The sequence below is a fragment of the Homarus americanus genome, unplaced genomic scaffold (genome assembly GCF_018991925.1).
Source record: "Homarus americanus isolate GMGI-L3 unplaced genomic scaffold, GMGI_Hamer_2.0 scaffold39155, whole genome shotgun sequence".
NCBI classification, from domain to species: Eukaryota; Metazoa; Arthropoda; class Malacostraca; order Decapoda; family Nephropidae; genus Homarus; species Homarus americanus.
The window spans coordinates 9,004,687-9,076,775 of NW_024737042.1; the positions used below are offsets into that span (position 1 = coordinate 9,004,687).

Consider the following 72,089-nt stretch of genomic DNA (forward strand, 5'->3'; position numbering starts at 1 on the left):
AATCAACACTGACACCTTGTTCCACAGAATGTTTCTTATAAGTCAACTGTGATGAATCGGATGAAGCTTCAGTCACAGGTGGTACTTCCATTGCTGTAGGTGCTGATTTACTTAATCTCTGTGACTGTGACTCGGCTGACCTCGCTTCGTCATCTGAATCATGAAAGTGAACATCTACTGTGTCATCCCCTGGAGTTTACTGTCACTGGTACTTGGATCTGAATCTCCTTTTGGTTTAAAAAAATTTTGTCAGCTTTGGAACTGATTGTGGTTGTGCAGCTTTGGCTGCTTCTAACTTTCTCTTTTGTGAGCCACTCAGATATTTTTTCAGGGACGACATATTTATCTCATGAGAATCCCCAAGAATAATCAGTAAGCAAAAAATTAGTGTAAGTCTATAAGAGATACCAATATCACAAAAAATAGACACAAAAACACACGTAATATAACACTGAAGTCCATTTAATGCAACATGTAAAATATCATTAGTAAATAATGAGTGCCGCGTACACAATACAAAATATCACTGAGCTGAGGCTGAGAAGATACTGACTGGCTGAGCGAGCTGTCAGCAAATCAACGGTAACCCTGACACGTACTGAACGTGAAACGATCCTGTCCTTCACACGTCAAGGCGCTGAAGGTTTCTTGAACTTTATTCTCTCTCTCCAGTATATATGTATGTATAGATAGATAGATAAATAGATAGATAGCTAGATCGATGGTGGGGCACAGACATTTAAAAATTGTATACAGTCAACCCTCACATTACGCGGTTAATGTAACCCGGAGGGTACCGCGGAAAGTGAGGAACGAGTAAAGTGAACAACATAACATATGGGATTAATTGAAATGGAGTCCAGGCCGATCCCCAAACTCCACTTTTTGACGACACATAACTATGTTGCAGTAAAAATTTTATCTTAACTTTATGATGGTATGAAAAAACAAGTAATATAGAAGAGGTTAGGTTAGGAAAGATAAAGGTTAACATAGGAAAAATAAAGGTAAGGTTAGAAAACTAAAAATTATGTGGAACACTTACGGTAGTAGAAGAGATGGGTCGGCATACGGGGATGGAGGCTGGTTCCGAGGCAGAGGGCAGATTACTGGCCCTCAGGTGAATCACCATTACTAAGGTGAATCATCATCACTGTCACTTACAGTTGTCAGGGCTTCCCTGACAAATCCCTCAAAGTCAACTTCACTGTCACTATCACTGGCTTGGGCTGGCTGTGGTGGGTTGCGGGTGAAGAAATCTGTTATGCTTTGCTGACGGCTGGCGTTGATGTTGTCGTGATACACCTTGATGTACGGCTCCATAGCCTGCACCAGCCGGTTATGGAAGACTTCATAGCGGTCATCGTCATTGTCGCGGGAAAGGAAGGACTTCATCTTCTCTGCACACTCCATGGCACCCTTAATATCACTATGACTTAAATTGTGTTCTTCGGAGACTGCCGCACCTTCTTCCTCCTCTTCACTGACGTGTTCTTCTTCCAACATCTCGTCGGCAGTCACTTCAGGATTTCTGATCACCTCCAGGATGTCGTCGTTGGTGGTCTCGGAGAAGCCTGGAACTGTAACAGTCTGCGCAGCTTCTCTGGCAAGGTCCACTGCTACTGCAACATTCTGAACCTCACCAGTCACAGATTGACTCCTCCTCTCACCTGGTATTCCATGCAACACATGTCTCCATGCGTGACGAATTGTAGCAATAGACAGCTGATCCCATGACTCCACCAAGATGTCCACAGCTTTCTTGATGTTAAATACTCTCCAGAATTGTTTGAAGAGTATTTTTTGCTGTTCTAACTGTTGTTCCTCATCTTCGTCGCTCTTGCTATCGGTGGTGGTGTCACTCAGGTTACGCAACTCTTCCCTGGTGTTGGTGTAGTCGTTCAGGAGCTGGAATTTTTTTGTTGAGAATGCAGCTTTCACATTGCAAATCAACTCCTGGTCCATGGGCTGTAATATAGACGTAGTGTTGGGAGGAAGGAAGACCACTTTTACGTTGGGGTGACGATCTAACAGTAGGGGCGAGTGTCCTGGTGCGTTGTCCAGCAGCAACAAAATATTAAATGGGACATTCTGTCGCTCACAGAATTTCTTTACATCGGGAACAAAACAGTCATCAAACCAGGAGAGGGACAGTGTAGAGAACATCCATGCCTTACGTGCTGTCAGCCAGTGGACATTTAGCTTGGTCATGTCCATGCTCTTGTAGGCGTGCGGCTTGCGGGCTGTGTGGATCACCGATAACTTGAGCTTACAGGTACCGGAGGCATTGGTGGTAAACAGGACGGTGATGCGTTCCTTCTGCATTTTCCGGCCCCGAATCCTGCTGGCATTCTTCACAACGAAGGACTTGGAAGGTAGTTTTTTCCAGAAAAGACCAGATTCGTCCATGTTAAACACCTGGTCGTCACTGTACTGTCCTTCCTCCATAATCTCACGTAAAAACGGAGGAAATTCCCGAGCCGCAGCACGATCAGCACTCGCTTCTTCACCACCAATGTTTATATTGGTGATCTTGTTCCGGATCTTAAACCTCTGTAACCACCCAGAGGAAGCATTAAAGGGTTTGGGCTCTGAAGTTCCCATCTTTCGTGCCACTGCCATGTACAGTTCACGTGCGTAGTCCTTCACAGAGCGCGTGTCGACCGCCATGTTCCGTCGCGCCTGACGCACCAAGTACCTCACAAGTAATTTTTCTGTCTTGAGAAGCACCTGGTTGTGAAAATACTTGATCATAGAAGCACCTGTAGACTTTGTGATCTTCATGTGCTCCTTTATCTTGGCTGAATCCTTCTTTATAGTCCGGATCGTAGATTCGTTCACGCCATGCTGGCGCGCCAAATCAACCTGCCTTGTTCCTTTCTCCAACTCTTGGATGATGCTATACTTCACCTCGTAGCTTAAGGAACGTCGTGTCTTCTTTGGTTTAGTGCCGCTGGGTCCAGGTAAGGAAAGGTTTCTCTCTGGGGGTGGTGGTCCGGCGGAAGCCATTTTACGGAACAATGGATGCGCGTTTACACGGAGTGGCCTGGAGGGATGAAACTGCCGCGGCTAGGTCAAGCGTCGTCTCTCCTCCCTCCCTCCCTCCCCCGGGTGGACACGTCATAATACTTTAAGCCAATTACAGCTAGCAGCAGAGGCGGGTAGGGATGCATGGCCAATCACAGGTCTGATACGTCATATGACGTCAGTGATAACGCAACAAAGACACACACTGCGCAACCTTACCGCGCCGCTTGCCCAAGCGGAGGGAGGGAGAGGCAGGCAGGCGGGCGGGTGGGTGGCGCATGGGGCAAATCTAAAAATAGCGTCGCGCCGGACACTCTCCGCGTAATGGCGTTCACGACCGCGTAATGTGAGCACGTGAGGTTCTGGCAAGGCACCGCGTTAACGGTGAACCGCGGAATGCGGGACCGCGTAATGTGAGGGTTGACTGTATATATTTATTTTTATTATCTTATTTTCTTCATTTTACTATAGGGCCTAGTCCGTGGCCCACCTGAGAACCACCCCATGGCCCACCAGTTGAAGACCACTGCAGCCCTATACTTATTGTACAGGGGCCCTTATGGTTGTGCATATATTATATAATGAAATACTCGGTGTACACTTGAAACAAGGTTATACGCTAGCATGCTGCGCGACAAATTAGTTTCAGTGGGCCCCCAGATACCGGTGGGCCCTAGGCCAATGGCCTACTTGGCCTATTGGTAAATCTGGCCTTGTTCCCAGTGCAAGCAAATGGCTCATGATTCACACATTTTAAATAACAAAGTAATACAGATTTCTTCTAAGAATTTTATGTTGCTTCTCAGTACAAACTAAGATTACATAGGGTAGTACTTGTACAGTAAAACCTTGATTTGTTTGAACTTAATAAATATAATTTCTCTTAATGCTTCACATAGTTCAAACCAAAACCAAGAAATACTACAGTTTAACAAGGAAAAACTCAGAATAAATGTGAAAGGAAAAACTCAGAATAAATGTGAAAGAAACAACTGGGTCTTAACCAATATGGGGTTAATGTCAAAAGTAATGCAGTAATGCTAGGGTATGTGGCAGAATGATACGTGTTGAGTTACGGTGACGGAGTGAGGCTAGCAGTAGCAGTTGTGGTGAAACGACACGCAAGTTGTACCTACTGTATAAACGCTGCCCAAAGCAGTTCGCATATCTGTACACTGTTTTCTTTAAATAAAATTATGTTACCTAACATGTTGACAAGGCTGTAGGAAATTATAATAAATAGAAGACTTACTGTATGATTGCTATTCATGGAATTGAGTTTAATATGTATGGTACAGTACAGTAATATGTGAAGTTCAATAATGCTCATCTACCAATTCAGTGTTTATTTTTTCATAAAGTTAAATTTTTGGGGGGAAAGTGATAAGTCTTGAAGGCCCAGGGACATTACTCCTTTTTCCTATAAGAAGTGAAATTTCATGTGCAGGAATTACAATTGAATGGAAGAAAAGTAAAATATCCTTATTATCTTTCATCAATGACACCTTAAACCTTTATCAGTTTATAAAAATGGGAAAAATATAAAATGGTTAAACAAAAACAAAAGAGTTGTGTTACACCCCCCTAGTGTTATGTTCCAAAACCCACAACAAAGAATTTGGGTAAAGTGACAGCAAAACTTCGAGGTTCAAGACTGATTGGGGAACCTTACCAAAATTCATCATCATGGGTTTCAGAACATGAGGCATGTTGAGTATAATGCAACTTTTTTCTTTGACTGTACCCGTTGAAAAATACTGTAAATTGAAAATCTTATAAGCAACATACATAGTTGGAAATTACAAAAAGGAGCAAATAAACTCCAGTATACAGCTCAGGTGTCATCTCCTTAGTCTCTTCCTTTTCTTCTTAGAGATTTGAGGAAATATTTCATCATCGCTGCTACTTAAATAACATATATCCCTCTTTCTGAAAAATCTGAGAACTTTTTCATGGGAGCAAATTCTGTCTGGATTACTATTGTCACAATGGCACTTGCGATTTCTAGTAACACGTCTGGGAGATACCACTAACTTTGATTTTTCAAAAGGGTTTGCAAGTCGAATAACTTTTGGCACTTGGAATTTATTTCTATGTTGTCTCTGCTGTGATTGAATGCGAGTATAAGGTGTTTTCCTGTGATCTTCAGAAAACCAAGGGTAGCGCAATGTACAGTCTTTCATTAGTCCAGGTGGAAGCTGTGACCTGGATGAGATACAGGAATTTACATTTATAGCATACATGAAAATCAGTGTTATGCTCTTGTTCCCTATTCACACAACAATAATATATTTCATGGTTGGTTATAATCAGAAGCAATATTTATATCTAATATTCCTGTAGGGTAGACTCTTGATTTGATACACAAGAAAAGACCCTGTGAAATGAGATTTGATTACAAATCTAAATTTTCTTCTCCAGATGAGTGCACAGAACAAATAAATATTGACACTGAGTCCTTTTTATAGCACCTTTGATTGACACCATTTGTTTTTATGTAGCTAATGCTTAAAAAGTTATTTACATAATACTTACAAATCCATAGGCACCATGCCACACCACTGTAAAGAAGAATCCTTAGGTTTTTTGGCCATAGTTCTTCCTGAGTGGACAGATCGAACTTTGCAACGACCAATGATATAGGACACAAGAGATAGTAACTGAAGTGAAGGCTCAGATACATGCGCAGATACAAGCCTCAGTGCACACTGTCGAGCCACACCCACCACAGGATAAAAACTGGTATCACGTGATAGATTTGTATACTGAAATCCTGGAATATAAAATAAAATTCCATAGTACAGTATCTATAAAAAAAAAAAAAAAGTTAATTTTATCATCTAAATACCATTGACAATTTTCAATAAATATGCAGGAGAATGATGACATTTCAAAGTGCACATATCTATGCATATACGGGTACTGCTTTCCATAAAAAAATCCAGGAGTTTGAAAATTCAAAACTGCTACATTGTCTAACACTAAACCGAATACAGTACATACCAATGATTTTGTTGTTGAGAGCAAACATAAGTGTTCCCTGGATGAGATCAAGGTGGACTGTCACAAAGTTTTTTGGAAAGAGGCGATAATCTTCATGGACAATGGCAACGTTATTGTGGCACAATGATCCTGAACAGAAAACAAAAACATGAATGCAAATGAAATCTGCTCCAGAACAAATAATCTGGTGTAAAGTACAACCAAACTTTAATGGATTTTTTTTTTAATTAAAATGGCAATATATATAGCCAGTGAGAAACTAGGAAGCCACAAGGAAATTTCCCAACAATGAAGGCAGTTCCTGGTAATGTAGGAATAAACATTCAAGTGATATGGACATGATATTTGAAAAATAAAACAGTAAATACAAGCATGGGAAGACACTAGTGAAGGAACAGTTGCAATAAGAACTAACAATCTACAATGATGGAGGGGCCATGTAACAAGTACATAACTGCAGTGATATTAGAAAGGTCCCACAGTTTCTCCATGGTAAGCATGGCACTCTGACAGTTTAACTCAGGATGTGTTCCATCGTTAACCTAGTCTGGCTTGCCATGGAATTCTTGGACTTTGTATGCCTGTGCAAACTTGCTGTATCCATGGAACTGCAATGGTTGAGCAACCTGGTGCAAGCCATGTGATGAGCAGTTCACATGGGCAGGCTGTCTTGAAAAGGCCTTGAATGAATACAGGATGATTTCTCTCTGCAGGAAGTGGTTGTACTCTTACACAAAAAGCACCTTCTCTCAATTTAAAGACTTGAAAAGAGGCCCCCTTAATTTCGTCCTTAATCCAAACAATCAATATGGCTTTCATCTTTTTCATTCTTGATCCTTCCTGAAAACTATTCTTCTTTGTACAGTACCATTAAGCAAGCTGGCTGCAACAAAAGCTCTAATTTTCTCCACTGATTCTTCATTCCCATATATACTTGTCTATAATTTTACCTCGTTTATAGGTCAACCCTGATTTTTTGACCAAGAAATCATTAATTTATGATATGCCTCGTTTATAGGTCAACCCAAGTTTTTGAGGGTAATGGAACAGCAAAACCTTCACTAATAACACTCTACGTCCTATAAACTGAGGCTCGCCGTGCCTGAAACACCGAGCGCCGAAGGCAAATTGTTTACCATTATTACGACACTTTACACTGAAACGCGGGTAGTTTCAGCAAAAATATTGTATATTTCCATTGAGGTATTTATTCAAGTCAATTAGGAGGAAATATTATTGTAATACAAAAGTTTTTTTTAACTGAAAACCATTCGAAAAACGATTACGGTAACATCTTTTGAATAACGAAAGAAAGCAAGTCGATTGTTTTCGTCATGGTTTTATCCCACTTTCCACTGTAATACATACGTCATTTCAGCAAAAATATTATATTTCCGTGAATGTATTATATCAAGCACAGTATGAATAGAATATCATTATAATATAACAGTACTTTAACCGAAAACTATTAAAAAAACGAGTAACATCTCTTGAACATCGGAAGGTTAGATAAAGTCTTTTGTTTTCGTCCTGTATTTTATCTTATTTTACATTGAAATACATCACGTTTCAGCAAAACTACTATTTATTTCTGAGAATATATTCATTCAGGCGCAGTTTAGGTAAAATATAATTGTGATGTAACAGTTTTTTAACAGAAAACGATTAGAAAAACACGTGTACCGTGATACTCAACAGCTGGTGGTGCGTCGTACCATAACACCAGAAGCAACTGGCCAGTGTCACAAGTATATACAGTACAGTCATCCCTTGGTAATCGCGCCTAATTGGGACCCCGCCGATAACGAAAGTACAGAATCTATGGGATTTATTCTAATTGGTTCAAGCACCCAAAACCCAACCCCAAGTTTCCCATTTTACGACCATTTAGACCCACTAAATACATATATAATGTTAAGGTAAATATCATAAACACACATAGGCATGGCTAGGTTTAGTACAAAGTGATGAAAAGGGTACGCTTAATACTGTAGTCCACAAAACATGTAGCTATGCTTTTTTAATTTGGTCACCCGTCATACGAGTCCGTTTTCTTTCACATCAGAACGCCTGAGTCCTCCGTTTTCTCTCTTAATCTTAGAGTGCACCAGAAACTTTACTATTTTTAGTTATGCCACAGAATTTGAAATTGCAACCCCAATTGCAACTGGGGTTGCAATTGTTGAGGCAACTAGATATGTCTGATTGCAGCAAATGTGTTATTGTCAATTTGTAGGTGAAAGATTTTATCTTCAATAGATGTAGGTTAACATTTCACCTGTAGGCAAATGCTTAAAAAAAAGCCTAAGTAAGGAAGCATATTCCTTTAACACATAATACCTGACCAGTATGGGGAGGATCATCGTGTCTCTGTCAGGGGGTTGTGGAGTGGTGGTCCAGCAGGCATCACGTTTTTTGGGGGGGAGGGGGGGGGGGAGCACGGACGTATATGCGATCGGACGTTAACCGGCGCATGACTGTATATTTTTTTATATTTAATATTGATTTTCTACAATTTTAAGACCTTTTCTTTTATTTAAGTACAGTACACTCGCCAACAAAAGTCCTGTCGCCTCACCTGCCTCTTAATGAGCCTAGAGATTCAGAGACTTCACAAGTCTCTCAATCTCTGGGTTCAGTAAGAGGTAGAAGCAACAAGACTTTTGTTGGCGAGTGTAATCGCTCATCGGAGCAATTGTGGTTCTGCTGGACAATAAGACCCTTGTTGTTGACGCGATGAGTATAATTCGGTCAAAACCTGTTGAATACATTTCACATATAACAACTGCTGATACATCAAGACACACAGTTTGAATAATATGATCAATATACAGTACATTAATACACTTATTAAAGTTATTTAGAGTTCTCAGAGGATTCATCAATTCACAATCACACTCACGTTTTCGGGTCTAGGGTTAGACCAACTAGAACAAATATAATGTCCTGCAGGAAGATGTTGCCTTTACAGTAGAAGGCGATAGTCTATCCCTCAGGTGGTCACACAGCTGCTACCAGCTCCGTCTTGCTTAGTAAGCTATTCTGAGTTGTAAACAGTCTCTTCACTTAACATGTGGCTGGCACGCACAGCTGTGCGGGGCGATAACACTCCCCCTGTTGGGCTTCGCTCAAAACCACAGCCTACCATTAGATTCACTCTCTTCAACAGGCAGAGTCTCGTCGCTGAGCATATTAACACTGAGTCCTTTGTCTTCACTTTAACACTTCGCACCAGGCCATCTTTGCTTGGTAGAGCCTCCAGTACTCTCCCTAGCATCCACTGACTCCTGGGGAGGGGTTGTCCAGAGATGATCACGATATCCCCAGTGTGGAGATTGCACCGAGTTTTGAAGAATTTTTGTCACCGATGTAGTGTTAGGAGATATTCCTTACCCACCTCTTCCAAAATTGGTCCGCGATGAATTGGGCACGCTTCTATCTTCGTCGGTAGGGGTTCATCCGTAGTATGTGAAGCAGCATTAGCGCTTCTAGATCCTTTGAATCGTCAGACACTGGGGTGATGGGCCTTCCATTGATGATCTCTTCTACGGCGCAGAACAAAGTGTTGAGTTGTTCATCGTCTAGTGTCTGGGTGCACACCATTCCCTGGAAGACCTTCCTTACATTGCAGACTTGTCGCTCCCACACCCTGCCCATATGAGAAGCTGTCAGGGATTGAACTGCCATTCTATCTGTTTCTGTAGGAGGGCATTCCTGACCTTGTCACTGTTGTTCCAGCTGCTCACCACCTCTCGTAGCTTTCGGCTAGCTCCAATCATGTTGGTTCCCCTGTCAGACCGAATACGCTTGGGAAGTCCCCTGCGGGAGGTAAATCTTGTCAGGGCGTTGACGAACGAGTCGGTGTCCAGTGAGGTGAGGACTTCTAGGTATATGGCTCTGGTGGTCAGACAGGTGAACAAGCATCCCCATCTCATCGCCCGGGCTCGGCCTTGTTTAACTACAAAAGGGCCGAAGCAATCAATTCCAGTGTAGGTGAACGGCCGACCTCCTGGGCGCACTCAATCTTCTGGCAGGTCGGCTTGGTGTTGATGGGTAGACCTCCAGTTGCTCCTCCGACAAGTCACACACGTCCGTATTGTGCGGTCGAGTAATTTGTGGCACTTAGGTATCCAGTACGTTTCACGTATTGCGGCAAGAGTGTGTTCTCATCTTGAGTGTCACACTAGCATGACCACATAATCAATGTAGGGACTCATTGCACAACTGATGTCACAAACACTACTGCGGCGCCCTTACTTACACACCGTTACTTAGCTGTCACAACTTTCTTTTCTGACACAGCTCCTCTTCCTACCGCTCCATACGATGACGTGATCCTCAGCAGCTCCCACGATGGTCCTATCCCACGCTTTGACTGTAATCGCTCATAGGAGCAATTGTGGTTGTGCAGGACAATGAGACCCTTGTCGTTGACGCGATGAGTATAATTCGGTCAAAACCTATTGAATACATTTCACATATAACAACTGCTGATACAACAAGACACACAGTTTGAATAATACAATCAATATACAGCATATAACCTGTGAAATATAACTCACATGTAACAACTGCTGATACATCAGGACACACAGATTGAATAATATGATCAATATAAAGTACATAAATACACTTATTAAAGTTATTTAGAGTTCTCAGAGGATTCAACAGTTCACAATCACACTCACGTTTTCGGGTCTAGGGTTAGACCAACTAGAACAAATAGAATGTCCTGCAGGAAGATGTTGACTGACGAGAATCAAGATGTTGCCTCTGCAGTAGAAGGTGATAGTCTACCCCTCAGGTGGTCACACAGCTGCTACCAGCCCCATCTTGCTTAGTAAGCTATTCTGAGTTGTAAACCGTCTCTTCACTTAACATGTGGCCAGCACACACAGTTGTGCGTGGTGATAACAGCGAGTGTACGTCTCCAGAGAAAATGTTGAATACCCATGTACTGTATTCCTACTATGTTACTTTTTTCCATAAATCACTTTACTTGCAGATTACTTTTATGTGACATGTTGCTTAAAAGGTGCAGGGAAAAGGAAAAGATATACCAGTTTGTTCTGAAGAGGAGAGAGTGGAAATTGAAGGAACAGAATGTAAGAGAAGCCTTTTATGCTGACTTTAGAAGAGTGGAATCAGCTAGTAACTGTGTGAGCGGTAGTGTAGTGAGATGCTGGGCCAAAATAAAGAATGTTCTGTTAAGGAAGGTCCCAGCCGGACTTGCAGTAACATGGTAGTGGAACAATGAAGTGGTCAGTGATACTGCAGAAAAGAAGACTGTATAAGGCTTGGGAATTAGGTCCTAACAACAAGGAGTATCTGATGGTCAACCACAGGGCCAGAAGAGGGATCTATAAGACAAAGAAGTGTGAACTGGATGCATTTGTGGCTATGGTGATCTTCGACTCATTTGGGAAAAATTCGGGATGAAAGTCGGAAAAACTGGGGATTCTGTATTTCAAGTGCGCTTCATTGCAATACTGTAATGTGGCCTAGAAATAAAGAAAATACCCTGCACTGTACAGTATTTTAGAGTAATAATAAAGTAAATAATACAGCAATAAATAAATGTAACATTTAAATTGTGAGATGAGCTGATAATACATATACAGCTCCTCCCAGACTTACGACCAACTCGACTTACGACCACCCGCACTTAAGACCCGCCTCAGTCGTACTAAAATTTTGTCAAATTACGTATTTTCGGGTCCCAACGTCAGTACACAGACAAAATTTTTGTTTGTAATTCACATTAAAATGGCTGGCAAGCTTAAAAATATGAGTTTTGTGGTGCTGAGAAGAAAAATAGACACCCATTTTAGATTTTCTATGTATTATTTAAGCATTTTCGACTTACGACCTGGATTTGGGTCCCTAACCCCGTCGTAAGTCGGGGAGGAACTGTATTCCAAAAGTGTAATGGTTACACTGGTAAATAAAGTAAAAACCCACATTAGAGAAACAAAAGACAAAATCTTGGAGCTGGTATACTTGGACCCTCTTCAGTCAACTAACAGAACAGAGCAAGAGAGAAAGACATAGAACAAAGGAATCAGGTCACATGACCTGTTTATCTCCTGAGTTGAGGTAGGATGGAGATTAGGGATAATCTTCTTGATGACAGTATTCAGAATCAGGTCCAGGGTCCACTGATATTATTTCTCGTTTTTTCCTAGTTTAGTGATAATTTCATTTAGCGATCAGTTTTTCAGGTACGCATCCCAATCACTAAATGAGGGATACTGTATCTGTATTTCCCTTACTATTATGTTTATTATTGGCTTATCACTGCATACTTAAAACATTGTTATTATAATTTTTTTTTTTAATTTTGTGGCATTTTAAGACATTCCAAAGATTTTGTATTTTTTTAAGAGGAACATATGTCAGCTTTGAGAATGGAAGTCTGAGGGAAAATTTGCTTAAATTTACAAACAAACTTACTTATAAGATGAATTGGTTAAAATATGTATCTACGATAATTAATTTAAAAATAAACTACCCTAAACATCCATACTCTACTTAAAAAATCAAGAGAACTTTTGCATAAGGAAATACAAACACAAAAACACTAAACTACATGGCACCTTCTTCCTGCTGAAGAAGGTGTACTATACTAATGAAGATGACAGAAGAATAGATGTTACAATGGGGCTTGAATAATGATCTTTCAAACAGTAACCACTAATTTAAGTTAGTTCCTAATACAATTTATGCTTAAAAACATACGGCTACCCCAACCTAAAATAAAGAATTCTTGTAGTAAGTAAGTACTGTATAGTATTCAGATGTTGGTTATTACAAGAAATGCTTCACCAAGATTCTACTCCCCACCATGTTCGAAGAAGGGTAAAAAAGTTAATAAATTATCAAGAACCCATATTTAGGGTGTTCTCACCTCCACAGGAAAGAGCCCAGGAGTTTTCATCTAAACCTATTCGGCATTTGGGATTCCAGCTTTCAGTAAAATCTGCAATTTCTGTTGCTACTCCCACCATCTGTGAATATACAGAGATAATGATTCAAGTACAGTACTGTGTGTTGGAAATGAATGATTTGCCAATTAAAGGTAAAACAAAATATATATATGCATAGACTGTTCAAATAAGCATTGTGATACACCAGAAAATACCTACAAATAATCTGTGAAATACTCTTATGGAAAAGATAATGATATAATAGATAGTACATTATCCAAGTGTCAAATAAATACAGAGTGTAGTTTATAGTTTTGTACAGTATAATGTATGCACCACATGTTGTTAAGGGAACAAACGATGAAAACAAAACTTGGCTGCATAAAGCATTATATACGACATCAACAGTAAAACTTCTGACCCCTAGACACGTTGAGTACAGTAATTCTCTACCCCAACTCCATCAGGCAATCATCACTGTCAAATGCACTGATCATGACTTCACTTCCATTTTTAATTTTTCTCTATCAGGTGATTCCAGTGATTTTTTTCATTCATTTTGCAGGGAAACCTCAATATTTGAGTATATGCTATACTTTTCTCTTTTTCTCACTTCATATGATTCTCTAATTTTGTCTAGTGCTCTTTTGATTTTTTCTTGAAGGTCGTCACTTTTGGAAATACAGTATGACTCTCCCCCCTCCCCATTTTTTCTGCTAAGAGATTTACAGAACTTAAGAGGGTCCCAAAATTGAGGCTTGAGCACACAGTATATCTGAAATGCACAATATACTGACATCCTGGTACAGTTCCTGGTGCACATGTCCTGGATGGATGGACATATGAACAAGGGTAAACTTTTACAGTATGTTCCTGCTTTGCAATGAGTAAATAATACTTTACATATGAGTGTGACTACAGTACTTGTATACTGTAAATCAGAAATGTCTGTGTACAAAACTGTGTGTAAAATTTGGTCTGATCTATTAATCAAAATACAGTACTATACTTTACATGCATTACAGGTAACTTACCACTTCAGCATTCCATATATGCTCTATGTAGATCGTCCAGCAGTGATACTTATTTTGCAGGAGAGGTTGATTACCCTTAACAACCACCATTGATTCCTGGTCAGTTCTGAAAATACATAATGATATTATATACTGTTTTACCAGTGGCGAATCCTCTGAGCATGCTAGGCATGCGGCTCATGCTCACTGCTCAGAGCTTTTTGTTTGTTTATTCATCTTAAATAATAAATTTACATTTATACTCTAAAATGCAGCCTAGCGCTTAGTAACAGCACTGTGTAAGGGAGAGAGGCCGGGGCTAGCTCCTCTCCCAAGCGCATTGGTAGGTGCTGTTTCACCTCGATGAAAGCCTGCGCGTGCAGCTCGCTGACGCCACAGTCATACCACGGTGAAAGGCAGATATGATGCGCCAGGCCGTGGAGCATCAGTGTTGCTCCATCCACGAGTCCGTGTGGGTCGTGCGTGTTGATTACATTCTTCAGCTCGTGTGTGTTGTGGTGCTTCTGCTACCCGAGTGTTATAGACTTATAGTGTTATAAATATTCTACTTGCGATGGAAACTGTGGTAGAAGAGGAAACTTGTTTAGTTAAGGAACTGCTGGAAAAGCCGTTTTCGAGAAGAAACATTTCAGAGAAAATTGAAATCGTAGGAAAACGTAGATCATGTCCACGAATTCCAGGACTTACCGGTACAAAGAAGCATACAGATAAAAACAAAGAATATGTTAGGCATTTTAATATCACGCAGTGCGAAAGCACGCATTGATTGACTGACTCAAATAAGTTAAACAAACTCTTCTGCTGGCCGTGTTTGCTCTTTTCAACTGATCACAGTGTACCTGTATGGTCAAAAACTGGTTTTGATAATTTGAATACTTTGTCATTGGCTATTTCTAGGCATGATAAATCTTTTAGTCACATAAACTGTTTTCTGCAACTTAATAGTTTCGGAAGAACGATAATTGATCATCAGCTTCATGAACAACAACGAGTCAGTGACCAAATGCACAATGAAAAAGTTAAGAAAAATCGGGAAATCCTGAAAAGACTGATTGATGCTGTATGCTTTCTAGCAAAGCAAAAACTTCCTCATCGAGGCCATAACGAATCAGATATGTCTATAAATAAATGGAATTACTTAGAGTTACTTGTACTGATTAGCCATTACGATCCGGTTAGAAATTCATTTGAAAGAATCAACTATTTTCCGAGGTACATCTTCCGCCATTCAAAATGATTTGATTGCTGCAATCAGCTACTTAATCATGAAGCAAATAAAAGAAGATATTGAGAAAACTGATTTTGTGTCACAGATTTTGGATGAGACGTGATATAATCAATAAGTCACAGCTCTTCTGTTTTTCGTTTTGTTGACCAAAACTGTCAAGTTCAAGAAAGATTTCTTCGTTTTACAGACGTGAGTGCTGATTGTTCGTCAGCAGGCTTACTGGAGCATGTTAAACATCTGCTGAGCGACTTTAACTGTGGGGGAAAACTTGTTGCTCAGACATACGACGGCGCTGCTGTTATGGCTGGTCAACAAAACGGTTTAATTAAGAAGGTACAGGAACTGCACCCATGTGCTATATTTGTGCACTGTTACAGCCATTTGCTAAATCTGACGCTTCAGCAATCAGCAAAAAAATCACAAAATGTAGAAATTTTTTCTGACACTTTCATGTCTAGCAGCATTTTTCTTAAAGTATTCAAAGAGAACATTTGCCCTTCAAGCTTTTTTTGAGAAACAACTACCCAGAGTAGTGCCTACAAGATGGAATTTTTCTTTTAGATTGGTCAACACTGTGAAAGAATATTATGACCAATTGACCTCATTTTTCCATCACATACTTGATCAATCTGCAGAGTGGAACGATCACTGTGTTTTAAAGGGCCAAGGATTTTTGTCTTTCCTCCAGAAATTCCAGACTGGCTTCCAGTTGAATGTTTTTTCCTCGGTGTTTTCTTTCACGGATGTTCTTTTTTACATTCTTCAAACAAAAGGAATGGACATTGCCTACTGCTTAAAAAAGGTTGAAGAGCTGATTGGAAAAATTTAAGAAAATTCGTGAAGACGACTTCGACAGGATTTTTCAGGAAAGTGTTCCAGGAAGAAATGATGAAAACCCAAATAAAAGACCCAGAAGAAGTGAGCAGTTAGAAGAAGCAGGCTGCAGAGGTCTGTTCAATGAAATCTTGTCTAACATTTTAGTTCAACTAAGAGATAGGTTTCAGACAGTAACACAGCTCGAATTCTTTTCTTTGCTGAACAGCAACTTTTTTTAAAAACATTGTAAAGCAGTTTCCTGACAGTGCAGGGAAAAGTTTGGAGAAGCAGTATGGATCTTTCTTTGATATTGAAAGGCTGAAAAATGAGTTAAGTGTTCTTTACGTTTCCCCAGAGTTCAAAGGTAAGCCTGTTTTCGATTTGATGAAAATCATGCATGAAACTAAACTCTATCTGGGAATGCCTGAAGTGTATAAACTTGCGAAGTTCATTGTCACTATACCTGCTACAAGTGCAACTGCAGAAAGGACATTTTCTGCTTTAAAAAAGATCAAGACCTATTGCAGAAGCACACAAGGGCAGGAAAGACTGTCATCCTTAGCGTTGATGTCAACTGAAAAAACTGCTTGGGCACTTGAAAATGAAGCATACATTTTATGATGAAGTGACTGAAAAATCTATTGAAAAAAATAGGAGGATGGAGTTCGTTTATAAGTGAAAACCTGAAAGGGAAAGAAAAGGGGAGAAGAAACCAAGGAGAAGGAGAAAGCTAAGACTTTTGTACACTTTTATATACTGTACTAAAATACAATTAAATTGTTTTTTAATTTATTTCACTTTTTCAAGCAATTTTCCTTTGCCTTTTTTGGCTATTTTAAATTTAAATGAGAGAATAGGTAGCAGGCTAAGTTAATAATACATGGCATGCACAGGCCTACTTGAAAGCTTTTATTGTCATAGTATCTCAAAATAGTATTTAACGTTAAACCACCTAGGTACAGCAGCCCCCTCCCCCTCCCCGCTCTAAAAAATAGAGAGCATGCTCAAGATCTTAGGTCAGGATTCGCCACTGGTATATACTCCTTATATGAATTTCAGATTTCCTTTGTGCTATGTGAGCTCTCAAATATCAAGTCAAAACCTTCAGGTCCTAAAAACTTCTGTTAGTTAACACATCTCCTGGGCATTTAAAGGACAGTATATAAGGTACAGGTGTATTTAAATAAATAATATGCAGTATACAGAAGAAGAGTGTAAGACTCCTGGTGGGACTGGGAGCAAATGTATACTATAAACCCAATGGAAGTGCTTTCAGCAAAATTTCTCCATTAATGAATTTTGACCAGCTCAGGTACAGTACAGCTGTTACATTGTATAACATAGAGTATTTAGTTTCATGATTGGGCTTTTTATACTCACTTTTTATATTATCTGGAAGGGTAATGAGAAATAAGTGGACCAAAATGGGATATACAGCTCTTCCCTGACTTACGACCTTGCCTCAGTCGTACCAAAATTTGGTCAAATTATGTATTTTCGAGTCCCAAAGTCAGTACACAGACAAAATTTTCATTTGTAATTCACTTTAAAATGGCTGGCAAGCTTAAAAGTGAGTGTTTTGTGGTGCTGAGAAGAAAAAGAGACACCCATTTTAGATTTTCTATGTATTACTGTATTTAAGCATTTCCGACTTACGACCTGGATGTCGGTCCCTAACCCCATCGTAAGTCAGGGAGGAGCTGTAGTATATCCATCCTAGATCTGTTTGTATTGAGGGTAGACTCACCACAAACTGAGAAATGATGAGACAGATAGCAAAGTCTGGAAATTTTTTATTTTATTTTTTTTTGAACGGGTAATAGCCCATACGGGCACAGGTCACCGACCCAAATCGGGGCCTGGGAGGCGAAAATGTAATATGTAGTAATAATAGTAGTAATAATAATAATTATTCATAGTAAATAAAATTTATAATAAAAATTATAAAATTAAAAATATAATAATAAAATACTACTATTATTAATAATAATAATAACAATAATAATAATAATAATAACAATAATAATAATAATAATAATAATAATAATAAAGAAATACAAAAATGAAAAAAAAATCAAAAGTGAAAAACAATATATTTATGTATGTTGTGTTGTCAATAGTAAGAGAAACAATTGAGACCCTGCAATTGCGTGTAAATGAGGCAGAAAGTCAGATCAGCAACCTGGGACTTGGTCACAATTTTCGTGATGCCATATGGCAGCAGGGTCTACCATTACACATCACATTAAGTTTCCAATATCTTCCCAGGTGGTAGTACCTCCCTGATTGGGAGCTGCCTGCTGCCTAATACAGTACAGTATACTGACCAAAAAGAGAAGAATGGGATATGGAGAAAACAAGTAGACTAGAACTCAATAGGTGGGTACATCTGTGATCAATATTATAAATTTACATAACAGGAAGAACTACACATCTACAAGGAAAGCTGGAAAGAGTATACCTTGTGTTTTGCTGTACATTATTTTGGCATAATCTGAACATAAAATACATGTACAGTATCTGATAAATTATGTGTCAGGATAGGTTCGATGACTTCCGAAATGCTACATGCAACTCGTGATGTCCTGGGAGGGTTGGTATGCATGTGTCTATGGCATAATAATCCTTCTACATTTGGTAACAGAACATCATATTAATTATGCCGAAATAAGCACACATTACATTACAGTGAGTTCTGCTATAACGCATGTTTTGACAACATGAATTGGCTCGAACGCAATTTATGAATAGAGGAACGATATTTGTATAACGCGAACGCTTGTTTGCTGTAACGCGATTTTTGCTTACTATTTCTCCAATTTTGTGGTATTAACTGTGAATACGGTAAAGAAGAATATCTCCAAGAAGCATTCTGGTGATCGCATTCCCGGTGATGATCGTAAAAGAAAGGCTATAACCCTTGAAGAGAAGCTCGATGTTATTAACCTCAAAATCACCCTTCTCCCCCATCAAGTTATATTCATATTTTTTCAAGGTAAAGTGTTACATTTACTGTATGATTTCATTATTAGATATGAATGTAACATTTATTTAAACTGCTACCCTTTGTGTTAGGCTAACTACTAATTTTTTTCGATTTCGATTAGTAATCTGCACCTAATCCTATTTTCTCCATAAGCCCTGTTATTTCTATTACGCGAATTTCTATAACACGATGTTTTACAAGAACACAACTATCGTGTTATAGCAGAACTAACTGTACTTACCTTATGTTAAATTATGCACAGGTAAGAAAGTATATGCATGCTCCAATAAATATCATCTGTGGTCTCCTAATATTTCACATAGTGTGGACAGATACTTTTCTGAGATACAGTAATGTACAATACATGTATTCTAAGTACAGTACAGTACTACTGTATTTTTAACTTACCACACTAGCTATTAAAAACACTAAACTATCAATAGAAAAGAACTTGTATAATCATATAAGTTGAATTTATGAACTGAGAATTCTTTTTCAAATACTTTATGAAATAAATAAGGTCCCAGGCATGTTTTGTGTATAGTTTACCTTCCACCAAATGCTAATATTTCCTGGAAACTGTCCATATGAATAAAGTTGAGGTAGTCATATGCAGGCGATGGGTCCCATTTCCATGCCAGCTTCTCCACCTCATACATTTTGTACTGTCTGGAAAGTTGGAAATTTTGCAAAATTATATTCCGAAAAACTGAAGGTAGGTTTTCTACTTTTGAATCGTATAACAACACATGTTAAAAAAATAATGTACAGGGAAGCCTCCGTTAACGATGGTTCTACTAATGATGATTCATATTTAAGACCCTAGTTAATTTAGGACCCAATTCAATTTACACCGTTATTTTCTTCGCATTTACGACAAAAATATAATAAAAATAAAATAAATTACATGTTCACATAAATAATAACCAAATCCCGATATGTATTACATAAAAAAATTAAAATAAAATAAAAAACACGCCTTGCGCATGGAGGCTGCCGGGCTTGTGAATGGTAACGCCAGCATCACTAGTATAAACAGTCACAGTTTGGCAGCCCCTTTGTTTTCATGCATCTGAACAGGAAAAGGAGAAAAACTTTCTCAGGTTTCTCACGGCTTTTTTGCGTCCCTATTCAACATGAACAAGAGAGCAAGTGATGGTAGTGTTGGTTCAAAAGCTAAAAGAAAGTGTATCAGCTTAGCTGAGAAACTAGATGCGTTAAACAATATGAAAAAGGTGAGAGGTCTGTGGATATTATATGGAGCACGCAATAAACATATTTTCTAAGGGGATCCATTAACAGAACAAAGCCTTAAAATTAACAGGGACGTGAAAAACTCACATGAACTCCACATAAAGATGTATAATGAGAAAAGAAAGCAGCTGTGCAAGGTTCTTTAGACAGCTTTATTGGAAGGCCTAAACCATCAACTTCAGCTACACCATCAAATTCAGCCTCATAAGCAGCTTCAGCAACAACTTCAGGTTCAATAACAGTTTCAGCAACAGCTATGACATCTTTATGAAAAGCTACAGCTTCAGCCAGAGTTGAACCTGATGACTTTGTCATCTGAGTAAAAACTCGCACAATATTCATTGGCTGTCCTTATATTTTAGACTTTACCCCCATTGGCGAGTAGAATTTTTGTTTTACATTAGTAAGTCTTATTTAAAACATACATGAACGGTAATAAGTGGTGCTTTCATTTTCTTATGGAGAAAAATGACGATGTTTTAACATATACACACTTACACATGTTGGCGCTCCCAATCCATTTCGTTTTTTCTTTACCATTCTTTTTTTTTTAATGGGGATTAGCCCACCCGGACACAAGTCACTGACCCACATCGGGGCCTGGGGGGCGAAAATGTAATAATAATAATAATAATAATAATAATAATAATAATAATAATAATAATAATAATATTAATAATAATAATAATAATAATAATAATAATAATAACAATAACAATAATAATAATAATAATAACAATAATAATAATAATAATAATAATAATAATAATAATAATAATAATAAAAATAAATAATAGTCATAATAATTCATAATAAATAAAATTTATGATAAAACAAACAAAAATTAAATAATAAAATAATGATGATAATAATACAGTAACTGTAGTAATAATAATAATAATAATAATAAAGAATTATAAATACAAAAATGAAAAAAAAGATCAAAAGTGAGAAACGATATATGTATGTTGTGTTGTCAATGGTAAGAGAAACAATTGAGACCCTGCAATTGCGTGTAAATGAAGCAGAAAGTCAGATCAGCAACCTGGGACTTGGTCACAATTATCGTGATGCCATATGGCAGCAGGGTCTACCATTAGACAACACATTATGCTTCCAATATCTTCCCAGGCAGTAGTACCTCCCTGTTTGGTAGCTGCCGTCTAGCTACGTCTATTGTTCCATTTATTAACATTAAATAACATTTCTTAAAACATACATATTCATTTTTTTTACATAAATTTTACTACAGCTACAACCAGGGTCTTATTTTCTTCAGTTTCATATGTAGAACTATCATCACTGATGTATACACAACGAAAACAATGCCGTCTCGTCTTTTCTTGTGTGTTTTAATATTCTACGTATTATTAATGAATTGTATTGCTCATTTTCCATATACGTATAAACATTAATTCAATCAAATAGATATTAAGTACTGTAAAAAACAATATGCACCTTTTGTACATAAAGTATTCTTAATAAGATAAATGATGCGGTTTCCTTGAGAGTGGACGTATACATAGGCATTCCGCTATCACTCTTTTTTTTCTTTAACATCAGTGGTTACTTTTTCTGTACATTAAATGACATTAATTAAAACATACATATGTATTTTTTTTACAATAATTTTACTACAGCAACAACTGGGGTCTTATTTTCTTGTTTCAGATGGATAACCGACATTATGGGTGTAAACACCGCCAACAACAATGGCGTCCCATCTCCTCTTGTGTGACCATATTATTACTGATTTATATTGTGTACTGTTCATTCATAAACAGTATTTAAAGAATAAAGTTTGCATTTTTAAATAATTTTATTGTTTAGGAGGAAAAGAGGGTAAAGAGCCACACAAAAGCAACGAAAAGGTCACACTAGGGAACGCATCTCATTATTATTGCTTTATTTTAATGGTAATTAATGATTCACGTTACAATGATTCACCTTACACTGCAATCTTAGAGGACACATTACCATCGTTAGTCGAGGCTTTACTGTACTGTACTCAACCCTGGTTCCAGACGAGGTCAACCCTTGGATTTTTATAAAATGAGTCGCTATTTTCCATGGAATTAAAATCTTTCAAAACAAAGAGTTCAATACTGTACCATATTCCAATAGAACAGAAGGAGCACAACATTATTTCTATAATGTAAGACGATACAGTTGTTTTTGAAGATACAGCAGCCTCAGTTATTTTCATGAAATAGGTATCGAGAACATTCACAAAATAAAATATCAATATAAAAATACAGTACAGGTTGGACCTCGCTAATCCAGGAAGCTTGGGACCAGAACGGTTCCGGATTAGCGAAAATTCCAAACCATCGAAGCAGAGGTTAAAAAAGGCAAAATAATGCAGAAAATGTACTCTTACTGTCTAATTTCTTCAGTATAGACATCTTTTCTAAAATAGTTAATGTTACTTGCTTATGTTTTGCTGCATTACAACCAATTCCACTGTTTGCTAGTCTCTTAGGAGGCACAATTAGGGGCAAATTATAAGTATTTAAAGGTAAAATAGTGGCAACAGCCACTAGAAGTGAACTATGACACTTTCCCGAACCATCAGGTCCCAGATTAGCAGGGTCCAACCTGTACTGCACATGCATTTCAATACAAAATACTGAACTGTATTGGATTAGGGACCGGAGGCCCCCCCAAATTCACCAAAGCTTAAAAGGATTATTTACTTACTAATGACAACCAAGAAATGCATACTGTACAGTATAGTGTTCTGGTACACCATGGAAAAATAAAGAGAACCGTATAGCACCTGTACTGTGTATATACTGTATATCTGAAGGTTAAGCACATTAACCAGTAACTTGAGTTAATTTCTCTTGGTACATTTTGAGGAGCCAAAGGTACAGTTCCCCAGAAATGTATCATTAGATTTTCTGTCGCTACAATTTGAAACGCTAGATGAAATGCTTTGATATGATCCCCAGTGCAACATCTTAAGTTGGTACGCCTGCACATCATATCAGCAACAGCTAGAGATGGAGGTAGGATTGGGGGTGGGAGTCATCCATGTATGGCATACAGTACAAGTTACTTCAATATAACAAGAAATTCATTAAACTATACAGTATTAATGTTTGTATTATGCTGGGTAGAAGCAAGGCATTTGTAAACAAGCCACTGAATGATAATTACAATAACACTGAAATATAGATTGAATGGAAGTGTTTCAGAACATCGTAACTGAGACAGACCTCAAACCGGACATTTCACCATTAGTACGTCATTGTACTAACGGAGTTTTAATCAAACTGATTTTAACAATATGCCAACTCATGTTGTTCACGATATGTCTGACTTATGAAGAGTGACTAAGCAAATAGCACTTGATATTAGAGTGAACAGCTACAGCAATACCAGTATGCAATATATCAATCTACACAGGATGTGCCATGTTAGTGATATGTAAATTGCATAGGTTTAATTAACACCGAAATAAGGTTTCAAATTAAGGGACTTGCAAGCAACAGAACCCCCACCACCTATAGTAAGACATTTGTGGTTGTAAGTTTTAGTATGGCACCAGTTGTTTCATGGCGCCTAACCCATTGTGATACTGTGGGTTCGCTCACCCAGTTCACCCTACTGTCTCAGCGTTACACATACCTTCGTTGTGAAGGCCAATAATAGCACCTCTCACATCTTGCAATGTCTCCCTGAAAATTCCTCGCTCCAATCGATGTAAGATCCCACTGATGACTGGCATGGCATTGGTATCAATTTATGACATCCACTCTGAGTCATGTAATATATGATCTGAAGCCTCAGAGGATTCACGTCAATCGAAAACACATACATATACTGTACGTACAGGCATACCCATTCATGCTCAAAGGTCGCAGATGTAGAACCACCAACCATTCAGAAACAGGTTGTGTAACGTTGCTCGGAAAACCTCGAATCATAAACTAAGCATACACACCGAAAAGCATACACCCGAAGCATTCATTCAAGTACAGGTAGTCTAATAATGTAGCAAAAAAGTCAATGATTGAATTTCAAGCTGGTAAAAATCATCACACACAACAGATACAGCACTAGGATATGCTTCTTCATGTATGTGAAGAAAATAATGAACTAAATACATCTACTAAAGCTGTGGAAAAATTGGTTAATATATAGGACCAACCCGCCAGGGCTGCATAGCGCCGATGGGGCCGTATCATCTCTCGTCCAGAAAATACCTCAAATTTCAGGTTAGGGTCATCTCGTACCCAAGAAAACTTGTACCCAACTCACGAGATAAGTCGTACCCAAGATTACTTACACCCAATTTAAGAGATAATCCATACCTATTAGTATATATACCATGCATTTTAGCTTTATCTATGATTACAAAAGATTATGCAAATCTTGTTGGAAAGTGAAGTGAAATAGGGAAATGTAATGCAGGCTTTAAATGGTTGCAACTCATTACGTACGGGTAAGTACATGTACTGTATGTTAGTATTCTGTCACACAAACCTTGCACTACAAGTACATATACACACTAAGTGGTTTATAATAACTTCCTTGCAATATACAGATTTCAGGCTTATAGATTTGGCAGTTTCAATTTATAAACTGGGCAATGTAAACATTTAAAATGGTCCTAAGTCAACGAAATATAAACATGCATAAAAACAGATTGATTTTCCAGCTCCAGCTTTTTGTAAACAAATCAGTTAGTATACAGTATATAATTCAGGGCTCCTCTCTGATAATTCTTCTGGTATAACGAACTTGTTCAACCGAGTGGGTGACATCGTCAGGAATTTCTTCTGACATGTCAACGTCAAGAATGAAATACAGTAGTAATAAGGGTATAAAAGAACGAAGAGTGAGAATATTGGCCAAAACATATACAATTACAGTGGAGTATGCTATAACGAATGTAATTGGTTCTAGAACCTTGTTCGTTATAGCATTCGTTCATTATAGGATTAATCCGTTCCAGGCCCCCAAATACAACCACTTAACACTGAAAAATATAATATAAAATTGTAAAAATTGTAAAAAAGTGCATAAATATGCATCTAAACCCCTGAAACAAAGAATATCATTAATACTTGTAATAAAAAAAAATAAATTAGAAAAAAAAAAATTAAATAATGTTCGTTGTAGGAGTTTCGTTCGTTATAGCATTCTCAATTTTATAGGTAAAACCGTTCGTTATAGGAATATTCGTAGTAGGATCCGTTCGTTACAGCATACCCCACTGTAGTTATGTTATTGTATATTAATGATACTCGGGATAAATTTGTTTAAAATGTCACGACCACGGAAACAAGACCAGTATGAGTAACATAACTTCATTATGTGTCACCCAATATTCGGGCTAGTCATATATTAAAATCGGTAAAGGTGTAGATAACGGGTCCGACTAATTACCCAAATGTAGCCGCAATGAAGTCAAATAATGGTCCTACCTGAATAAATCAGACTGCCAATCACTTCTCGACTAGTATTTGGTGTCACGAAGTCACAAAAAATTGGTAAACTTAATTTAATCTGAGTTAATAGATCGAGTGCATGTACCTAACCTAACACAACTCAGATTAAATTAAGTTTACCAATTTTTTGTGACATTATAACACCAAATAATAATCGAGAAGTGATTCACAGCCCGATTTACACTTGTAAGACCATCATTTGACTTCATTGTGACTACATTTGGGTAATTACTCGCTCCCTCGGTACAAGCACGCGATCTATTAACTCGGTTTAAATTAAGTTTACCAATTTTTTGTGACTTTGTGACACCAAATACTAGTCGAGAAGTGATTGGCAGTCTGATTTATTCATGTAGGACCATTATTTGACTTCATTGCGACTAAATTTGGGTAATTAGTCGGACCGGTAGATAACGGCTACCACCAGAAGGAATTGTCTGAATTGGTAGAAAAATTTTCTACACACTAATATCATGATATTAAACACAAAAATGAAAACGACAATGCATAGAACCTGACCTAACATATCTATAGGTTGGTTATGTTAGGTCAGGTTCTATTAGGTTCTATGAATTATCGTGTTAATTTATGTGTTAAACAACTTACCTTAATATTGAGGTTGATATACATCAACAAAGGCAAGGATGAATTCGTGGAAGAGTTCACCATCACTTATAGGAAACGACTCTTGAAGAGGGATTCAGTGAGGTAAACAACAAAAATGGCGCCGGGAGGAGAATTGTGAAGCGGGATAGAGTTCAGTAAATAAACAAATAAAAAATACTAAACATCATAATATAAAGTTGTCGTTTCTTTTAATATACTTAAAATCACCAACACAATAAGTACGGCAAAAATAAAGAATATCAACAAATAACTTGTGGTTGTAGCCGTTATCTGTACCTTTACATTAAAATCAACCTTGTCCACGTTTTCATTGTGGAACTATATACATATAATATATATACTGTATATCTGTATATATGTGTGAATATATATTGGTACAAACTCTCGTAATTGGGTACGAGTTGACATGTTCTGATGGGTACGAGTTGCTTGGGTATGAGTTGTCCAGCATCCCCCAAATTTCACCTTTATCATAAGTAAGTTCTTTCTGTTTAATATCCCGAGAAGTTAGGTAAGGTTAGGTTAGGTTAGGTAAGGTTAGGTAGGTTTGTTTGGTTTGGTTGGTTAGGTCTGTTCTTCATACCCACAAATGTTAAGCATCGTTTATTTTCTAAAATGTAAATTTCTAACATAATTCCACAAACTACAACAGTGTCCACTATAATAAAACCATGAAAATCCGGCGTTTTAATAATTGTTTTCAATGAATTTCGCTCTTGTATTAGTGCTATATAACCATCAAAAGTTCAGTTACTAACCTTTAACATAAACAAATCAATAAATACTTTAAGTTAAGCACCAACAATAAAGGTATATACAGGTCCAGCTGCCTCACCACTCACGGCCACTTGTTAACTAAAGCAAAACTAAATTTACTGAATAATAAACTAAAAAGGAAAGCTCCTTTTATTCATAATATCCATTTGTCAAATACACTTTTCTTAGTAATATGAGCAAATGATAAATTAAATAAAAGTTGCATTTAATTTTTTTATTAATTTATTGCGGATTTAAGGAAATTTGAAAAAATAAACAAATACCTGTATTGAGTATTAGACCGTTAACTAGACCTAATTATCTAATGATCATTGTCTTTTAAATACCAGGCTATAATATATATATTTATATATATATATATATATATATATATATATATATATATATATATATATATATATATATATATATATGTATATTTATTTATTTATTTATTTATTTATGGTTTAGGTGTGTAGTGTAGTGAGTGTGTTTACAAAATATTGTATTGCAATATTACAAGAGGTCGAACACTTGAACTCTGGAGAGGAAGGAATAAAGGATACAAGCAAAGGAGTAAGTAAAATTTTAGTTATGCACATCCCCGTATTTATATATCCACAATATGTGGTTTCCGACATATGAAGGTCCAACTCCTTCAAAACACTTAAAAACCCATCGGAAAAAACATAGTTTGGATATCTTGAGGGTTTTAGTGATGTCTCGCACTCAGGATGGGATGGAGAAGGAAAACTCTTTATGGCGGTTTTCTTATAAATATATATATATATATATATATATATATATATATATATATATATATATATATATATATATATATATATATATATATATATATATATATATATATATATATATATATATATTTTTTTTTTTTTTTGTAAGCACAGTGCAGTGCTAGGGAGTTGCTGTGTGGTGAGGAGCTTACTGAGAGGAGGTGTTGTATGTTGCTGGGCTCTAGGTTGAAGGGCTTTAACGGCAAGGCTGGGAGCTTTATATAGGAGGTCCGCTGGAAGTAAACGTCGCTGATAGCTGGGCCCACTCTGTCAGACCACGAGGCTTTGGCTGGGAGACTCGAAAAGTGATCGGCTGGTCAGCGATAAATGGCAGTGGCAGTTGTAGGGGAGAGTATCCACTACAATCTAACCTAATTCCTAAGATTCCCCGGATGACCGAAACTAAAATTGTAAAATTTTAAATAAATAGATTAAAAAAAAGAAGTTAGTATATAGGACTAACCCTCCGGGCTGCATAGCGCCTATGTGGCCGTATAACCTCGCGTCTAGAAATGCCTCAAATTTCACCATATCATAGTAAGTTCTTTCTGTTTAATATACCGGGGAAGTTGGGTAAGGTTAGGTAGGTAGGTTAGTTTGGTTTGGTTGGTTAGGTCTGTTCTTCATACCCACAAATGCTAAGTAACATTTATTTTTAAAATATCCGTTTTTTAACATATTTCCACAAACTGCAACAGTGTCCACTATAATATAAAAATGAAAATCCGGTGTTTTTATAATTGTTTTCAATCAGTTTTGCTTGCAGGTTAATCCTATACAATTACCCATTTTTTTAACACATTTGCACAAACTACAACAGTGTCCACTATAAAATGACTGAAAATCCAGCATTTTTATAATCGTTTTCGATCAATTTCAGACACGGATTAGTCGTAAATAATTACCAATGTATTCCTTGGTATTATTTTTGGGGTGTAGTAGGCAGCTACAAAACAGGGAGGTACTACCGCCTGGGAAGATATTGGAAGCACAGTGCATTGTCTAATGGTAGACCCTGCTGCCATATGGCATCACGAAAATTGTGACCAAATCCCAGGTTGCTTATCTGACTTTCTGCCTTATTTACACACAATTACAGGATATCAATTGCCTCTCATACTATTGACAATACAACAAATATAACCATACTCATTCTTGATCTGTTTTATTCATTTTATTTTATTTTCCTATGTCAGTTGATATTAATATTGAAGTGGGGCCTTCTCGGATGGGTCCCACTGGTCGGGAAGGTTGTGGACCCCAGGGCTGACCTGATCGTCATAAAGTTACTGGGGCCTCAACTGACGCCACCGCGGTTGCTGGAGGATCGACTTTTTTCACACTTCACTTTTCCAACATTCGCGGCATGAGATTCAGTTTTCCTTCTGTGGATCACCATCTATTAACTTCTCCCCACGACCTCTTACTACTATCTTAACTTCAACTGACCAAAGCAGCTTCACCCAAACCTTTTCAAGTCTCCAACTACAACCTTTATACCTCCTTCCGTTTTAAGAGAGGTGTATGCGCCTACTGCAACACATGTACACCTATAGCCCGACTCATGGATCTTGAATCTTCCCTTTATGATGTCATCTGGCTCAAGATATCTCTACAAACTGTAACTATTTTTCTTTGTTTCCTATACTGTTCTCCCAACTTTACCAACTATTTTGAACTCTTTGACTATCTCACTTCTTGCCATGAGTCGTTGCTATCCACACACCCCAACACCGGGATCTTCTACCTAGGGGATTTCAATGTACATCACAGAGACTGGCTTGGCTCCGCAAGGGATGACCCAGGTGGAGCTGAGGCACTCTCTTTTTCCTTACTTAATGATTTAGAAAAACTACTGTAATCAAACACCCTACACGCTTCCTGATCGACACGATCAACTTCCTAACATTCTTGATCTTTGCTTTACCTCTAACCCTCACACTATTCATACTCAATTTCTGCCCCCTTAGGTTCTTCTGATCACAATCTTATTTCTATTAAATCAAACTGGGCAGGACCACCTCCCCCACTCTCTCTAACGTCAACTATGGCACAATCGGAGGGCAAACTGGCAATCCTTGCGAGAATTCTTCACTGACTTTCCTTGGAAGCATGCCTTAGTTCAGCCCATCCCGAAGAAGGGTAACCATTCTAATCCCTCTATCTATCGCCCCATTGCCCTAACTTCATCCCTCTCTAAGATTTTTGAAACTATCTATAACTCCCATTTTCTCCGTCACCTTGAACGCCATTCTATTTTGTCGGATCACCAGTATGGCTTTCGCCATACTGCTCTCCTATTGGACCCATCTTTGGTCATCCTCTCTTAGGGATTATGGGGAAACTTTCATCGTGGCTCTCGACATCTCCAAAGCATTTGACAGGGTATGGCACAAGTCTTTGCTTTCTAAACTTCCCTCTTATGGTTTCTCTTCCCCACTTTGTTTTCTAATCTCTAGCTTCCTTGAGAACCGATCCATGGCAGTTGTTGTCAAGGGATCGATCTCTCGCTCTTTCTCTACCAATAGTGGTGTCCCACAGGGTTCTGTTCTTTCACCTACTCTCTTCCTTCTTTTTATCATGATTTACTTCACACTACAGTATATAGTACACAGTGGGGTCAATTTTTATTTTGTATTGTTAATGATAAGTTCAGACAAAAACAAGATGATTTTCATGTACAGTACAGTGTGACACTAGTTTTCAGATTTTTAATTCCCAATATCTCGATTATGAGTAAAGACTGCCAAAAGTGTCATAGATGAAAATCTTTTTGTTTTTGTCTGAAATAATCATTAGCAATAAAAAAAAATCCAATATCGAACTGTCTTCTACTGTAAATTGACCTTCAATGGTGAGAGAGATGCATATTACCTCTGCAGCACTAACACCCCTACACTGTATTTTGTTATCTGCTATTACATCACTTACCACCTTACCAACCATATGGGCAGTTGTTCTGCTGATTGTTACTTTGTCTTGAGCTAATATCCAGTACATGATAATGGGTAATAGATGATATATAACACAGTACACTAAGCAATGATATGCAGTACAGTATTGTACTATATTGGATATTAGTGCAGTACAGGGGGTCCTCAGGTTAAAATGGGTTCCGTTCCTGAGAACGTTCGTAAGTCGGATTTGTACGTAAGTCGGAACACATGCTATATGCATACCGTACTTACAAAACAATGTTTAAAATCCCACTATATCATAGCCTAAGTCCTTATATAAATCTAAAATCACATAATTTAAGACAAAAGAAGAAATAGAATGACAAAATACAGTAAATGACAGTAAGAAACAAGTCATCAGGTAAATAAAATACACTACAGTCTCTCCTCGACTTACGGCAGCGTTCCGTCTCGACGTCCAGGTCGTAAGTCGAAAAGGCGAAAATAATACATAAAAATTCTAAAGTGGGTATCTCTTTTTCTTCTCAGCACCACGAGAACTCTCACTTTTACGCTTGCCAGCCATTTTAAAGGGAATTACAAATGAAAATTTTGTCAGTACACAGCGCGATCACTAACGTCGGTACAGTACTAGAAAATACGTAATTTGAAAAATATTTTATACGACCATGGCGGTCGTATGTCCGGGTTGTCGTAAGTCGAGGAGAGACTGTACTGTAAATTTCAAATTTAACCCCGTTCGTGTCAGCAGGCGTTTGTAAGTCGGGGACCTTCTGTATTAGTTCAAGTATTTCCCTGTATTAAATACAGAGACAAGTAGCTAAGAGATCGGTTAATGACAAAGAGGATAAGGTAAAGTAGAGTAAGAACAAAAGAATTAAGCTTAAGAACAGTGATAACTACAGGTATTGTACAATATATTTCATTGAAGGTACTGTATTTTTGTTCTTATGATGCTGTTTCTGTGCTTCAACAATGATAACAAATTATGAGAGATAGAACTACTACAGTATCTTGTTATTGGAGAGAAGAGATGCAACAACATTTACTGTAGTGCAACAGTTGCATTGAATTACCTTTTCTGCCTCTTATGTAAATTACTGCATAAAGAAAATTTTTTGTTCTTGGTGAGCTTTTTTATTTTATTTTAAATTATAACTTCAGTTTTACTTCTTGAATTTTCAGCAATTTCACTGCGCTTCTCTTCATTATGTTCTCTACTGTACTGTGACTAGTAATGTCATAAATTGTCTTTATTTCTCCACAGTTCAGCTGCATTAACAAGACATGAACCGCTATATAGTTAAAACAAAGAAACAACCAGGCATCGATGAAGGAGCTCTCAAAAGAAAGAAGCAGTCAGTGCAAAAATTTCATGACCTGAAGACTGGAGTGAAAATAACTTCACAAAAACAACTTATATGTGAGGAAAATATAAGAAAAGTAGATGGAGTGGATCATGATACAAGTGAACTTAAGAAAACAGCAGAATTAATTGATCCTTATTCCTCCTATTTGTATAAGAACCTAGACTTGGCTTTTCCTAGTGTAAGAACCGACAATTTACAGTGGAGAAAGATAAGTAAGGACAATCTTGATCTAGATTATACACTGTTGTTTCCGAGGAATGTTGCAAATGCTCTTGTACAAGTGTTTGAAAAAGAGTTGGACTACTTCACTGGAACCCTGGCTAAAGTTAAGATTTTTGGCAAGTGGCATGACATACCCAGGAAACAGGTACTGTACCATAAATGTTTATGAGTGATATGCTATACAGGTACTCCCTGACTTACGACCGACTTGACTTACGTCCACCCGCACTTATGACCTGCCTCAGTCGTACCAAAATGTGGTAAAATTATGTATTTTTGAGTCCCAAAGTCAGTATACAGACAAAATTTTCATCTGTAATTCACTTTAAAATGGCTGGCAAGCTTAAAAGTGAGTGTTTTGTGGTGCTGAGAAGAAAAAGAGACCCAAATTTTCGATTTTCTATGTGTTATTTAAGCATTTCCTACTTACGACCATTTCGATTTACGCCCTGGATGTCGGTCCTTAACCCCGTCGTAAGTCGGGGAGTACCTGTACATCTATATAGCTTTTCCTTCTGTATTTGTTAGTGGTAGAAACTACTGTAATAGCTAGTTACGTATATAATATATGTTATACTCATATTTCCTGTCAAGAGTTATTCTCCAAGTTGTCAGTTAAGGGCTCAGGAGACCTTGATAACAGTGACTGGAACTAATGTAAACAATTAGTAATCCTCCCTCAAGTCAACTACAGTATAGTCCAAAAAGGGGCATTTGAGAGTTTACCTAAGCTTTTATTTTCTATGTTTTTTTATTTCTTTGTATTATAATGAAGGTCATTACCTCCAACAATTATTCTAGGCAACTTATGGGGACCCTGGTCTGACCTACAAGTACAGTGGCATCAAGACACCGGCACGACCCTGGCCACAACCACTAGAGGCTGTTCGTGAATTAGTCTGCAAAGTCACAGGCCACAAGTACAACTTTGTACTGGTCAACAGGTAAAGATAGTGACCATTTACAATACGGTATTGATCTTTACCTGAGATTTGGGGTATGCTAACTTGGATCATAATTATATATTTTCCAGCACTTAGATTTATTAGCCACACTTTGATGATGCAGTGTGTAAGCATCATAAATGACAGTAATTGTGTGTTATTTATAGAAATAGATTAAAATAAATTTGGATATACCCGGTACTATTAGCTTTTGAAATAGATGTGAACAGTATTGGCTTATGGGTATTAGACCTTTCATTTTTTTACTTCTGATACCTTAAGATTTACGTACATGATGATAGTGGTAGAGGTTGCCTATATATTGTACAGTAATCAGAGAATACAGTATTACCCCGCTTTATGCGGTTTCACTTTCCGCGATTTCTCATTTACGCGGTGCCCCGCCAGAACCGAACTTTCACTTTCCGCGGTGCATCTACCCATATATGCGCAGAGTGTCTGGCTCGACGCTATTTTTAGATTCGACCCTTCTGCCTGCTCCCGCCTGGGCAAGCCGCGCGGTAAGGTTGCGCAGTGCATGTCTCTGTTGCATTATCAGTGACGTCATATGACGTATCGGACTGTGATTGGCCATGCATCCTTACCTCCCTCCGCTGCTAGCTGTGATTGGTTTAAAGTAATATGACGTGTCCACCCGCGGGAGGGAGGGAGGAAAGACGACGCTTGACCTAACCGCGGCAGTTTCATCCCTCCAGGCCACACCGTGTATACGTGCATCCATTGCTCTGTGAAATGGCTTCCGCCGGACCACCGCCACCAGAGAGAAACCTTTCCTTACCTGGACCCAGCCGCCCTAAGCCAAAGAAGATACGACGTTCCCTAAGCTATGAAGTGAAATACCAGATAATTCAAGATTTGGAGAAAGTAACACGTCAAGCTGATCTCGCGCGCCAGCATTGAGTCAACGGATCTACGATTCGTACTATTAAGAAGGATGTAGCCAAGACCAAGGAGCACATGAGAATCACAAAGTCTGCAGGTGCTTCAATGATCAAGTATTGCCAGAACAAGGTGCTGCTAAAGGGGAAAATTTGCTGGTGAGTTACTTGATTCGTCAGGCGCGACGCAACATGGCGGTGGACACGCGATCCGTTCAAGAGTACGCACGTGAACTGTACGCAGCAGTGTCACGTAAGATGGGAATTGCAGAGCCCAAACCCTTCAATGCTTCCTCTGGTTGGCTGCATAGGTTTAAGAAGAGGAACAATATCACCAACATCAACATTGGTGGTGAAGAAGCGAGTGCTGACCGTGTGGCGGCTAGAGATTTTCCTCCGTTCTTACGTGAGGTTATGGAGGAAGGGCAGTACACTGACGACCAGGTGTTCAACATGGACGAATCCGGCCTATTTTGGAAAAAGCTGCCTACCAAAACCTTTGTTGTCCAGTTTGCCAGCAAGATTCGGGGTCGGAAGTTGCAGAAGGAGCGCATCACCGTCCTCTTTACCACCAATGCCTCCGGTACCTGTAAACCAAAGTTATCAGTGATTCACACAGCCCGCAAGCCGCACGCCTACAAGAACGTGGACATGAGCAAGATTAATGTCCACTGGCTGACCGCACGCAAGGCGTGGATGTTCTCTGCTCTGTCACTCTCCTGGTTTGATGACTGTTTCATTCCCGACGTGAAGAAATTCTGCGAGCAACAAAATGTTCCATTCAAGATTTTGTTGCTCCTTGACAACGCACCAGGACACTCGACCCTACTTATGGATCGTCACCCCAACGTAAAAGTGGTCTTCCTTCCTCCCAACACTACGTCATTAATCCAGCCCATGGACCAGGAGTTGATCTGCAGTGTGAAAGCTGCATACTCGGCAAAGAAATTCAAGCTCCTGAACGACTGTACCAACACCAAGGATGAGTTGCGTAAGCTGGGTGACACCGATAGCGAGAGCAAAAGCGACAAGGACAAGAGGTGGTGACTCAAGAAGTTCTCGTCAAACAGTTTTGGAAAAAATTTAACGTCAAACAAGCTGTAGATTTCTTGGTGGAGGCATGGGATCAGCTGTCTATAGCTACGAATCGTCACGCATGGAGGCATGTGTTGCATGGCATACCAGGTGAGAGGCGGAGTCAACCTGTGACTGGTGAGGTTCAGTCTGTGACAGTGGCATTGGACCTTGCAAGAGAAGCTGCGCACAGTATTACAGCTGAAGGCTTGTCCGAGACCACCAACGAAGACATCCTGGAGGTGATCAGAGATCCTGAAATGACTGCCGACGAGATGTTGGAAGATGATAACGTCAGTGAAGAGGAAGGTGGTGAGTCAATCCCAGAAGAACACAAATTAACGCATAGTAATATTAAGGGTGCCATCGAGTGTGCAGAAAAATTACAGCTCTTCCTTTCCAACGACCATGACGATGACCGCTATGAAGTCTTCCATACCCGGCTGGTGCAGGCTATGGAGCCGTACATCAAGGTGTATCAAGACAACATCAACACTAGCCATCAAAAAAGCATTACTGAGTTCTTCGCCCGCAACCCACCACAGCCAGCCAGAGCCAGTGATAGTGACAGTGAAAGTGACTTTGAGGGATTTGTCAGGGAGGCCCTGACAACTATGACTGATAGTGATGGTGATTCACCTAGTAATGGTGATTCACCTGAGGGCCAGTAATCTGCCCTCTGCCTCGGAACCAGCCTCCATCCCCGTATGCCGACCCATCTCTTCTACTAATGTAAGTGTTACACCCAACCTTTAGTTTTCCTAACCTAACCTTTATTTTTCCAAACTTAACCTTTATTTTTCCTAACCTAAACTCTTCTTATTAATTGTGTGTGCATACATCATAAAGTTAAGATAATATTTTTACTACAACATAGTTGTGTGTCGTCAAAAAGTGGAGTTTGGGAGTCGGGCCAGTCTCTATTGGAATTAATCCCATATGTTCTGTTGTTCACTTTACGCGGATTTCACTTTCCTCGGTACCCTGTGGGTTCAATTGACCGCGTAAATCGGGGTACTACTGTATTCAGAATCAGTGTAAGGTAACTAACTATGCACCCTCAATTTTTTTTTGTACTGTACTTACATCCTTCAAACCCTGTGTACGTCATGTTTTTCCAACTAGCATGTAATTACCATAAAACCCAAAGTTGCTCAACTCACAGAAATGAACAAAAGTCAGTGGACTGTACAGTATCTAGTTTAAGCCATTTAACCAGTTGGCTCTCATAATACAGGCTACTTACCGAGAGGTTCAGTGTCCTGTAATGCTAAACAGGATTGATATGTTAATCCAATTTAGGTAAAATAATCACCCTCCCTTCCATATCACCCCCAGCTGGTAAAGGTCAGGTGCTATAGCCTTCCATCAAGGACACACATCTCAGTCTATTTTGTCCCTGACTAGCTTGCCTTTTATGTTTGCAGAAGCTAAGTAACATCAGGGATGGTTGGCAGGAATTACCACAGTTTTAGGTGTTATATATAAGTTAAGAGTGGGTCTTTGTTTTGCACCTAATTTTTTCTTTGGGGTTTGTTTTCAAGATTCATGTCCTGTTTATGGGTGCTGGTGAGTTGGTGTAGTTTTAGGACCAACTTTACTTGACACCATGCGTTAATTTCACGACACAGTGGCTTGCTCTAACTTAGGATAATACCAGGTGTTGGGTCTTGCCTAAGTCTAGTTGGCTACCAATAGGATACTCTCTATTCCAGTTCCCATGAATACTGATTATTCTATCTTAGGGTTAATAGGTCTGCATGTAATAAAGATCATTTCAAGAATCATTGTTTGATTTTAAGGGCTCTTGAAATCTTTAAGGGGGTCTGATGTTGACTATACTGGAATAAATCACTTCTCATAGTCTCTGAGATATCCTGACTGGATAACTCAGAGACATCCTGTACTGTACTGTATCTTGATTCTCTGAGGGCTTGCTTTTAGTCTGATGACCTCCCTGGAGGGGTTTGTAGGGACATCTTATTTCTTTGTTGTGATTGCTCCTATTGCACTCAAACAATTCAATGGTCCATGATATGCTTACTTCGTTACCAGTGCTATACACGATTGTCTATCTCTGAATAATATAAATCAGAATTTTTTCAATGCCTCTGACTCATGAGTGTAGTGCAGTTGAGCATGGTGTAGTTATTTTATTTCTTTGGGATGGGAAGGTGATTTTGAGGGTCTTCCTACTTACTTTCCATACGTAGATGTTTCCTTTGTGTGGGAGAGGGATGCCATGGACAAATGATCAAGTGCCTTTTTTTTCCTTTTGGCAGGTTCTTTGATGTTTGCCTTCATCTTTCTATGACATTTATATTGAATATTGGGTTTAGCTGAGCGTACAGCTTTATTTATAGGCTCAGAAGCTTTGTACAAACACATTTGTGTTTTCCAGTTTCTATTATACAGTTGAGTCAAGATTTTGCAGTGCTCAGTACTGTAGTTGTCTCCCCTCCGTATCACCTACAGTGAATAGTCTACTGGTGTATGTACAGTCGCCGACAAAATATTCTTGACATGTCTGGTAGCATCTAAGACAACATAAACATACCTGTACATAAAAGCCAAAAATCATGCATACTGTATAAGTAACACTTTTGTTTGTCTTGCTTCATGGAACACGGGATAGGAGAGTGAAACATTGTGACACGATCTGAATATCTATATGAGTACAGTAGTGCTACCAGACGTGTCGAGAGTATTTTGTTGGCTACTGTACATGGTACAGTAATAATAAAATAAAACCTATACTAGATAATAAAACCTATACTAAATATAAAACCATAGCACAAATATAATACAGTACAGTACTGCATTATAATACATACACACCTGGTAGATTGCAAGGTTAGGTTCTTGTACCAACTGTAATGTAGCAGATCTTGATCAACTTTCTTAACATTTGCCAAACATTTATTGTAAATGAGAAATATAAAATTTGTAAGTTAGAGAATATCTTCTCAATTCCCTACCGGTACAGTGTAACTGGGATCTGTTAATTGTATTATGTCCTTGCCTGCTGGGTGCAAAAGTTGAATTGCACTAATATTTATTTATAATTGTGTACATTTAGATTTACTTTCAGTTTCATGTTTACTTTTGATTTTTCAATTGTGTCCAAGAGGAACCCTTTTCAGTATAGTACTGTAGGTTTATACAGTATATATAATGTGTACATGTACTGTATATAAAGTTCCGATTTTAATTGAATTACAGTACTATATGTCTATTGTAAATAATAAAGATATGTTTTTCATATTAGATACAAGGATGGTAGTGATAAAATGGGTGAACACAAAGATGATGAAAAGGATCTTGATGCTCAGACCCCTATTGCTTCTGTAAGTCTTGGTCAGCCAAGAGATTTCTATTTCCGTCATCAAGATGCAAGACCTCCCAAGAAATTGAATATTGACAAAGGTAATGTTAGATGTTGTAGGTAAATCGTGTGGTATTTTACAGATACAGTATACACTGTATACAGTACAGTACATGTGCTCCCCGACTTACGATGGGGTTAGGGACCCAAATCCAGGTCGTAAGTCGGAATGGTCGTAAGTCTGACAAAAAAAAAATCTACAATGAAATACAGTACAGTAAAAGTAATAAATAATGAGGAATGGATACAGTGTGACTGAGCACTTACCTTTAATGTAGTCAGCTGAATGCACACGGGGCTCCCATAATTTTCTATTTCCAGGTATACTGTACATGGAGACTATATTAATCAGATGAAGCAGAGGAGGAGACAGGGCTGGGTGGGTCATCAATGTTGCTCTCTTCAGACAGGTTTATGTACTGTGGAAACTTGCTGGTTGAAGGTATTGGATCATCTTGAGGGAGTGAAAAGGCAGCACTGGTGGGGCGTGAGGAGAGCGCACTGGGGGTCTTCTTAAAATAGATGTCCAATTTAGACTGCACAGTTTGCTTTTTCTTTTCGTTATAAATTTCTCTGTAGCAAGCAAGTGCATCTTGGATCATTCTGTCAACTTTGGCAAAACGCTCATAATTTTGATCCATGCCATCAAACATTTGCATTCCTTTATTAATTATAGCAAATGCCTCTGCCATTTGCTTCACTGAAAACTTTTTGGGGGGTGCAGGTCCTTGTTCTACATTTAGACTGGCTTCTTCCTCTGCATCTTTGTGTGCTTCCAGTTTGTGAGATCTTCGTTACTGAGCTCTTCTGCTACACTTTCAACCAACTGTTCAACATCTTCATTATCAATTTCTAACTGAAGCTGTTTACCTAACTCCACTATCTTGTTACTAATATCCGAAATAACTTCATTTTCATTAAATCCTCTAAAACTGTTCACCCTTTTTTTCCGGACTTTCTTCCATATTCCATTCATGCAATGTTTTGTAACCTGATCCACATTGAATATTTGCTCAGGCAAATAATTCCCCTCCACAATCACATCATCTAACTCCTCCTTAAAAGCTTCGGCAGCACCAACATCAGCACTAGCTGCCTCTCCACTCACCTTAACATTGTGTAAATTGTAGATTTTTCAAATCTGTTAAACCACCCATGACTTGCTGTAAAGGTTTGCTCACATTCATCTCCTCACTTTCCGCGGTACCCTCCGGGTTACATTAACCGCGTAAAGTGAGGGTTAACTGTGTATGTATGTATGTATATATATATATATATATATATATATATATATATATATATATATATATATATATATATATATATATATATATATATATATATATATATATATATATATATATATATATATATATATATTCTTTGCTACTTATCAAATGTGTAAGTGTGAACATAGAGAAATAAATTAACACTATAAATGCAAGGTTTACTAAACTAATTAAGTAAGATAAATAGTTAACACATATTTAGATAATTTAATCATATATATTTATCTTTCAGTGCAGCTCCAGCTTCAGCATGGGAGTCTTTTGTTGATGAACCCACCAACAAATCAGTACTGGTATCATGCTCTACCCCCACGAAAGTCTGCACCGGGAATTAGAATTAACCTCACTTTCAGAAAGATCATACAAAATTAACTACCAAATAAGTAGAAACTGATATTCAGGGGAAAGTAAAGTCATTTTAATTACATACATATTCTTGATCAAAGTGGAGGACTGAGTTCACCCCTTGTACTGTACATCAACCCTTGCACACTTGGTAATGAAATGAGAATTTGTATAATATCAAGTGCACTTGTAAATTGTGGAATAACCCTTCAGCGGACTGTTGTCCTGCAAGGAATTTTGGCATCCCGCAACAGTACTTAACTGCTGAATGCTAAAAGTCAAGGACACAAATGCATACCAACTTCTTGTGTTTTACTCTACTAGTCAATAAGATTTTATCCCTCACTATTGGTAAGTGGGGAGATAGTACACAGGCCTCTGGTTGGTAGTCTATAATGTTATTGTATTTGAACTTTTTGTTGCCAATTTCTACAGATGTTGCATATATAATGGACATGTACACTCCCACCAAAAACTTATGAAATGCTATAAGCACTATGCAGTCTGAAAAATGAATGAAGATTCTGAAACCATTCCGAGATGACAAGCCCCATTCTGCTCATTATCGCGTCCATTGTGCCCAGGTGTTCGAGAAATTTTTGTTGAGAATGTACAGTTGTGGGCAAAAAGGCTTCAGCAGAGAAACTGGTGTATGGGAGAGTAGGGTAGTAGGTGGGGACTTCGCAATGTAGCATCTGGATGGTGATGAGTGTTTCCTCAAACATTCAACTTTTACAGATTTTCTCTTTTTTTGGTGAATTGAGTTAGTTACAGCATCTTGTTAGTGAAAGCTGTTCCTTCCTCATAATTAAACTAAGAAAATCAATTTGTGATGTGAAACCAAAATTGCTGACTTTTAACTGCTACCTCTATGCAACGATGGCAAGTCTCCTACTTAGCCTTATCCTCCCATAGAGCACCTCCCTCACTCTTTGCCTGCCATATTCATATTGTCCTCAACTGTACATGTTGCATTGTTGAAATTTAATAAAATACTCTCTACACAGATGTACCTTTGGTTTAGTACGGTTTTGAACTTTGTGATTTTTCAGGTTCTTTTACATTATAATTTTCATGAGATTCACTGTGCAGGTATATATATTGGGCCTTTGTAAAATATGAATATATTCAGATATATTGTATCTTCATTCTTTTGATTATGTTGCCTGACTACATGGTGAGTTAAGGTATGTAAGATTTTTCTACCCAAAATTTCATTTACACTTTTCATGCAGATGATACAGTAATGTCATATCTTAATACTGTATCCAAAGGCCTTCTCAGCTGTAAGTTTGCACTGTTTCCATTTTCACTCATTTAATTGACTCATTCTCATTTTGATGCGTCAAACTGTAATATAATGTTATTACAAAATAATACTGTTAGAGAAATCTACTCCAAATGTGATTTACTGTATAACAGAGAGCCTCCTCAGTCAGAATTTCACATACCTGTATATACAGTACCTGGATTTTCATTCCTTTCACTCAACCCTTTGAGGACAGTGATGGCAACTCATGGTCATTGATGGGGGAATATCTGAAAAAAAAAAAAAAACACTATAACATAACAGCATCTAAATCTTAACATAAACTCCTGAAGTATGTCATAAAAATTCAGGGGTTGGAGAGAATAAACAAAGAATCACTCCAATACCAAGTGAAAGCCTCATTGCTGGATACATGGATTGTAGAAACTACCCCACCACCGCCAGCATATCCCTCATCCTCATCACTTAGTTTCTCCTAAATTCACTGAGTTAAATCTTAAAGAAAGTTACTCTCTTCATTTATATCACTGTTGTATACATGGGATGATCATCCTTGTCACCAGACAGAAATACTGTACAGGTACTGTACTGTATAAGGGAATCAATATCATCTTGCGTGCAGCACCACAAAGAGAATATACAGTACGTATAGCAACAGTTGCAAGATATATCTGACAAGGGTTAGATATCATCTCTAATCATTACCTATCAAACTATACAATAGTTCAATGCTGTTGAACAATATTTTTCAGTTGGATGCCAGCCATACCTGATATTGGTTTCCGTGGTAAGCATTGACCTTGGTTAAAAAGAAGAAATTTAGTTTACCTTCAGTGTATCATTAAATACATCACAATCCTATGTATACAGTACTGTACTCTATTTTAGGACTCTTTCCTATTAAGAACACATACAGCTCCTCCCTGACTTACGACGGGGTTAGGGACCCAAATACAGGTCGTAAGTCGAAAATGCGAAAATAATACATAGAAAATCTAAAATGGGTGTCTCTTTTTCTTCTCAGCACCACAAAACTCTCACTTTTAAGCTTTCCAGCCATTTTAAAGTGAATTACAAACAAAAATTTTGTCAGTACACAGCGCAATCACTGACGTTGGGACTCGAAAATACATACGTATTTTGATAAAATTTTGGTACGACTGAGGCGGTCGTAAGTCGAGTAGGTCGTAGGTCAGGGAGCTGTATATGTATTTGTATTCTGTACTGTAAGTGGGTCCCATAGTAGACATGACTACCTGTTAGGGACAGTGGATACAGCACTCTGTAGTCTGTATACAAAAGGAGACAACATGGCCACTTCTGGACTTGATCGCCTTAACTTCCCCAAGTTGTAAACCCCTGTACAGTGCCCAATTACAGCTGGTTGAACTAGGAGCGCCCAGGAATTGAACCACCAACCCCTGGAACAGGAGGCAAGTGCTGTATCCACTCTACTGCCGCACTTGCTTTTGTACTGTACACGAATTATACAGGCCCATGCATCAGTTATTTATCTACATATTGTACAGGCTTATGAACTAGTTATTTATCATAATATACATATTGTACATGACCATGAACCATTCATCAATAAAGGATAAGATATTTTTGTTATGCTATAATTGTCATGATGATGAACACCCTTATCCAACCTTGCTGGATACCTACAGACAAACTTCCTTGGTACCTACAGGCTAATTTCCTTGGTCCTACAGGCAAACTTCCTGGGTAACTACAGGCAAACTTCCTGGGTAACTACAGGCAAACTTCCTGGGTAACTTCAGGCAAACTTCCTGGGTAACTTCAGGCAAACTTCCTGGGTAACTACAGGCAAACTTCCTGGGTAACCACAGGCAAACTCCCTTGGTTCTACAGACTAACTTAATGGGTAACTACAAGCAAACTTCCTTGGTACCTACAGGTAAACTTCCTTGGTACTTACAGGTTAATTTTACAGGGTAATTACAGGCTAACTTCCTTGGTAACTACTGTACAGGCTAACTTTCCTGGGTAACTACAGGCTAACTATAGTACATATTAACTTCCTTGGGTACAAAAGGATGACTTTGGTAAACAAAGGCTAACATTCTTTAATGCAAGTTCATTTTTGTGGCAACTACAAACTCGCTTCCTTGGTAACTCCATGCATAAAAGAGAACTGAATGCCCAACTGGTTGGCTCTCTAGCCAGTTGGGTGGTTTGTTCATTATACTCTGTTACACAATGTGGGCAAGTAAAGTACTAGGCATGTGTTGGCCCGAGAATGTATCTGACCCCCAAACTTGGATCATTCAGCAACCAGTGGGTTTGCAGGATGCTAGTCCACTGATTCATTTACTAGGTGCAGTAGTGTTGTGTAGGGTTATTTGTTACTGTATCCAAGGTAGCCACTAGTAATGAAACTAGAAAACCTTATGATGGGAATCTCCCAAATCAGCTGGTATAGGAGTAAACCTGAGTACCCAGAGAAATCCTGTGGTTTTCAGTAGCCAGGGGTCACACTGGACAACACCTTTCTCACATCCAACTTGGGATCAATCTCAGGATGCATTGGCGACAGTGAGCACAATACCGCTGTTACTTTTTCAACCATGGATTGATGTATCATGAGACACAATGCAATAAGTAGGAGTAGCAGTAAAGATCTAACCAAAGTACAGTATAATACAGTACTATATAAAAGTAAGAAAACTCACTCAATTCATAATATCACTTTTTACATCATCTAGACAACTGTATGTAAGCATGAAGATTACTTCTTCAGAAAGATTGTATCACTTGAAGATGTCCAATGCAGTGACTTAAAACTCCCAAAACTAAGACACTTTCAATGTTTAGGGATGCTGAAGGGTTCCAAACTGAAAGCTCTTCAAACAGGATACAACATGGCAGACTTTATTGATATATTTATAACCCTGAGCATGATGAAAAATATTGTATAAAACTCTGTCAATCCCGTTTATTGTGATTGCTTTTGGAGAAAAAAATAATTTCCAAAATGTTCTATCCTTTTCTTCTAAATTATCTAATTCAAACCTGGCCAGTTAATAAGCTGGTAAGTGTTGAAGAAGAGAAGTACAGTACAGTAATTAAAACTTTGATTGTAATACTGTATCTCCATTAACCGGAATCCCTCTTAACCGGAGCTCTGATAGCCAGAATTGAAATTTTCGCGGAAAATCGTTTTCAAAGCTGGAATTTTCTGGAAAATTCCAGCTTTGAGAAAAATTTTCTAGGGGCACATTTTCTGGTAAATTCCGAAAAAAATTCCCAGTACCCGGAAAATTCAGGGGATGGGGGAGTTTCCTCCCGGGTTTGAGAGATGAAATCAGGCACTTTTTTCGGAAATGCCAAGAAAAACTTTCAGGTACCCAAAAAATTCCAGGGATGGAGGATATTTTTCCAGGTTCAAGAGATGACGTAGTGCGCATTTTCTGGAACTTTCGAGAAAATTTTTCTGTTACCCGGAAAATTCCGGGGATGAGGGATTTATTCCGGCTTTGAGAGAGTTGTATTGTCACCTGGAAATCTCTCATTCCCGGAAGTGTTCTGCACCAACTGTTCTGGCTAATGGAGATATCACAAGTTACTTTTACTTTTATCCTCTTCGCCACCAATCGGCTTGTTAGTTGCTTGGGCAGTCGGTCATGTCTCTGTTGTACACTGTTGGCAAGCACTGAGCACGTACTGGTTCGTGAAAGTATCTGTATCTGTACCAGTGTTGGTCAAGTTTGGTCTTGAATAAGCTCACATTCGGTGCTGTCTCACTCCAAAAAGTTTGCCCTGACAATTTTCTGAACTAGTGGCTTTTTTAGCCTTGAACTGTAACCTGTGACTCCTAGTGGGGTGGGCATTCATCATTTCCTGGCATGAACACTCAACTGAGTAATGCCCTCTGAGATGTTTATAAACTTCAGTTAATTCACCCCTTGCCCGCCTATAGTTCTGTATAAGCTAGGCAACTGCAGGTGTTCCAATCTCTCTGGGTAACTGAGGTACCATAGCGCAGGCTCCAGTGTGATGGCCCTCCTTTGGACGTTTTCAATCATCTAACAATTTCAAACATATCTTGGGGACCAAAACGGGTGACCGTATTCTAAACGGGGAAGCACCTCACTCTTGAAGAGCATTACGAGGTATGGAGCATCTAGGTATCGGAATGCCCTTCTTATAAGACCTACTAGCTTAGTTGCTTGATCCACCTTCTTTTCACTGTGGCCCAAAAACTTCAGTTTGTTTATACCCAGGTTCTTTTCACATCAGTCTCTGTTAATGCTGTTCCTTCATCCTGTTGGGAAATGTGATACATCTCCTTCCTGTTGGTACAACCTAGGTGCATCCTCTTATGCTTCATGACATTGAATCTTAACAGCCATTCCTTTAACCACTCTTGAAGCTGACAGAGATCTTTCTGTAGCTCTACACAGTCTGTTTAGTTATTAATTTCTCTGAATAACTTGGCATAGTCTGCAAATATTTGTATAGAAGGGTGAATAGTTTCTGGCATGTCATTTATGAAACGAACAACAATGGGCCCAGTACACTGCTTATCATGAGTACACATGGTGATGTTGTGCCATTAAACAAGTCGATAAATGTTCTTCTCTGGTATAATTTTTCTTGCCAGTTACATGGATTAGTTAAAGAGAATCGGGAGACAAAACAGTACAGTACTGTGCAGGAAACCTCACATAAATAAACTCTACACCAGTGAAGTGACATAATGGGTACTTTTTGGGTGAGACCTCCCAACTTTGCCGTTGTTACATGATATGAAGAATCCTTTGAATGTATTGTTTGAAAGAGTCTGACATTATGTATTTTGCAAGGTTTTCAGGCAAAACTTTTTCAGTGCCACACATTATTGATGATGGTGAAGAAGCTCTGGTCACATTAATATATTTTCTCAAACTCATGGCTGAATATTTTTGACTAATCAAACAAATGTGTATTCTTGTGATAGTTTTATTGGTGAGAAATTAACAATTTAAATAAATATTTGCTTCTATATAAATTTTACAAATGAAAGACCAAGTGAAAGCTAAATTGATTTACAGTAAAATTGTAAAGGTACCAGTAGTTATTGTATCATCAGCATTTAAAGTTTTCAGGGGAAAACTGCTCAGATATAAATACAAACTTTCCCAATGTCAAAGTATTAACTTTTAAAAAGAAATCGGAAAATTTTATAGGGGTAAAGGAAAGGTTATATGATGGTAAGAGTAGGAGATGGAAGCCTTCAAAATTACCCACACATCTTCACATAGATGGCTGGGTCCAGGTCCTTCACCAGCTCTCCATCTTCACATGCAACATCATCTCCAAGATCACTTATGTATTTTGCCTCCAGTACGAGCCAGGCCACACTGCAGTCACAGGAAAGGGGGTTACCTGGCCAAGGAAATGAAGTTGTAAGATGCTACTCTACCTAGAAATGAGATTGTGAGAAGTTACTTGGCCAGGGAAGAGGTGGTAGTGAGAGGTTACTTGGCCCAGGAAGATGAGGATATGAGGTTACTTGGCCTGGGCCCTAGGAGGAAGAGGTTGTCAGGTTACTTGGCCAAGGAGGAAGAGGAGGTTGTGAGAGGTGTTTGGCCAGGGAGAAGGTTGTGAGAGGTGCTTGGCCAAGGAGGGGGTTGTGAGAGGTTACTTGGCTAGGGAGGAGAAGGGTGTGAGAGGTTTCTTGGCCAGGGAGGAGAGGTTGTGAGAGGTAACTTGGCCAAGGAGGAGGGGGTTGTGAGAGGTAACTCGGCTTGGGAGGGGGAAGAGGTTTGGAGGTTACTGGGGAGAAAATGGATTGTAATTATCATCCTATACCACTATTTATATTAATAATAAATTTATTCTACATTGTAGTAGTATCATTGTTGTTATTATTATTAGAAGTAGTTGTAGTAGTAAACAATGCTACCATCATGTGTCATTTCATAATTAGGAATATAACTTCCTGTGATTTTTTTTTAAATGATAGTTTAATGTGTCAACGATGGTGAGGTCAGTTTGGTAAAGTTAATAATTTGCATATACAGTAACTTTGTCAGTTAATTTTCTCCTATTCAGCTTGAACTTTTGCCTTTAAAAGTTGATCAAACATTCACTGTGCATTGTGGTTGCACTAGAGATGTAGTGTCATAGTTTTTATTGTAAATAAAACATTAATTATGGCTGTTCTGACACCATGCTTACCTGAAGCATAAAGAATGACTCCGGCATCAAGGAGTGGTTGCCATACTTTATCGACCAGCTCAGGTAACAAGTTATTTTCTAACCACAGCTCTCCTGTTGCACCTGGTCAAGGGGTTAGACATATTATACAGTAATTACATTTATGATTGGAAAAACATGAGACCTAAGTATTATTTCAATCACTAAGTGAGAACCAAACACAACAGAATAGCACTGATCGGCGGTGACGTCATCAGTTTTGGGGGTTGTGTACGCATCACTGCGTGGGTAGGACAGACATTCGTGTTCTACTGCCACTGCTGGCACAAGCAATGGTCAGTACATGTGAATTTCGTCATATTAAACTCACTGAAAATTATGTATCTGGGGTACGATTTATCCACAGTGATATTACACAACACTTTGTTTGTCAGCTGAAGAGATGGCTGGAATGTAGAGGCTTGCCAGTCGCAGGAAATGAGCCAGCATTAGTGCCAAGGTAAGGAAAAATGTGCAATGAAAATGGCTACAAATTAGTACAATATGTCTTGCTGTTTGTGTTGTTATGACTTCGATTTATGAATTGCATGTCAATATGGCTGGTTATTTATACAATACAATATACCATGTAGGGCTGGGAATGTTTCATACAGTGGTATATTTAGAAATATGTGCATCTGTGTCTATAACACCATGCCATCACTGGTATCATGAGACAATGACACTGAAAATGTAAACAGGCCCACTCAACATTATTGATACCATGCATGTACTTAATTCCATTGTCCCCAGACGTCCTTTGTCACGGTGTGGTGGTTGCGCTTTATCATTCAAACTGGTGCAATGAACCAGAATGTTTGTCCTACTTTGCAGCATACCTTTACAGTCATCCATATGACTTTGAGACAATGTGATTTATCAAATGACAAAACCTTATGCTACTGAAACTTAAGATTTGCACCTAATTTTGTGTGTTGTTTGACAGTCAAACAAAATAGCTTTATTATGATAAACTTTGTGAACTGGGAGATGTTTATTTTACCTTTTATGGCGCTAACTTCAATACTGGTGAGATCGTTTCCACCTAAGTATATAAAGTTGGTTCCGTGCACTTCTATTGTACCTGCGTGAAGGATGGTCAAGGTGTTGTTTTCCAGGTGAACTTCCGAAAGTGAAGTCAGCCCCGTCAAAGTTCCTGCAGAAGGCAATAATCTAAGTATGTATAATATATCTAGGGGCTACTGTTGCAGGTGAAAAACTGGAAAAACTATTAAACAAAATATTGTAGGTTAATCTGAACAGACTTATAGTACAGTATAGGCAGGCAGATTAAGAACAGGTGGACCCTGGGGCAGCACAGTAACATGGGGCTCCCTCCAATATTTTACCTTATCTACCAAATGGCGACCCACAAGAGGTAGCCATATGAAAGGAAGGAGGCCAGTGTAGGATCCCTTCATTGCTCTTGATAATTTTGGCAAGGGCTATTTTGAAACTCAGTACCATACTGTTCCTGATTCCACAGCTTGGGTTGGTAGACAATTTCACAGGTGTACCACCCTGCGTATGACAAATTATTTCCTTATGTTCGTTTTGTATGATAATTTGGCAAGTTTGAAGTTAGTGGTGTGTGACACAAGAAAGAAATGGCCCGGATTCACGTTTTCATTCCTTCCAGGATTTTTAATGTTACGATGAGATCTGTCCTGCTATGCCTCGTCTGAAGGGTTGTTACCCAAGGATCAAGGTCCTCAAGTCTACTTCGATAATCTAATTCTAGATGACATAGTTCCGAAATCTTCTTAGTCGCTTTGTGATGTACCTTTTCTTGGAATGATAGGTATTAAATATTAATTTACAAATACACAAGGGTGGATCCAGGGGGGTCCGGACCCACCGCTTGCCAAGACGTAAGGTGCGCAGGTCGGGTCCTGTTGCGTCTCCGTAATAAAGCATGTTCAGCATTTGGGCCTTCGTTGTTGAGCGGCCGAAATTGGACAGTGATTACATAAGATCATCTTAGTGATATGAAAGTGTAAATCGATATAGGATTTTTAATGCTAGACGCAATTGTATTTTTGAAAACTCAATCTCCATCGAGTTGGAGGTACAGCCCAGGTCAAGAGGCCTACAACCACAAAATCATTGCCATATGACAAAGCTTTTACTGTATTTTATTTTTTTACGGAGTTGTGGTCACGGCTGTGATAAAGGCCAACTAGGGAGTGTAGTACTGTGCCTTTAGTTAAATCAGTTCATAGTGTCATCAGTGACTGCAGAAGAGGTTGTAAATAACTTAAAGTGAATACAAATTGGCAAGCAAGCTGGTAAGGCACCACTGCCAGCAGAAACCAAGTCGTGTTATAGGTGCCACAGAGACTTTAAATTTTATTTTGTTTGTGTGCTTTCTCATGGACTGAAACTGTGCCTACAATACACCATTCATAGGGAGATACAGTGTACACAGTGATAGCACAAAGAGATATAGTCGTTGATGAGAACGGGAAAAGAAAGTGCAGTACAGTACAGTATAAGGAAATAATAGTTAAAAAAATAAAATAAATAAAATAAAATCAACAAGCTGGCTATCCTAAAGGGCATTCTATTACTGCCCCCAAAAAAGTTTTATTTTATTTTTCTGTGTTTCTAAAGGACTGAGTGGGTGCATAAAATCCGTCATTCATAGCAAAATGCAGTGTACATAGAGATAGCACGTAAATACGGACAAATTGCCGAAGTGAACTGAAAAAAAAGAGAAAAAACTGAAGACAACCCTAAAGGCAACAGGGGAGGTTAAAACCAGCAGTGGGCGGCTAAGTACTGTTTTTTTTTAAATAGGAGTAGATCTACCGGTATACACAGTCTTCACCACCCCCACAGCAACAACGAAAATAGATGAAGCTGGAGTCTTGCTGGTTGCCAAACTAGAACAAGTTGGGAAAGAGATCCTTGCTAAGACTGAGGAAGTAGCCGACAGAATGGAGGTGGTTGCTAAGAGGAGTTATGCTGAGGCATTAACAGGGCCACAGGAGGTGGCGGAGAGTAATGCAGGATCAGAACAGGTTCTACAGCAGCTAGGGACTCTGAAGAAGTGTGTCGAAGAAATGAAAATTAACGGACCTACTGTTAGTGGAGAGGAGGAACAACGGGAACGTTTCCAGCGCAGGAACAATGTAATAGTTTTTGGAGTCCCTGAGAGCCAGGCGGAGGGAACTGAGAGTAAGATAACACACGATAAGATGCAGTTTAAGAATATTTGTACGGAGGTTCTGAAGATGCCATTAACCCCAGGATGTGAGGAGGCTAGGAGAAAAGCAGGGGGATAAGCCTTGCCCCCTCAGGATCACATTAGTGAGTGAGGAGGAGAAATGGGAGGTTATTCAGCAGGCAAAAAACTTAGCAAGGAGCGAGGCATCTCGGAGTGTATTCACTCACCCAGATCGCACGGTAATGCAGAGGGAACAGCACAAGAAGCTCCTGCAGGGCTTGAAGCAGAGAAGAGAAGAGTCAAGGAGGAACGGGGACGGGTGTACATGGGTTATATTCAGGGTGAGGGTAGTGGAAGCAAGTGTGCCGACACAGGGCCAGGGGGCAGCAGCGCAACCTTCACCCGCTCTACCCCCCACCTGGGAGGTGGCACCAGCTCCGCCTGCCAGCCGGGAGGAGGCGAGTGCCGTGTAAACAATGACATTTCTAACCACACCCTGCAAAATACAGTGTACTTAGCAAATGCTGCAGCTTCTGAGAATGGGGGGAGGGGGTTTACTACTAGGGGCAGACACGTTATCGAGAACAAATTCTGGCGTGAATCTCATGTACACTAATACTGACACGTTCCTTGATAAGAGAGAGGAGTTTGAAACACAACTGAAGGTACACCAACCAGATATTGTAGGAGTTGTAGAACTGTTGTTCAAGAACAGGAGAATCAACCCAGAGGAATGTGAGTTCAGTATTGCTGGATATGACTCATTTACAAACCTTTCTCAAGAAACCTGCAGAGGGGTGTGGTTATCTATGCTAGGCAAGACCTTAGAGCCAGCCAGGCGAGGGTACAGGGAGAGGATGTTTTTGAAGAGTCTAAGTGGTGTAAAATTAAATTAAAGGGAGGGGACTTACTTATCGTCAGGTGTATCTACAGATCTCCAAACTGTGGCCCACTAAATCAAAGGAATTTAAGAGCCTTAATAGACAATGCGGCGCTGCTCAACCCTAGCCACCTCCTTATCATGGGAGACTTTAACTATGGCGACATCGACTGGAGAAATGAGTTCACACCAAATGACTTGAATAACCCTGCTACTCTTTTTGTGGAAACTGAAAGATAATTTTCTGTTTCAACATGTTAGAGACCCAACACATTACAGAGGGGAAGCAAACACCCAAGCCACTAGACCTCATCATAACAAACGAGGAGGTTATGGTGGCCAAACTGGAACACCTTGCCCCAGTTGGCACCAGTTACCATATTGTGTTTTCATTCAGATTTAACTGTTACCTAGTTCAAGATAAGGCCAGGCCAAGGTGCAAATATCACAAGGGAAATTACAACGGGCTGAGAAAAGATGAGGGGTATCCACTGGCCTGACTCATTAAGGCACAAGAACGCAGACACTACGCTGACTATCATAACTAGTAAAGTGACCCATTTGATCGATAAATATATACCCAAGACCAAACCCAGTGCCTCTAGGAACACGAGGGGATCCCTACACCTGAACCATGCGGCGGTTGACAAAGATAAGAAGAAAACTCAGAAATTCAAGACATGGGTTGGGTCAAACTATGAGCAGGACAGGAGGATGTATGCAAGAGCCAGAAACCAAGCAAAGGTAGAGTGTAGAAGGGCTGGAAAGGAGTTCCAGAGGCTGGTTGCAAGCGAGGTCAAGTCAAACCCAAAGGCATTTTACCGCTATGCAAAGTCAAAATTAAAAAAGCGAGTAGGAGTATCAGACTTGAGGCTTGAAGACGGTAGTTATGCAGATTCTGACCAGGATAAAGCCGAGGCATTAAACAGCTTCTTTTCCTCGGTGTTCACAAGAGAGAATGCGATTAACCTTCCTGCGTTTGAGGACAGACGGTTCGACACAGCACTGACCCACATTGGGTTCACAGAAGAGGATATTAGAAATAAACTGTCAAAGCTAAAGGTCCATTAGAATCCCAGTGCTAAGAGAGTTGTGCAACGAGCTTGCCGAGCCCCTGAAGATCCTGTTTTGTAAATTCCTGGATGAAAAAGGTCCTCAGTGAATGGAAAGTGGCTTATGTGAGTCCTATCTTCAAGAAGGGCGATCGTCACTCCATGAACAACTGTAGACCGGTGAGTTTGACCAGCATAATAACGGTTTTATGCCGGGGCGCTCCTGCTTAACACAATTGCTCAAGGTATTGGATATTTGGACCCATATTCTGGACGGGGTGGTAATATCGACAATATTTACCTAGATTTTGCCGAGGCTTTCGACATTGTACCCCACAAAAGGCTGAAAATCAAACTGGAAGGGTACGGAATTCAGGGAAATGTCCTAGCGTGGATAGAAGACTTTCTACATGACCGCAAGCAGTGTGCGGTGATTAATGGCACAAAATCATCATCTGTATCTGTCACAAGCGGGGTACCACAGGGCAGTGTATTGGGCCCGCTGTTGTTTGTTTGTTTCATAAATGACATGCCTGACATTGTACACTCCTCCATACAATTATTTGCCGATGACGCCAAGTTATTTTGGGAAATCAAGAACCATGCGGACTGTGAAGAGCTGCAGAAGAATCTCTGTGGGCTCCAGGAATGGTCGAGGAAATGGCTGCTGAGATTCAATGTCACGAAGTGTAAGAGGATGCACCTGGGGCGTATCAACGGTAAGGAGGCGTATCATATGTCCCAACGGGATGAAGAAACTGCACTAATTGAGACTGAATGTGAGAAGGACCTAGGTGTGTATGTTGACAATGAGCTGAAGTTCTCGGGCCATTGCGAGAAGAAGGCAAATCAGGCAAATAGATTATTGGATACTACAGTCTTATAAGAAGGTCATTGAGATACCTAGACGGTCCATCCCTCGTAACGATCTTCAAGAGTGAAGTGCTTCCCCATCTGGAGTACTGTCACCCCGTCTGGTCCCCGAGATATGCTAGGGACTGTCAGTTGGTTGAAAATGTTCAAAGGAGGGCCACCAGACTGGTGCCTGCACTTCGCCACCTCAACTACCCTGAGAGATTGGAGCGCCTGAACTTGCCTAGCTTATACATACTACAGACGGGCAAGGGGCGACCTAATTGAGGTGTATAAGCATCTCAGGGGGCACTACTCAGTCGAGTGTCTTTACTTGGAGCTGGTGGACATTCGCCCCACAAGGGGTCACAGCTCAAGATTGAAGAAGCCGCAGGTCCAGAAAACTGTGAGGGCAAACTTTTTCGGAGTGAGAGTTGTGAATTCTTGGAACAATCGACCAGAAAGTGTTGTGACGGCATCGAGTGTGAGCTCTTTAAAGACCAGACTTGACCAACACTGGAGCAGGTTCAGGTACATTCAGGAGCCGGTGCAAGCCCAGTACTTGCCAACAGTGTGTAACAGAGACGTGACCGATCGCCCAAGCGGCTAACGAGCCGATCAGTGGTGAAGAGGATAAAAGTAAAAGTAAAAATACTTTTTCTTTAATGCAGCATTGCACTCAGGCATTTATGTAGGGGGACTTACAGTGCCCCCACAAAACCTCCCAGCTGGGTGGGCTAGCTTTGCTCGCCATGTTCCCCCTACCCAAAACTTCTTGGACCCCCCCCTTTTGATGTTCCTGGATGTGCCCCTGAAATACACATCTAAATAACAAGGTGTTACTCTCCATATAGATCACAGTTTTTTATTACCCCATATGACATGCACAAATTACAGAACTGAAATGGCTAAGCATGGTAAGGTAAATTTGCATAAGCGCACCACACTCTGTTAGAAAGTAAAAAATATATTTTTGTAGTGTATTTGTGTGTTTTTAGACCGAATATGACCTTCATTTCCGTCGGAAATTGGCTGGGTTTTTTTATCGATTTTTTTCGTGGGACGTTTTCCGAAAAAAATAATGGCTAAACGAATAAAAAATACACCAAAAAACACTAGAAAAACAAAAAAACAAACCTAACCTAACCTACCCTAACTGACTCTCACCATATGATGGAATCACCTATTTCTTACCTTATTGGCCTGGTTCTTGTTCTCGTTGGATTCTGAGATTCTTACACAACGCCACATATGTTGGTCTTTGCGATATTTACTTTCAATCTTGCACTTAGGACACTTTACTGAGGTTGGAAGAAAAACCATACTATCGAAAAAATGCTATAATTTCTTCGTTTTTTCCCCCAAAACTTGCAATCAGCTCCATATAATTTAAGTGACCCATCACAGACTTCCATGGTCGGAAATGAATATGAATTTGGAAATATGAGACCCAAAATAAAAATCGATTTTGATTGGGCCAAAAATACCGCGAATTAAACCAAAAATCATTTTAATTGGTTGCAAAAAAAAAATATAAAAAATAAACGCCTTTGATTGGCTGCGTGACGTGTACGGGAACGCATGCCTGTTATGATTTATGAAGGAGAAGGTGTGGGAGGTGAGGTAGGGGATAATGGCGTTAGACTAATGTAAGAAAATAGAGAAACTTTTGGATACGCTGTCTCCGTTATTATACATTTGTAACGGTAATGTAATAGATGAAAATTATCTTATAATTAGACGTCTTATTCGAATATGATAATAGATTAGTGGTAGGAATGTGTGGTGTGAAAACGCAATAATACCCATGCTGAATTTTTCGTTACTGCCAATACTGTTGTAGTGGCTACTCTCCCCTACAACTCCCAACTGAGCTCCGGCCGCACTCCGACCAGCCAATCAGCGTACAGCCAGCTACGCCGAGAGACTAGGTCTATGCAGAGGACGTAGGGGTACGATCGCCGACCTAGTCTCGACCATCAACCTCCAGTTCAGGATCAGAGCGTTTCACACCTTACGCTTGAGCCGCTGTGATTGGTCCGCTCGCTACGCGCAGCCCAGATCCTGATCCTGGTAAATTGTATAAATACGGCTACGCCTGCCCAGGGAGATCATCCTACACTCAACTACTGGACCAGCAACATCTCTCTCAGCTCCTCACCTACTCACTCCTAAGTACTGCACTGTACCACAATATATACAGGAAGCACATCGTGAGTTTCTATCCAACCTCATTCCTGAGTGAAGGTATCTACATGTACGTACGTTTGTGTGCCCATACAAAGAGATAATAGACAACTAAAGAGAATTGACAACTGGCCACAAACAGTACACTACATTGGTGACCCCCGGAGCCGTGAACACCACACTCCTTTCTGCTGCCTTACTACTTGAGCTGAGAAGATCGTCCTGCCTGCTGCCAGCCTAGGCCAACCGCCTCCCTGCACCACCCACTACTCCACAACGACACCATCTCACGATCGTAAGGTTTATAACGCATTAGTCCGTTCTCCCCACTGGCGTTGTGAGTGACCCACATCACAGTTGGAGAGCAACTATTGTGCGATATTCCAAGCGTGGTTTGAGCTCTTTTGCCTATTCTCCTATTTTTCTTTTGTTTTTTTAGTTCTGGCCAAAGGACCTGCACCCTAAAAAAGTGTATTCGTCCCGAAGTCCCCCCCGTAAGTGTTCACCTCCCTCCCAGGAGATTGTGAAGACGGAAGGGGGTCGGAACAAGCACCCATCCCTCATCCTTCCCTAACAGGTGCGATATTCTCCCGCAAGAATGGACGGACGGATCTCTCTACCAACCTTCAACCACAACGTAGAGGACTGGTTAGTTCATGTCGAAGCAGCTCTCATCGGCTCTACAGCTACAGACGAGCAGAAGTACGGCGCCCTGCTCTGCTCCTTGCCCACTGAAGTCGCCACACAAGTCTCACAGATCATCTCCAACCCTCCAGAGAACAACAAATTCGCCACTCTGCGGAATGCCTTAAGAACACATTACCAACGGACCCGCTCCGATATCCTGCAGAACCTATCTTCCATCTCCCTGGGAAACTCAACTCCGGGACATCTCTGGGAAGAGATGTGCAGGGTGAACTCCCGGTACACAGACAGACTTCCTGACTCTATCCTGCGCCAGCTTCACGCACAAAAGCTACCCACAGAAGTAAGCAACATCCTGTCCGCAGTAGATTACTCTACGACACCTGAGCTATATGCAACTGCGGCAGACAGAATTTTCAACCAGTGCACTTCTGCACCCCTTGCTGCCTCGGTCACACCAGTACCTCCCACCGAACTTGCAAGCCGGGTCAACACACCTCAGCCAAGCAATACCTCACAAGATATCAAGGACCTGTTACAAACCTTGAACCGCAGGATGGACACCATTGAGCAGTTCTGCTCCTCCTTACCCGCTGCTGTGCCAGTTCCTGACTCACGCATCACACCCTACAACTTCCGACACACAGCAGCCAGCCCCCAGCACAACAACCATACCCTCTGCTGGTATCACCAGACTTTCGGCCGCAATGCTCGAAACTGTGAGCCCTATTGCACCTATTCGGGAAACGGCAACACCGGAGGCTGGTAGACGCCTCAGCCCCCGTCCCTTCAGGCGTCTCATTACTGTACGTCACCGACCGCACCTCTGGCAAGAAGTTCCTCATCGACACAGGTTCATCGGTAAGCCTCATCCCTCCCTCACTACAAGACAAGTCAAAGCAACCTTCTTATGACCTGTTCGCTGCCAACGGTACCCCCATCGCCTCCTACGGCGTACTCACCCTCGCTTTAGACCTCGGCCTGCCCAAGACTCTGAGTTGGTTATTCGTGATAGCAGACGTGTCTCAACCCATCCTTGGTTTCGACTTCCTCACCTTCCACAAGCTCGGCGTCAAACCAAGTCATCTATGCCTCATCCATGAGCCTACAGCACGCAAGATCCAGGGTTCTCGTGCCAGACACACCGACACTATCACCTGTCTTGCGCCTTCCAACGAGTTCTCCTCCCTACTCAACGAATTCAAGGAGCTTTTCTCACCCCGAGTCTCCCTACCCCCACCACCTACGTCGGGAATTTTCCACCACATCGAAACCAAAGGACCACCAGTCTTTTCACGCCCTCGCCGCCTGCGCCCTGAGCTCCTGTGCACAGCCAAAGTAGAATTCAACAAACTACTGCAAGATGGCATCATTCGCCCTTCAAGGAGTCCCTGGGCATCGCCTCTTCACATGGTTCCTAAGCAAACGCCCGGCGAGTGGAGGGTGTGTGGCGACTACAGAGCCCTGAATTTCGTCACCAAACCTGACAGGTACCCTATTCCGCATGTCCAGGACTTTCACCACAAACTTCATGGCAAGACTATCTTCTCGAAGATCGACTTGGAGCGTGCCTTCCACCAGATCCCAGTAGCACCGGCAGATACCCAGAAGACAGCCATCACCACCCCGTTTGGACTCTTTGAGTACACTTTCATGAGTTTTGGCTTACGCAATGCAGCACAGACTTTCCAGAGGTACATGGACCATATGCTTCGCGACCTCGACTTTGTCACTGTCTACATTGACGACATCCTCGTTGCATCTTCGACGCCTGCCGAGCACCACCACCACCTACAACTCCTTCTCCAACGCCTGCAGAACAACAACATGAAAGTTCATCCTGCTAAGTGCGTCTTTGGAACCTCGGCCATCGATTTCCTCGGTCACAGAGTCTCGCCCAGTGGCATACAACCCCTACCACAGAAGATAACCGCGATTAGGGAGTTCCCCAAACCTGAAACGGTGAAGAAACTCAGAGAATTCCTGGGTTTAGTCAACTACTACCACCGCTTCATTGACAAAGCTGCCACCGTCCTAGCCCCCCTACACGACCTTCTCAAGGGACGCCCAAAGAAGTCTCACAAGCCTCTCGTGTGGACTCAAGAGGCTGCCACGGCATTCACAACTGTCAAACAGCACATTACACGCCTCACCCTCCTGGCCCACCCCGCACCTAACGCCCGGACCACTCTCACAACAGACGCTTCTTCTACTGCAGTGGGCGCCGTCTTACAGCAGGAGATCAACGGAATTTTCATGCCCGTTGCTTTCTTCTCACAACGGCTTCAACCACCACACCTCAAGTACAGCGCCTTTGATCGAGAACTCCTGGCCATATACCTGGCTGTCAAACATTTCCAGCACTTCCTCGAGGCCCGTCAGTTCACCATCTTCACTGATCACAAGCCCCTCGTCCACGCCTTCGCTTCAGCTTCCCAGTCACATACACCTCGTGTCCTGCGCCACTTGGCTTACATCTCAGAGTTCTCCAGTGACGTCCAACACATTAGAGGCAGCCACAACGAGATCGCCGACGCCCTCTCTCGTTGCGTATCCAACATTCTTCCCTCATCTCCACCCATTGACTATGGGCAGCTAGCCGCGGCTCAAGAGAAGGACGAAGAGCTGGCAAAATACAAGTCATCCCCCTCAAGCCTCACACTCCAAGAACTCCCTGTTCCTGGCACAAAGACAAAATTGTGGTGCGACATATCCTGTGGGCATCCTAGACCGTTCGTGCCTCATGTCCACCGCCGCGCGGTGTTCGACCGCATCCATGGTCTCAGCCACCCGGGTGGGCGGGCCTCCCAGCGCCTCCTCACTCAACGTGTCGTCTGGCCCGGCATCAAGTCCGATACTAAGAAATGGGCTGCCCAGTGCTTGGCCTGCCAATCCTCCAAAGTACATCGTCACATACGGGCCCCCTTACATACCTTTCCCTATTCCCAAAGGACGTTTTCAAGTAGTACACCTCGACATCGTGGGACCTCTTCCATCATCCTACGGCAGCACCTACATCTTCACCTGCATCGACCGTTTCACCAGGTGGACAGAAGCAATTCCCATGCCCAATGCTACAGCAGAGACTACTGCCCGCGCCTTCATGTCCGGTTGGGTTTCCCGTTTCGGCCCCCCCGCAACCGTAATCACTGACCGAGGAGTCCAGTTTGAGTCACAACTCTGGCAGCACCTCCTACAGTTCCTCGGCACGTCTAGACAACGCACTACAGCATACCACCCTCAAGCCAACGGCATGGTAGAGCGTTTTCACCGGCAGCTAAAGGACGCACTCAAGGCACAGCACGACCCTTACAGCTGGACTGATGCGCTTCCCTTAGTGCTCCTCGGCATCCGTGCGTCACACAAGGAGGATATGGACTGTAGCCCAGCAGATCTTACACTAGGCGAGCCCCTTCGGCTACCTGGGGATTTCTCACTCCCTCCTAACCCTCACCAAACCACTCCAGCCGCTCGTCACGACTTACTCCAAAAGCTACGACAAGCAGTTTCTGCATTCAGAGCTACTACTCCACGCCAGCCTCCTCGGCGCCCTGAATACATCCCTCCTGCACTACTCACAGCCGAGTATGTTTTCGTCAGGCGTGATGCTCATCGCAACCCATTACAACGTCCCTACGATGGACCCTTCCAGGTGGTTACCCGTTCAGCAAAGTTCCTGACGATTATCCGGAATGGCAGACATGACACCGTCAGCATAGACCGAGTCAAACCGGCCACCTTACCCTTTGGGCCCCCAGTCCAGCAGCACCATCAACAAACTACGCCTGCACCAGTCTACCCGCAGTTACCACCGGCAGCAACACCACGCCCACGACATTTCTGGGCACCCTCTTTTCACCCTCAAGTAAACCCTGTTCCTGCTGTAGAACCTGCTCCTGGCATAGACCTTCCTCATATCATAGAACCTGCTCCTGCCATGGACCCTCCTCCTGACATAGAACCTGCACCTATCATAGAACCTGTACCTATCATAGACCCTCCTCCTGTCATAGAACCTGAACCTGCATTAGACCTCCCTCCTAACATAGAACCTGCTCCTGCCATGGACCCTCCTCCTGACATACAACCTGCACCTATCGTAGAACCTGCTCCTGCCATGGACCCTCCTCCTGACGCAGCCCCTGCAGCAGCAGGAGCACAACAACCACTGCTTGTACAACCTCCTCTAATCCCAAACCCTCTTTCTCCTCCTAATTCTCCCACAGGTTTTGTGTCACTGGAGGGAGTTGTTACACGTAGCGGCCGAGTCGTACATACACCTGCCCGGTATGTGTTATGTGTGGGACACAACCCGGACAACATCCAGCCTCCCGCCGCGCCGGGAGGGGAGGGGGAGTATTGTAGTGGCTACTCTCCCCTACAACTCCCAACTGAGCTCCGGCCGCACTCCGACCAGCCAATCAGCGTACAGCCAGCTACGCCGAGAGACTAGGTCTATGCAGAGGACGTAGGGGTACGATCGCCGACCTAGTCTCGACCATCAACCTCCAGTTCAGGATCAGAGCGTTTCACACCTTACGCTTGAGCCGCTGTGATTGGTCCGCTCGCTACGCGCAGCCCAGATCCTGATCCTGGTAAATTGTATAAATACGGCTACGCCTGCCCAGGGAGATCATCCTACACTCAACTACTGGACCAGCAACATCTCTCTCAGCTCCTCACCTACTCACTCCTAAGTACTGCACTGTACCACAATATATACAGGAAGCACATCGTGAGTTTCTATCCAACCTCATTCCTGAGTGAAGGTATCTACATGTACGTACGTTTGTGTGCCCATACAAAGAGATAATAGACAACTAAAGAGAATTGACAACTGGCCACAAACAGTACACTACACTGTACTAAATGCTAAATCACCGAAAAATGCCAAATTTGACGTGAAAATACCAAGCCGATCAATCTGTAAGTCAGGAACTGCATTTGTTTTTTAATAGTTCAAATGCAACTCAGACGTCTTATCTGGTTGTACATAACTAAATATAAAATCCCCTACTGAATTATTAACCAAATATGTATTTCTATTACATTATATTAGCAAGCATGAAAACAAAGACCGTGGTCCCATAATTATCATATATAGTATTTAGAATTCATTTCTTTCTTAGGGCAAAAAATGGTGGAATATATATTTACCGGCAAGGAATTTACGTAGGACCTTGCGGCCCCTCACATCTTGGGACCCTGGGGGCAACTGTCCCTTTTGTCCCTTATTAATTGGCAACTACTTATAGATTACAGAGCCGTTGATAATAAAACCAGTAATCTGACATAAATTTATACTGTACAACTAAAGATTTCGTACAGGACCAGTGTTGTTGTATTCATGTGTTTCTGTATTTTAACAATTAAACTGCGTAAACCAAGCCAATTCATACACTAAATAGGCAATAACTATGTCAAATTAAAAAAAAATCATTATCACTCAAAATAAGTGCCAATATTAATATTGACTATAATAGTCACGTCATAGATCGCTGGTTTGAAAGGAGAAAAACAGAGTACAGTACTACAGTATTTACAAATTTGTAAATAGGAGAAATCATTCTTATAAATTGTTGGGCTTTTGGATGCTCGGAGAGTTTTGCGAAAAGTTCCAAAGTAAGTTTCTTATGCATTCTTAAAAGTGACGTAATCAGAAACTGGTGGAAAAAGGCTTGAAAGCGTGTAACTGTCCTCAAATTTTAATATAAAATATAAGTTTAGTATTACCTGCCCACAGGGTATGATGGTTCAATAAAAATTATCCGCGTGAATGAATTTACAGTATTTATAGTTGCAGAATTATACTGAGTTATAGCATTAGTGAATTTCAATATCACAGTTTTATCAAAGGTTTTAAAGATATTTAAAATATTAACCGTTTTGAGGATCAAAACCTTTGAGTTATTTTTATGGAAACAATTAAGTGAAGAAAACATAATAAGCCGGAATTCTGCTACTCTGCTAATGCTCTCAACCATACACAGCAAATATGAACAAAAAGAAATGGTAAATGTTTACGAAACTGTTATCATTAAAAGTTTTTGTTGATTATCTTTATTTTTGCTACACTTATTGTTTTGATGATTTTAGGTATATTAAAAGAAACGACAATTTTCTAATAATTTATTTTTTTAGGATTTGTGTTCAATTACTCTATCTTACGATCTTAAATTCCTTGTTAGTGGGCAGGGTATGAAAGATGAGGGCAATTATGGGGTAAAAACACGGCGAACACTGATGTTATGGCATTAAAATTACGTCTCTGGGTGCAATTCAAATGCCACAATCATTTTCTTACTGTAAGTCACTTAATTCCCTACCGCCGCCATTCCTTCCTCTCCAATTGTAAAAGTTGAGTTGCATTATTCCCGATCTTTTTAATAAAATAATTACGCATCTTTATTAAGTTTAGAATTATGTATATACCACTTTATTCTTTTGCTTATATCATCCAGTGGCGGCTCGTGCATAGGGCTGGAGAGCTGCAGTCCCCCAGACACTCACTGCCAGGCGTATGATTCCTTTAGAGAGACAGCTGAATAATACACTACCAACAAATATATCATTTTATATGTTATTTAATTATTTTAAATACGTTGCTAAGTGAATTTTCATTAAAACCAGACCAAAATTTAAGTTACTTTCATAGTTGCTGTCAATGCTGTACGATTCATGTCTGTTATTAATTGGCGCCGCCGCCGCCGCACTTGAAGCAGCTCAGTCTCGTACAACGTGTGGACGGTGTGGTTAAATTGTGCTTTCTTTAATTACCCTTTGACGATGGAAAATCGAGTGAAGTATTTGCAAAACATCAACTTTTCCCAGCTGACATTAAATGTAAAGACTGAAATCAAAGCAAGAGGAAGACCTACACCAGTTTTATCCATTCAACAGAACAGTACAAGCAGGAACAAAGAATATACACGCCAGTTTAACATGAGTGTTTATGGCTCTGTGGTTGTGACGAGGCAAATACTTTATTCTGCTTTCCATGCTTATTGTTTGGTGGGGACTCGGCATGGACGAAAAGTGGTGTGACTGACTTGAGGCATTTGCCACAGAAAATAGTGAAACATGAGCAGTCAGCCAAACATATGAATAACATGATTAATTTATCGTTGCCCTGGGAATTCGTGGACATCAACTACAACTCATACCTGAGGTAGGTCAAATTTGTGTATCCTACTGTTGTGTGAGGCTTACAGTCCCTCCATTTTATTTTTCACGAGCCGCCACTGAGATAATCTATAGTTTGTACATCACGCGATCATCACTTGTTCGAGCGTCTTGTTTACCTTGCCTTGTTGTGATTGTTATCGCGAATTATCAGGCCTAGTTCTTGATGATATCTCGTTTGTTAGCTCTTATTTGTGAACATGGTTTAATGAACTCAATAGTAAGGTAAGATGTTTACGAGTTTCTATTAGCATGAAATTAAACATAAATTAACACGACAATGCATAGAACCTGACCTAACAAACCCTGGGTCTGTTAGGTCAGGTTCTATTACGTCCTATGCATTGTCGTCTCCATTTCTGTGTTTAATATCATGCTAATAGTGTGTACACAACAATTAAACCAAATCGCACATTTCCTTCGGGTGATAACAGTTTTGTAAACCTTTACCAAAGAAATCAACGCTCGTGTGTATGTATACTAATCTGTTTCAGTTAACTTCTGATGACATCATCAATAAACTACCAGTACTATTACCTGTAGCTATTTCTGTTAGCCCGGTGCTTTGGAGACCAATCTCGACGAGGTGTGGAATTTTTTTTAGAGCATCTGCAGTGATGTCTCCCAGTGGATTATATCCAATGTTGAACTGCTGCAGGGTGCTAGATTCAATTTCAGGGAAGATCTTAATATCATTATCATCAATTCTGAATCGTGTGAGTTTTGAGAAAGAAAATATTTCTTCAAATGGAAAGCTGGATATACTATTATGTTGGAGCTCTAAAATAGTGAGCGTGGTATAGCTATTGGAAAGTGCCATTTCGTCGATGGTATCCAAAATTCCTCCTGTGATGTGAATCTCCTTAAAGGTGGCCTGGCCAAAGTCTCCAACCCTCAGTTCTGTGAGTTCATTGTTATTTTCGATGACCAGACTAGTAAAATCAGAGAAAGGAATGTTGCCGCTAAAGGCTTTCTTCAATTCATCTGCATCTTGTACCTGTGAGCAGTCTACGTACATATCGACATCGACTCCTACTGTGCACACACATGGCGAAATCTCAGTATCTGGGGGACAAGGCAGTTTGCTGGGTGCATTTAGGCTTGTACACAGGGGAAGTAAGAGTAGCAGCGCTGCACACGCCAATTTGAAAAACATGATGGATCTGGCAGACGTAGGAGAAAACTTGGTCAGGTTATGCTAAAGACTGTCTGGAAGATACAATACTGTGACTGTATAAAAGGTTGAATCAACCCCACCGCAATTGTTGGATGCAGATGATCGACTGGTTATGTGACAAGTGGCTGAGGAATTATATGTGCGGTGTAGCCTTGAGTTACATGAGAACATTACCGCGTGTCCCGAAGATAACATGATTATTTGGAAGGCAACTGCATTGGCTCAAGCCCCCACCCACTGCTCATGCTTACCAAGTGGTAGATTAACGAATATATCAGAATTTAGAATTCCTTAACACAGAGATAATGAATCAGCAAACAAAGATGAAGTGACTAAGTACATATTAATTAGGGACAGGTGAGAGAAATATCATATGCCTATTGTATGTTTTTCAATAGCAACAGTTTTTTTTCTCTAGATATCATACACGTGGTTATTTTGTTTCCATTTCTTGCAACTTATGGGATCATACAAAGTCGTTAAATTTGAGTAATTCTTCCAGCTGTAGTATGGTTTGATTTTGTGGGAAGTAATAAACTCGGGACACCAAAACAGAAGAGGGAAAATTTACACATTACATTTATCGGGAGTAATGTAGTGCCTGATACGAGGCGGCAAGACTCCTCCGTGGGAGAACCTCCATATGCATTGATAACATCACCGTCATTATTACACCTTGACGGTGTAACGGCACCGTCACATTACACCTTGGTGTTAAAACACCACCATCACACACTATACACTTTGATGGGTACAGTACCACCGTCACACTGCACATTAATGGTACCACACCAAAGTTATTCAATATTAGTTTAATTTTACACTCCTAAAACAATTTGGGTGTCCCAACTTTTTACTTTATAGTACTCTTCTTTTCAGAACTTGTGCCGATATTGCCAGCCCAGGTGAGTGTACTTACTGCAACGAGGAAGAAATTATACCATCTGAAGGTACTGTACGTGAGAAACCTATACTAAATCAATTGGGTTCAATCCTCAGGCCTGAAAGTTGTTGATCATGGTCCACCACTCCAAACATTTTCGGGCTTCCTTTAATCTCTGGGTTTTAACTCTCGAGAAAAACTGAAATCTTTCTCCTTATGATTCTTGTTCTTTATTTATAGCAGATTTTCTCTTCTTAAAAATGTGGCTGTTCCTAAGAATAATAAGTAATGTCGAACTCTGAACACGAGACGGTTTGTTTTTAAAGGATTAGCCCACATCAGGGCCTGGGGGCGAAAATATAATACGAATGCTAATAATAATAATTAATATAAGTTACTATTTAACCCCAAAAATATATATATATATATTAAATAAAAATATACTAGTAATAATAAAATAAAGGACCACAAACAAATATAAAACTAAAAAAAAAAGAACAGAGAAACGATATACTGTATGTACTGTATGTTGTGTTGTCAAAGAGAAACAATTGAGACCCTGCAATTGAATGTAAATGTGGCAGCAAGACAGATCAGCAACCTGGGTCTTGGTCACAATTTTTGTGATGCCATTTGGCAGCAGGGTCTACCATTAGACAATACATTATGCTTCCAATATCTTCTCAGGCGGTAGTGCTATCTTTCCATTAAGAAATAACTTGAGTATGCAAGTGATGAGTGGATGGCGTTATCATTATCACCAAGGCCTGGCGTGAGGACCCAGCTATCATCCTAGGACACTGATGGTTAATTTCTTACTCCTCACGTTAAGTAATTCGCTGTTAGAGAGGACGTAGTGGGAATAGAGGCAGGAATAATAAAGAGGGTCTTGTAGCACACTACGTAGTTTACCAGTTTAAACGAGCATTTAATGAGACTGATAAGGAAACTACTGTACTTATTCGCTCAACCGTAAATTTAACACCCGTTTAAACTTTTAGATAACGTTAAGATTCGTTATAACGCCCTCGCCAGTTTCTCTAGAAATAGTTAATATTTTGCTATTTGGACTTTAGATATAAGTTACGTTACCTTACAACATTCTTGGATAGTCATTATTTTGGAGGTAATGTCTAAAGTTGAATAATTATATATTTACCGTAAATACTCCGAAAAATCTGCCGTCACGGGGAATAGCCCACCCGGACACAGGTCATCAACCCACAACGGGGCCTCGGGGGTGAAAAAAATAAGAGTAAAAAGAAATTAAAAATAGAAAAGAAAAAGACCTTGTTAATCTACAAGAAGATGCCGGAAAACCAGCTTCTTAAAGTGAGACATTGTAAGAGTATGGAAACACAGAATAAGGAAGAGCATTCCACAGTTTGGCTGTGTGAGGAAAGAAAGATGTACTATAACGGGTTATTCTAGTGTGACCGACATCCACAGAGAAACTGTGGGCACCGCGGGCAAGACGAGTGTTACGAGCCCACGGCCTTGCCGGCGGTACACAGGATGCCAAATCCACCGAACATTGCCCGTTAAAGTATCTGTAAAAGAGAGTGAAGCAACATTGCGGCGAAGAGAAAGGGGAGAAAGATTATCAACTGAAGGAGGAGAGTTAATAAGACGAAATGCCTTTGATTCCACTCAATCTAACAGTTGGACAGAAAACGAGCCACCCCAGATATGAGAGCAGTATTCCAAGTTAGGACGAATGAATCCCTTATATACTTGAAGCAACTGCTCAGGAGTGAAGTAGCTACGGCATCTGTACAGCATTCCCAGCTTTCGGGAGGTAGCTTTAGCAATGTTGTGGATTTGTGGCTTCCATGACATAGCAGAGGAAATGGTGAGACTTAGCATATCTATTTCAGAACTTGGCAGAATGATAGTGTCCTGAAATGTGATTGGTGGGAGATCATCTAATTTGGAAAGTGTTATTGGTAAATACTGAGTTTTATTACTATTGAATTTAACCAAGTTTCTACCTTCTCATTCGGAGATGTTGCACAGATCCGCATTGATAAATGAAACGATATCAGCTCTAAAACAGATCTAGTTAGAGAATTAGGGGGAAAGGAAAAAGGTGAAGAAGAGTAGAATCACCAGCATATGAATGGATAGAATTAGTCGTAGTGTCAAGTAAATCATTTATAAAAAGAAGGAAGAGAGTTAGTGAAAGAACAGAACCCTGTGGGATACCATTATTGGTAGAGAAAGCGAGAGATCGATCCCTCGACAACTGCCATGGATCGGTTCTCAAGGAAGCTAGAAATTAGAAAACAAAATCGGGGAGAGAAACCATAAAAGGGAAGTTTAGAAAGCAAAGACTTGTTCCATATCCTGTCAAATGCTTTGGAGATGTCGAGGGCCACGTCGAAAGTTTCCCCATAATCCCTAAAAGAGGATGACCAAAGATGGGTGCAGTAGGAGAGCAGTCACCAGTAGATCTCGCCTGGCGAACGCTATACTGGTGATCCGACAAAAGAGAAAAGCGTTCATGGTGACGGAGAAAATATGTTTAAGATAGTTTCGAAAATCTTAGAGAGGGATAAAGTTAGGGCAATGGGGCGATAGTTAGAGGGATTAGAATGGTTACTCTTCGGATGGGCTGAACCAAGGCATGCTTCCAAGAAGGGAAAGTTGGGTTTTGAGGCAAAGGCGAAGGAGGCGAGCAACCACAGGGGCCAGAATATCAGCACACTCCCTCAGAACACGAGGGGGTATTCCGTCCGGTCCATGCTGCTTACTCACATCCAATCAGGAAAACACACCAGCAACCCTACAAGTGGAGATTATAGGAAAGTGCATAGGTTCAGTAGGAGCAGGAGTAGGAGGGATAGAGTTGGTATTGTCTTAGGTGGAGTTAGAGGAGAATAAGGTGTCAAAGAGATTGGCTTTATCAGGGGGAGAGTTGGCTGTAGAGTTATCAGGTCGGAAGAGAGGAGGAAAAGAGGGAGTGCAGAATATCAAACTACAGTAAGTACTTTCTGTTTAATATGGTGTGGGGGTCGCCCCCCGGCTAGGAAGTTAGGTAAGGTTAGGTAAGTTTTACTGGTTGGTTAGTTCTACAGTATATGTCTCCGACATTTTCCAAAGAAAATGAAGGTCCGATTTAAACAAAGAACACCAAAATACAACAGAAAAATACATTTCCTTGTAAAAGGCGAAGGAGACGTTAAAACGAATCTTTACCATGTGTTCATTACATTTAAGGTTTACTGTATTATTAAGCTAGTATCTGCGTTAAAGGATTTGGCTGTCAAAACGCTGTAATGCATTATAACAATTACATCGCCATATGAGGAAGACGAAAGTGGCGCGGATGATTGTGCTGCTTATACATAATAAAGGCCACCCTTAATGTTGACGTGACCAAACTAATGACGCTGTCTGGGGCCCTGTACTGCCACGTCTTACCAGAAAAAAAACTACTTCAAGGAGCTTACATTACTTGATTCTCGGTTCTAGAAATTTTTTGCCGTGGAGCAAATTGATAACATTGGACTTGTCTATTATGCAATTTTCTGAAAATTATGGAGTTATCGTGTCACGCGGTAACCTGGCACCTATTTAGTAGTGTGTATTAACACACATCTGACACCACTTATCTCGCCGTGTTTCCCAGGTGCAAGTTGGTGCACGTTGTTGACGCTTCTGTATCTTAAGGCGTAGATTGCCAAAGGTTCGTGCGATGAATATTCCTCATAACCAAAGAAGTAAAACTGCACCTAATGACCTAACCTTTTTTCTGGAAACAAAAAAATACGTATAAAATAGCATAACTTAATACATATGCTGAAACAACCTTAACTAGATAGGTTTAATGAGCAACTGTCAAATGATAACATAATAAAAAACGCTAACTTTTGAGTCACATGAAACCTCTTCCAAAAGGGATAAGTAATTTCAACACTCACAAGATGGCTGACACACCTCCACTTGTCATTAAAGCCTGCTCTTTGTAGTTAACAGTCAATATGGGCAAAAACAAAATAAAACAGCAAATAATCAATATAATGGTTACTTTCTCATAATGATTACTCATCATTATGAATTTAACAGTTATTTACCTGTGATTAACATAACGGAATGGATGGAAATCGAACTTACATGGTTACTGATAACTTCAATCAAACTTAAAGCAAGGTGGAAATATAGTAATTTTTCGACATCAAAGTCCAAACGAAATGTGGGGAGAAATCAGATTAAATGATTGATACGTGTACAAAGAAATATGAAATTGCAAACTTCACGAATGTTGTGGTAAGGCTGGTTCAGTGGTTCACCCCTTCTACACTCGAGTTCCAACCATATCAGTGAAGACTCGTTGGCTTCGCTGCCTTGGGAACTTTGCTCAATTGTTTTATATTATTATTATCACACATGTGTTTAACTACAAATGACGTGTACTTAATCTACGTGGGAGGTAAAGAGGATGTGGCAACTTATTAAGACGCTGTCGGGTGGTTTTCTGGGTCAAGGGCTACTACTGTGGACTTTAGGTTATTCCTCCTTTGTACCTATGTCAGGCCCAGTAATTCTCCTACATTCTATTTCTTCTATAGGTACACAGGCAATTCTATCACTGGTATAAGAAAGTTAGCACAATCCCACTTGTGTTTGGACTTAAAAGAAATATAAACTAAAAGGATTTTGTCCACTTTATCTTTACTGACAAATTAATACACTGACTTGGATATTTTGAAGTAGATGAACTGTTAATTTCATTAGTAGAAATACATAAGAACATAAGAATGGGGGAAACTGCAGCGGGCCTATTGGCCCATACTGGGCAGTCCCATTTACACCCAACCCCTATTGCTCATATATCCATCCAACCTATGTTTGAAGCTATCCAGCGTATTTGAGTTCATGATGATGTTTGGTAACTTGTTCCACTCGTCCACTACTCTATTTCCAAACCAGTGTTTACCTATTTCGCGCCTAAATCTAAATTTGTCTAATTGTTACGAGTTCGCTCCTGGTGGTCGAATAGTTTGAGTACATGGTACGATTGGTTAGAAGGGTCAAACTAAACCTGACATAACTTAACCTAAGCTATGTAAATTAGTATTTCCTTTGGAGTGTTTTCTTTTGTTGAATTATAATATCATTGAAATTCTAAATACCCCTTTCACTACTCTTATTGATTCTCAAAGAAATACAAAATACAGCAATCTATTTATCACAAAATAATTAACAGTTCATTAAACCAAGAAAACCTAATAACTAATCATTATTTTTACACTATTTAAATGTAGAGTACATTACTCGTCCTGGTCGAAGTAGTCTGTAGTCTGACAATGCATGTACTGTATACCTCCGCCGTGTGTTGGCAGTATTGGAGTCAATGGTTTCAAGATCCCTCTTCGCATGGTGCCTCGTAGGGGGGGGGGGGCCTCCGATTTAGAGGTCAAAGTTATATTTTATTATTGTATTCCCTGATCATTGAAAGCCATTCAGCTGACCACGGAAGTATTCCCGGATCATGATTTAAATGGCAAACCTTCCTACCTGAGAAAATGCACTGGTCCACTTTCGACTCATCGATTAGTTAATTACAGGCGTAATCAAATTTTCCAAAGTTTTCTTCTCTTTTCATTGAGTGGAAGCTGATCAAAATCTTAAAGGTGCTCGCTTTTTCGCAGAAACACAATTCGGCATTGAGTTTATCTTTGGCCTTTTAGCGACAAATTACAAGCGGGTTAAAAACAAGATGGCCGACCGGATTCCGGGTGTTTTGCAAATTGCCTTGTGGTAAAACAAACGATGACGTATTTATTTTAGTTATGCTTAGACCTTTTTAAAAGTGAAAATCGAGAGAACGTATACTGCGGCCCCTATTCTTTACTAATAGCAAGGATATTTTGCCTTACATACTTTCAGGTACTAATTAACTTTAATAAATTGGGTTTTGATAAAGCTCTCTGGATATGTTTTTTTTCCTTCATGTTTTAATGCGCTTCAACAAAGGTCTTTAAGCGTGTATACTATACTGCACATGAACAAATACGTTATTAGTCGTCAACAATTGGTGTTAAGTTGTACTTCCTTTTATTTGATGGCCGTCAGCACCTGAGTCGCTACTGCCGTTTTATTTGTAAATTTGCTTATTAAGTTAATACGTGGGGAAGTGTACACACCCAAGAGGATAAGACAAGGACAACGAAGAGCTGGTTATGAAGAAAAAGGAACATGGTACATGTAACCGTAACTACTAACA

At 40.1% G+C, this 72,089-nt stretch overlaps 3 protein-coding genes across 7 annotated transcripts; 1 reads left to right on the top strand and 2 right to left on the bottom strand.

Annotated features, from left to right (window-relative positions):
* Positions 1-3,807: 3,807 nt before the first annotated feature.
* On the bottom strand, positions 3,808-27,236 carry LOC121872673. 4 transcript variants are annotated; one of them, XM_042375644.1, is made up of 7 exons: positions 27,119-27,236; positions 19,570-19,689; positions 13,991-14,096; positions 12,938-13,037; positions 6,031-6,159; positions 5,563-5,800; positions 3,808-5,232 (listed from the first exon to the last, which is right to left on the bottom strand). In XM_042375644.1, exons 2-7 carry the CDS (start codon positions 19,677-19,679, stop codon positions 4,869-4,871), a joined length of 1,047 nt encoding a protein of 348 aa, XP_042231578.1. In that variant the 5' UTR covers positions 19,680-19,689; positions 27,119-27,236; the 3' UTR covers positions 3,808-4,868. The 4 variants fall into 4 exon arrangements, with proteins under 4 accessions (XP_042231578.1, XP_042231577.1, XP_042231579.1 ...); XM_042375643.1 differs by lacking the exon at positions 27,119-27,236 and adding an exon at positions 26,340-26,926; XM_042375645.1 differs by lacking the exon at positions 19,570-19,689 and having other exon boundaries at positions 27,119-27,210.
* LOC121872674 (DNA oxidative demethylase ALKBH2-like) lies at positions 26,777-42,663 on the top strand. Of its 2 annotated transcripts, none has more exons than XM_042375648.1 (5): positions 26,777-26,836; positions 32,099-32,568; positions 33,225-33,367; positions 38,609-38,766; positions 40,247-42,663. In XM_042375648.1, the coding sequence occupies exons 2-5, from the start codon at positions 32,119-32,121 to the stop codon at positions 40,384-40,386; spliced, it is 891 nt and encodes a 296-aa protein (XP_042231582.1). In that variant the 5' UTR covers positions 26,777-26,836; positions 32,099-32,118; the 3' UTR covers positions 40,387-42,663. The 2 variants fall into 2 exon arrangements, with proteins under 2 accessions (XP_042231582.1, XP_042231583.1); XM_042375649.1 differs by lacking the exon at positions 26,777-26,836 and adding an exon at positions 27,594-27,692.
* Positions 42,664-46,578: 3,915 nt separating this feature from the next.
* LOC121872675 (oplophorus-luciferin 2-monooxygenase non-catalytic subunit-like) lies at positions 46,579-65,109 on the bottom strand. The gene is made up of 4 exons (XM_042375650.1): positions 64,338-65,109; positions 48,837-48,989; positions 47,816-47,917; positions 46,579-47,020 (listed from the first exon to the last, which is right to left on the bottom strand). The coding sequence occupies exons 1-4, from the start codon at positions 64,954-64,956 to the stop codon at positions 46,875-46,877; spliced, it is 1,020 nt and encodes a 339-aa protein (XP_042231584.1). The 5' UTR covers positions 64,957-65,109; the 3' UTR covers positions 46,579-46,874.
* Positions 65,110-72,089: the final 6,980 nt, after the last annotated feature.

What these genes read in the sequence shown, in the direction of transcription:
- LOC121872673 (XM_042375644.1), bottom strand. Translation starts at nt 19,679, where the DNA reads ATGTATGAGGTGGAGAAGCTGGCATGGAAATGGGACCCATCGCCTGCA. An exon ending in CTGGGCTCTTTCCTGTGGAG is followed by an intron (nt 6,160 to 12,937) that starts GTGAGAACACCC and finishes TTTTCTGTTCAG; the next exon opens with GATCATTGTGCCACAATAAC. An exon ending in TCTCAACAACAAAATCATTG is followed by an intron (nt 5,801 to 6,030) that starts GTATGTACTGTA and finishes TTTATATTCCAG; the next exon opens with GATTTCAGTATACAAATCTA.
- LOC121872674 (XM_042375648.1), top strand. Translation starts at nt 32,119, where the DNA reads ATGAACCGCTATATAGTTAAAACAAAGAAACAACCAGGCATCGATGAA. An exon ending in ATGACATACCCAGGAAACAG is followed by an intron (nt 32,569 to 33,224) that starts GTACTGTACCAT and finishes CAATTATTCTAG; the next exon opens with GCAACTTATGGGGACCCTGG. An exon ending in GAAATTGAATATTGACAAAG is followed by an intron (nt 38,767 to 40,246) that starts GTAATGTTAGAT and finishes TTTATCTTTCAG; the next exon opens with TGCAGCTCCAGCTTCAGCAT.
- LOC121872675 (XM_042375650.1), bottom strand. Translation starts at nt 64,956, where the DNA reads ATGTTTTTCAAATTGGCGTGTGCAGCGCTGCTACTCTTACTTCCCCTG. An exon ending in GCTAACAGAAATAGCTACAG is followed by an intron (nt 48,990 to 64,337) that starts GTAATAGTACTG and finishes TGCCTTCTGCAG; the next exon opens with GAACTTTGACGGGGCTGACT. An exon ending in AGTCATTCTTTATGCTTCAG is followed by an intron (nt 47,021 to 47,815) that starts GTAAGCATGGTG and finishes TTCCTTGGCCAG; the next exon opens with GTAACCCCCTTTCCTGTGAC.